The sequence below is a fragment of the Elgaria multicarinata genome, chromosome 6, assembly GCF_023053635.1.
Source record: "Elgaria multicarinata webbii isolate HBS135686 ecotype San Diego chromosome 6, rElgMul1.1.pri, whole genome shotgun sequence".
Lineage (NCBI taxonomy): Eukaryota > Metazoa > Chordata > Lepidosauria > Squamata > Anguidae > Elgaria > Elgaria multicarinata.
In genome coordinates this window covers 56,377,484-56,449,572 of record NC_086176.1, presented here as the reverse complement: position 1 = coordinate 56,449,572, position 72,089 = coordinate 56,377,484, and positions in this window count along the sequence as shown.

Sequence of the window (72,089 nt, the reverse complement as noted above, 5' to 3'; positions counted from 1 at the left end):
CTACCCAAGAGCAGGAGCTATCGATTTTGACATTGAGCACTCTTCTAGCTCATCCCCCTGCTCCAATGTAGGGGGTTATACTGTCTCCATTTGGTCTTCTGCCTCATATGTTTAATGTCCTTAGGGTTGTCAGTTATTGACAAGCTGATTAATTCCTATTGGAGTTCATAAAGTAATATTAATTGATTAAATGACAATAGCAACAAAGCTAATTCCCAAGGTGATACGTATTTATTTTTATAGGTTTTATTTTATTTTATTTAAAATATTTCTTGGCTGCCTTTTAGGGAAAAAACAATAAAACACATAAAACTGATACAATATTAAAAGTGATAAAAACACAATAAAAATAGCAGGGACACAACAAAAAAAGCAATAAAACCAGCAATAAAAACACAACGAAAACAGCAACAAAATTAGCAGCAACAATAATGTTAGGAGAAGATCAGAGTAAAATAATGTTTTAAGGCCTTCTTAAAAACCTTCATGGAGAACCACCGATGGCAACATATTCCAGGGGTGTGGGGCCACTGCAGAGAAGGTCCTCTCATGTGTGGTCACATTTTGATACTTGCGTAACTAATAAACCAAGCCTTTTAGAAGTAGAACCTATGTGTGTCATTGAGCCTCTTAAGATGACACGCTAAGCCATGGTTAGGCCGATAACCAGGGTGACCATAAGAAAAGGAGGACAGGGCTCCTGTATCTTTAACAGTTGCATAGCAAAGGGAATTTCAGCAGTTCAGCAATTCCCTCTTCATCACCACAGTTAAAACTGCAGGAGCTCTGCCCTCTTTTGTATCTGGTCACTCATCTGGTCACCCTACCAATAAACCTTTTGCAACACATGTTTAGTGTGTTTAAACTGTGCTTCTGTAGCCACCATGGTTAAGAATGATTCATACAACATGCTAAGTCATGGTTAATACAACATACTAAGCCATAATGTTTAGCTCGAAGTGCTTAACCACCATGGCTTAGCATGTCATCTGAACAGGCCATGTGTCTGTCACTAGGACACATTACTGCTAAAGTTAAAAGTTCCATTTTACACATGTATCGCAGATTCTGTGTAGGGATAAACATATACCTAGAGAGAAAATTTGTTAATACCAGTCTGTAGGCTTCCTATAGACTTCTTGTAGGTCACTGTGGGAACACAGTGCTGATCTAGATAGGCCTTTGGTCTGATCCAGCATGTTCTTATGTTCTTAAACACTGAAAAAGGCCTGGGGAGATAAAAATTCTTTTCCATTAATCGTGCAATCCCATGTTTGCTCAAAGTTAAGTCCTACTGAATTCAATGAAGCTTAGGGCATCTTTAAATGAGTGATTTATAGCACTCTCATGATTGCCCACTCATGGAAGTTTGCAAGACATTTTGATGATGTTGTGAGCCTCCTGCATGTCTCCCGCTGCTTTCCCCAGTTATTCCATTTAAAAAAAAAAAAAACTTGGATAACCTGATTCTTCTGAAATATCTCAGGATTTCCTACCATGTGCAGCTGAAGTTGTGCTACAAAACACCTACTAGAGGGCGCTATCCCATTCAAGTATATGAGCAGGGAAGTTTTCAATTAGAGACCACATGGTTGCCCCTCTCTTCCTATGTAATTTAGCTCATTACAATTGCGGAAGAGAAGCAGGAAGCAAAGCACCAGTAAGCACCACTTCTAATCTAAAGAAGCCCTTCTCATATACGTGGATATACAATTGCAGCGTATGTTAATTTCTAGGCATGGCTTCTAGGTGCCACAAAGAACCTCATCTCTGAGGATGGAAACACATAGAAAAGCGTGACAGGTGATGATCTTGGTAATTTAGCCTGCAATCCTATACTCACTTGCCCAGAACAAGACCCATTAAATTACTTCTGAACAGGCACGTATAGGATTGCACTGTTAACTGCCACACAAAGAGGATGAGACCAAGAAAGATCAGAGGAGAAATCTACAGTCATGATTAAAGAAAAAGCCCCCCACCCCACCCCACCCCGCCCCAAATTAATTTTCACTATCAGATGAAGGGCCATGATTGCTCAGCAATTGGCCCATGCATCTCTGGGACTGAGCAGCACAAATCTAATATATGATGTGGAAAATATATAGGGCAAAGCATGGAAAACCAAAGCCCATTATCTGGGGGTGGGGAATAGAGGTTTGAATATTTCGTGAAAAAGAAAAGAAAAGAAAGTGTTCCGCATGCAGAATACTTCCCTTCCACTCTGTTCTCTGAAGTGTGAAATTACTGCTCCTGTGTTTTACTGCCTTGTGAACTATTTTTCCAGTTGTGTGGTTTGCTGATTGGCATTTCCTAGCTTCTTTTCTTTTCTTTTCTTTTCTGAGACTGTCTAGTACAACCACTGGCTATAAATGTAAGAGGCGGCCTGTAACAGGTGATTCTTTGGAGTTCATTTTAAACTAATTACTCAAGGTTGTGTGTCACATCTATATGGTGCTTGAAGTTCAAGATGCACAGACCTTAAGCATAAAAATGAGCCTCTATAGCACACATTTGACACTGCTCTGATTGGTTATTCAGCTGCAGACTCTCCAACATTTCACAGATTACAAACAGGGCCATGCTCATGTTAGCCCCCACCCACCCCCTGATCCTACATCTATAGCAGGGGTATCAAATCTCTTTCAGCTCAGGCACCAGATTCAGTTTCAGAGAGGTTCAAATAGCAAAAATACCAGCATATTTTATCTTAAAGCTCTTAGTGCCAGTAACTCTGCCTTAGCTCAGGCATTTCAACTTTTTAGAAGGGTGCGGGGTGGGGTGGGGGAAAACAAAATCTCTGAAAGTACCAAATGATTGGTAGGCAGGGCAAAGGAGGTGACATTAGGGAACCCCAGAGAGCTAGACTGGGATCCAAGGGACAGGTATCCCGCCCCCCCCCCCCCACACATACAAATTGGGAATGTTTCTGGTAAGCAGAGATAGTTGGATCACGTGCTTCATTTTCTGTAGCAGATGAAACAGAGAGCTCAAGGGTGCTGTTTCATTCCACAGGAGTTACAAGGAGTTCTGTCTGATTGCTTTCATGACCTTGTGTCAAATGCTAGGTAATAATAATAATAATAATAATAATAATAATAATAATAATAATAATTTCTTTAAACCGCCCAGAGAGCCCTGGCTATGGGAGCGGTATATAAGTATAATAAATAAATAAATAAATAATATGCACATCTGTATACAAAAAAGGGCTTTATTGCTGGAACAACAACCCTTAGCACCAATTTCCACATTACCAGCAAACTTATGGGAACGATTCTCACTGTACAGCCACCACGTGAAGCTGCTTTCTAATAACCATGTTCATTTGCAGCACTTCCACAACCCCCCACTGGACTGTTCAAACCCAACACTATGTCTGTTATCTAGAAAGGTAACATTCAGTACTGTTTCTTGAAAAAAAGGAACAGGTGGCAAAATAACAGGCATGGTTTTCATTTGTCTTTCAGCTGTACTTGATCCATAACTGATGCCTTTAAAATTACAGCGGGACTGATCGCATTTTGAATATGGCCATATCACTTGAAGTGTCCAGAAGCAAACAGTCGTGCTTATCTTAATTCATCAGATTTCAACCTGAGGCATCTTCAGTGGACTTCTAAAAAATTATGTAACCTTCCAAATCAAGTATCTCCATATTCCCATTAATTTTAAACGATCAGCAGGATTTAGAGGTAATGCTTTTTGTAGATTATAGCATTTCAGGATAGAGGTGGGGGAATTGGTGTGTGTGTGTGTGTGTGTGTGTGTGTGTGTGTGTGTGCATGCCATATATATGGCACAAGAGTGAGTCACAAAAGAACTCTTCCACATTATAAGCCTTAATATTCTATTGTTTATAAAAATAACATCATTTTTGCTAATATGAAACTTGATATCCATGATCTACCTGATAGGGTCTACAGTAGCATTGGATCAAAAATCCACCTGGGCCCACAAGGGCAGCAGATGCTCCTGCATCCAGCCCTCACGGGGTCAGGCAGACCCGCTTTGTGCTAGGACAGGCCTCCACCCAAATGCTCTTGGGACTTCATGAGTGTTCAGGTATGCATCCACCCTAACTTGTGCCCTTTGTCCTCCACACACACACACACTCCACCCCGGCACTGCATTAATGGTGGCCATCCTTAACACAGCAGGGGAAAATATGCAATTTCCCCAAGGCTGGGGAAATTGCATATTTTCTCCCTGTGCTCTAATGCCATTAGAGTAGAGGGAGAAAACCTGCAATTTTCCCAGCCTTAGGGGAATTGTGTATTTATCTCTCCCCACCCCAGCAATGGGGACCCCATCGGGGTGGGGGGGGAGAGAAACATGTGATTTCCCTAAGGCTGCAAAAATTGCGTAAAGTCCCTTTTAAAGCAAGGTTAAGAAAGCCTTTAAGGCCTTGATTGGCATGCTGCGGGGAGGCAAAGCACACTTTCCAGGCCCTCCATAAAATGTGCAATTCCCCCAACCATGCTATTGGCGTGGTCTGGGGGATTGTGCACTTTCTGGAGGCCCCAGAATGAGTACTTTGCTGAGGGCTTGCGAGGCTAGCCTCCTTAGCATTCGGCAAAGGCTCACGCCACACAGCTCCTTGAAGTGGAACCTTGGGAGCAGAGCCCAGGGAGCTTGTGGGGCAGCCCCCACAAATTCTCCAATCCTGTCTATAGTCATGTAAAATTTCAAAGTGATCCGATAAAAATTCCCACAGCTACACTAAGTCAATTAACAACTTGTTATTTATTTATTTATTTATTTATTTATTTATTTATTTACATTTATATACCGACCCACAGCCGAAGCTCTCTGGGCGGTTTACAACAATTAAAAATAGTAAACATTAAAAGTATATAAAAATTAAAAAAGCATAAAAACAGTATAAAAACAGTGTTTTGTTTTTTAATTCGGGTTTTTCAGTGGAGGCTTATATCCTGCCTTTTTCTCCTTAAGGAACCAAGGTGGCATACATAATCCTCTTCCTCTACATTTTATCCTCACTACAACAACACTGTGAGGTAGATTGGGCTGAGAATCTGTGATTTGCCCAGAGTCACCCAGTGAGCTTCCATGGCCAAGTGGGGACTAGAACCCAGATCTCCTGACTCCCAGTCCAACACTGTAACCACTATGCCACACTGGCTCTCCATTCCAAGATTCAGGCAGGCAGAACTTCAAAGGAGATCTCCAAAGTAAGGAACCTCATTCCCAAAATAGGTTCATCACCTTGGATAGCTCCTTTAGAGTTCTGCCTGGTTTTAATTGAAACTCAGAATGGATTCTAAGCCCCACTGAATATGGGCCACCAGCTTTCAGTGGTGTTTTTTAGAACACTGTAACAATAAATTTCCTTTTTAAAAACCAGGAAAATTCAATGATCAGAAACATCTGCTGACTGAAGACCAGAGTTAAGGTTATCTCCTATTTTCTCAAACCCCACAAAGACAGGAAACTCGACAAAGACAGGAAATTAGAAGGCTGGTGCCTTAACTGATGATGTTGTGCAATGTTACACATTGTACTAGCTTATCTTCCATGCACTTAAACTTTTCCTTGGTCAGCAAAGATGCCCCACATTGTCCTGGTCCTGTATTGCCTCATTATCTAGCCTTACTGTTAGAACAGGGCTCTCTCTCACTGTTTTAACCCAACATGCCAGCTACTGATGTAAGCAATGAACTAGCATGGGTCAACTAATGGCCATTTCTCTAGCAATACAGAAGATGCTTCAAAAGGCAATACAGGACCAGGACAGCATGGGACATTTTTGCTGGTCTCAGGTACTCCAGCTTCCCCATCTCAATTTGGGTCTGAAAGACCAGGAAAAGTGTGGGTGCTTGGAGGGTAAAAGTCCAAAGGGAAGGATCAAACATGTCCCAACTACAGCAAATCACCACGCAGAGTGATGATTTTTCACTGTGCCACTGCAAAAGGCCACGAAACCCCCATATTTGGCTGGGATTTACCAGTGATCGTCAGGCTTTCTGGATCAGTGGGCAAATTTGGAATTTCGAAAGAGCATCATGGTCATTCACACAAAACGGCTGCCATAGTGGGCATGGTTAGTCACAAAGCACTCATTTCCCAGAAGGCAATATGGTGAGACTAAATAAAAGTAATTTATCCAAGAACCTAAGTCCATGTTGAACACGCCAGATGTAAATTGTCCAATACATGCTCATGTCATATTATCATCCATCAGCATGGGGAGGGGGTTAATGGAGTCTCCATGTGGCAATTTTAACATGTTAAACCATCCTTGGGATCAGGTCAAAGGTAGCTTACTGCACTCGATTTATCCAGATGAAACCCTAAAAGCTTGTCTTACATAGTCATGCTCTCTCTGTAATCTCTGACTTTTTCCAGGTCAAGTGGAAAGTACACAACAGAAACGTCCATCTGGAACTTGAAAAAGGAATGCTGGCATCTGTTGTGGATATACAGTAGCTTCACATTGGTTATGTAACAGCTTTTTGTTGTTTATTCGTTCAGTCGTTTCCGACTCTTCGTGACTTCATGGACCAGCCCACGCCAGAGCTTTCTGTCGGCCGTTGCCACCCCTAGCTCCCCCAAGGTCAAGTCTGTCACCTCCAGAATATCATCCATCCATCTTGCTCTTGGTCGGCCCCTCTTCCTTTTGCCTTCCACTTTCATCTACCATTCTGAGTCCTAAGCAAAATTGGACGTTAATGAGTAGGATTAGTCATTTCTTTTCTTTTCAGTTAATTCCTATCTGTGCCTGTACAAGTAGAGCTGTACTCAAAAGCCTAATACTAACTGAAAAGTTGAGCAGAGACAGAGGAAATAGTGAAATGTCAGACCTGCTCATGTAGCTTACTGTGGTGCCAAATTATATAGTTCAGGTACTGTGCTCTTCCTCCAAAAAGCTCAGAGGGTCATACAAATGGCTCCCAGCGAGTCTCCCAAAATGGCAGCTTACAGGACCTGCTTATCTCCAGCAATATAAGTGTGTCATGTGCCCCAGATCATATTTCTGGGCTTTAGATGATGCTTGTGAAGAATTCTCTGCACACAGTTCTCTTCAGACTCATATGTGCCCACACAATTACTCATGTCAATTGAAAGTTTCTGTGCCCACAGGTACACCAGATTGTAGCAATTCCAACAACCCCAGTAGTTCCAAAAATGCTGCTAAAATGGCAGGAATCACTTCAAATCACATGCAGGTGTGTATACAGTAACTAGGGCTGTGCACCACCTCAGCCCAAATCCAGAGAGGTACAGCCCGAGACACCCCGAGGCCGAAGCAGATCAGCCCTGAAGCATCAGGGTGCTTTGGGCCAATTTGAGGTGGTGCAGGGCCGCTCCCCCATACCCGCTCATCTGGGAAAGCTGGCACAAGGTGGGGCATGAGTCCAGGTGAGTCCACTGGATTCACCAGACTCACTTCCCTCTCCCTCCCACCCTCTCAGGCATCCAGACACTGCAGCCTCCTGCCTACCACTGTTGCAGGAGCTCCACCCGCCACCACCACTACTGCAGGAGCTCCGCCCACCTGCCACCACCATTGAAGGAGCCCTGCCCTCTTTTGTATCTGGTCAAGAGAGCAGGGCTCCTGCAGCTTTAGCTGTCGGGTTGAAGAGGGAATTTCACCAGGTGCTGCATGTGTACAAATGACACTTGCCGAAATTTCCTTTTCTATACAACTGGGCTCTATACAACTGAACTGGGCTCCCTTTTCTATACAGGAGCCCTGTCCTCTTTTTCTATATGGTCACCCGTGTGTGTGTGTGCGTGCGTGCATGCGTAATGACAGACACAGCGAATTGCTGACAAAAGGAGGGAAGGGAATCCCTTTTAAAAACACCACAAATTTCAAAGGTTCCCCTTGCACCATATTATGTAGGCCCAGTTCACATGAAATGATAAGTCAGGATTCCAGAATGTAGCAACCAGAATGTAGCCCCTGGTGCTGAGCTAGTTGCCAATGCCTGCTCTGAAGAGTTTCTTTGTTCATGTGATCAGAGGATTTCTTTCTTTCTTTTTTTAAAGCACTAATGTCTTTGTTTACAGAATAGCAATTTCCTCTGCCTTGTTTCAGTGTCACATGGTAGTGACAAAATAATTTCATTCCTACTGCTTTCATTGTGCCTCTTTCCCCAAAATGTTAATTAAGAAGGAAATTATAGTTTATTCATAGCAGCCTGCAGTAATTCTAGGTAACTCTTTTAATGTTTACTTTGGGAAGAGTTGGATAAGATACGGTGTTAATGAAAACAATGCCATTAGTTCACAATACTACCAAAATAATGGACCCTATGAGCACAGTAATTTGTAAAACTTAGTGTTCCTTATTTCAAACTCCTACTGATATCAGTGTAAATTATTATAACATAATAAGTTTAGGATCAGGGACATTTGACATGTTTATCCTGTAACTGAGAAGAAGTTCCCTTACTCTAGGCCTGACATGGTTCACACTTTGGGGAACTGAATCTTCACAACCTCTCTTCAATGGCTTCCCTGAGTCCTTGTCATGCAGTCAGTTATTGATTGTCCCATGTTGTTCTCAGGGGAGCACCTGCCCTTTGACAGTAGTGACCAAGGCAGGATCTACACTACTGCTTTAAAACAGTTTATAACATTATTGATAACTGTTGGGGCCCAGGACACACTCCCTAGACAGTTTTCCAACTGTTTTCAAAGTGTTCTGTCCTGCTTAGTGTAAATCTGTAAGATTTCTCTGTAAAAAGGCCAAAGTTCAGTTCTTTCTTTCCTTCATCAGTTTTTCTTTCTCATGCCTAGCTGAAGGGCATAGTTTGCCTGGAATTATCCACATTGACTAAAAAGAGGACATGTATCATCAAAAAAGAAAAGAAAAAAAGACATGCTAATTTAAATGTATAGTTGTGGTTTTGGGAATAATTATTAGGGGTGTGCACGGACCCCCCGCTCCGCCCAACGGGCCAATCCGAAAATTTCGGATCCGCTCCGCTCCGCACCGCTCTGCTCTGCTCATACTCCGCTCCTCTTCGCCGCTCCGCAGTGGAGGGGAGAGGAGGGGGGGGGTTACCGGGCCCTGCCACCATCGCCACCCGGTAAGGGACCAAGGGAGAGGGGGGCCTTACCTGCCTCCGTCCATGGTCCGTCGCCATCTTCAATTGAGCCCACAGTTCAAACAGGAAGTTTGGGCCGCAAGTGGCCCAGACTTCCTGGTGGAACCGTGGGCTCAATTGAAGACGCTGACGGACCGCGGACGGAGGCAGGTAAGAGAGAGGATGGTGGGGGGGGGTTTACCAGGCCCTGCCACTGTCGCCGCATGGGCGACAGCTACAGCGGCAGGGCCCGGTAAAGCCCACTTACCTTTCCGGCGGAGCTCCGGATCGAGGCGAAGGATCCGCCTTCACCTCGATCCTCTTCGCCACGCTCCGCCGGCCCCCCAATCCTCTTCGCCTCCGCCTTAAGGGCAGGCGAAGACCCCCGCTCCGCTCCTGCTTCTCCGGTCCGATTAGAAGCGGAGCACATCCCTAATAATTATTATAATTTAAATAGAGATGTGACCAGGCGACGTGCATGCCCCAGTCTACTATTCAAGTGGTAACTGTTGATGGGTGACTTCAATATCTTTTTCCTCCCCTTTGTTATGGTTCTTTATCTTTAAACCAATCTCAGAGCGGATAGCCCTTCAAATAGATGACACCTTCAAAGAGAGAACTGTTCTCTGTAAAATAGGATGCATGGCTACCCTTGCACGGGGCTGGTGCCCATCCCTGTTCACAAAGCACAGCATGTACAGGAAACATGTGCAAGGTGGAGATGGAGGTCATGCTCTGCCCTTGACCCCCCTGCAAGTGGGAGGAGGAGGAATGGGGGAAAGTGCAAACACAAAAGAGTGTGACATTTCACAATCGTTACCAGCAACATGCACAGCAGCATCAAATCAGCCATGACTCATGCAAACACTGCAAAACCACATTTAGGGAGTTGGTAGTGGGTGTGTTTGATATGGCTGTTCATTTAATATATTTATAGTGTTTCACAATAATATGTTAATGGGAAGATAATATGCTAATGGGAGGGAAGGGATGTGCAGTCCAGCAACCAGGGAAGATAATCATTTTGCTATTAGCAGGCTCTAAAGCTTCTAGGATGTAAGCGCTATTGGGAAAACTTATTGAAATTTAATCCCACACAGCACAAATAAGGGAGCAGCTGCACACCCTGTTTACCTAAGTCCTGTATTTAAATGCAAGTCTTTTGTTATAGGTTTTTTTTTAAAAAAAAGTATGCATCTGAATTATCCATCAGTTCTGTTCAAACATTTATTTTTCAATAACCATAGCTGTAGCAACAAAGAGATCTTGGATTTGATAAAAGCTTCCCCCCTTTTTATTCCTGCCTCCTTGGCTTCTGTCATAATAAAAATGTGTTCGCCGTGCCTTTCCACACTACATACGTAAAACAACAAGGCTAAATTCTCATCTGAACTTTTTCTATGTTTTTGCTTGTTTTCAGACATGATCATGTGATAACAATGTGGGGGGAGGAAGATAAGCAAATGGAGGTTGCACATTCTCCAAATTCAAGAAACACAAAAGTTATTTTTTATACAAGTAGGACTTTTTTAAAAAAGGAAAAACACACGAAAAAAACAAAAACACAACCAAACAACAACAGTCATTCTCATGGGAGCTGTTTCATACAAACGTCATTGCACATGAACAAGTAAATATGTGAAATATTTACCAGCTCAAACCCAAAAGGGGATTGGGTCTGAGAAACAGAGAAGACCGAACATCTGAGCTGCAACTCCGGCGTAAAGGGAAATGCTCATGCCTATTAACAGGTACATTTTAAAGCAATATTGTCTATGGTCATAATTCCTTGGCTCAGAATGCAAAGATGGGTGATTTGGAAAAGTTGCATGATCAGGATTTGGACTAGTGAATTTGAGCATATCGAGGGTCAGGGCCTTGTAGATCAGGGTGTGGAGATCAATTGGGAGGGGTAATTACTGCCCACCCCGCCTGCTAACTCAGAGTATTTGAGAAAATATGCCTGATACTAACCCAAGACAAAAATACTGAAAATGTATAACAGCTGGCAATCTTAATGGCACACCACAAGCTCACATAGGTATACAGTAGAGCCTTTTGAACCTTTGAAAAGGAATCTCTGCTCACATTTGTTTCAGAAAATTAGACTGCAATTTAAACTACCCACATCTTTGGGCAAAGCTTATTTGTAACGCTGCCTTTCGGTGTGAATCCTTATTAATATTCATCTCTATCCCTGACAAAGAATGCACTGAGACCCTGCAATTTACTGGTGTGCACTTATAACATTTCTCAGAAGAAAGAGCCCCCAGAGAAAACACGGAGTTACCATAGCAATGCGGCTTTGCTCCGAAATGCTATCATATTGCTTTTCTTTCACCATGTACATTTTCTGTAGGCTGAAAATGGCTACTCTCCTGCATCAAAGTGTCAGCAAATCTTCTAGTTATTGCCCTATGTTGTTTGTATGTCATTCAGAGATTCAAGCATTAGCTTAAAGGCATGTCTACATGATGGATTATCCCCAGCATTGCCCCGGGATCATCCCTGTGCATCCACATGACACACAGGATCCTGGGGGCTGGGAGGGATGATCCCTCCCTTTACCCAGGATAACCGGGACGGCTTTAATCCCAACATTTGTCTCGAGACCATGGGACATTTAGGCAGCCATCCCAGTTTCTTCCTGTCTCCTTGCAAGTAAACGCGAGGAGCTGGGAACCAAGCATGGTGCACAGAGTTCCTCAGGGGGTGGGAGGGGGGAGCAGGGTTTAATTATTATTATTATTATTTAAAAATGACCTGGATCGCTGGAGTGCTCATGCACTCTTTTTTGATAACCCCACACACACCAAAATGGTGGGTGCAACGGGAGGCCACACGCCACGTGTGGGCTGAGGGGGAGGATATCACAATCATAAAATTGCGAGATCCTCCCCCCTCCCTTCCGGAATGCCAGGATGTCCAGACATGGCCTCGCTATGGATCCAAGAATGGGCCTCAGCAGTATTGTCTTTGAGTGTATTGCTGCTGAATTTGCATGACCAGCCTTAAGTGAGTGAAAAGTAGGGTTTGTGAATGCACATTTGTGGGTGTGGATTTTTTCTTCTTCCTTTGAATATGAGTAAAGTGGCCATGTGACTGCTTCATCACTCATCCAGATCCCAATTTACCACACTGCTGCAAAGGAAAGTCAGGTAATAGTTATAAGATGTGGCTGCATCATGAAATGCCATGGTGCATGGTGAAACAGTCAAACTGCCATCAACAACTATTAGCCATGGCCACTAAAGAGAAACCTCAAGTTCCAAAGGCAGTCTGCAACCAGTTATCACATGCTTTGGGGGCACAGCAAGAGGAGTGCTATTGCCGATGTCCTGGTTATGAGCTTCACAGAGGCATCTGTTTGACCATCGTGGAAAATAAGATGGAGGACTTCAGTGGAGCGCAACCTCTTGCCTATAGGCATAATCCAGCCTTTGGTGTAGCCTAATATGGCCTCCAGAAGGTTGGACATCCTTCTTGGGCACTATCCTCTCCCCTTCCCAAGCCCCACCGCTGACCTGGGGAGAAGAATCTCTTGTGGGACATAACATGAGGATTCTAACACATGCTGTGTGCCCTCTCACTAGGAGGGTGAATGGTGTGAAGGGGAATCCTTTTGTTATCTCTGATCAGAGACTGGAGACAACAAGGTCAAGAGGATTCTGCCATACTTGGCTGGGCTTGCAGGACCACATCCTAAAAGCCCCAGCTGAGTTCCCTTCCCACATTGCCTGCACACCAGTTAGGACACGAGTGACACGGGAAGAACATGCCCAACTTGGCTGTTGCTTGCAGGAGTCGGCTCCTGCAAGCATTGGCTGACTTGCTTCCTCCATGCAGAGAAAGGCCTCTCTCTCTCTGCATGGAGAAAAAAACTGGGCAGGGTGGCATATGAAGACATCATAGGGAGGGGATTCAGGATGACCCCTACCCACATGGCAGTATTCAGCCTTCTGGCTTGGGGTTGGGACTAATCCAGCCCCCAGACCAAAATAGGTTGCCTGCCTCTGGACTAGAAGGAACTTTGATCAGATCCATCATTGTTCTTCTTATGTTCTTGCGTCACTAAGCAATCAAGGAGGTCAAAGGTCACACACTAAGCCTTCAATAGTGGATTGAAGGGGTGTGAACAAGAAAAGGAGTCACTTTGAAAACTACTTCAGTGCTTCAGATAGTGGACCACTTCCCCCTGGAGTGCATCACGGAAACATTGCTGAGGGTGGTTCTTGGATATGCTCAGGGGCTGGGGTGGGTGGGTTTATGTACTGTCTGCAGTGAGCTAGGGTAGCAAAATGCAAGGGTCTGTATCCCTTCTTTCAAGATTCTGCAGGTTGTTTGGATACTAACTACAAAAAATGGCTTTTCTTCAATTAGCTTTAATGTGTTTTTCCCCCCAATTGCCACTTTGATGTCATTTGCACAGGGTAAACATCAGTAGAAAACTGCTTTACTTTGAGGCAATGTTACCAAGCACTTCGCATTTCAAATACTGTAGACACTATAAGCACTATATAAATAATAAGTATATTTTTTCTTTATAATTTGTCTTTATTATTTTTAAAGATAAAAATAATGGATATCCTAAAATAAAGAATTCTTACCAAAACACAGGAACTGCTACAAAACAAAACGTAAGTAAAACCTGTGATAGTTCTGCTTTGTTGTAGAGTGCACTGCCACTGCTCAGAATTTTTTTTAAATTTTTTTTTTGTGCTTTGACTTTTGCAAACTGAAGCACAGTGGCTGGGAAATCAAGGTTTTGAGCACTGCCGTTCTCAATGGATTTCACATCTGCACCAAGCTCCATAAATCCTCTGGGTGCCCCTGAAAAAACCATTGCAGGAGGTGGGGCACTAAACACACTCCTCACCCATGACACTATTTATCATAGGGCCAACCACTTGATTAAAAAAAAAATCAATTCCCAAGGAGCTCAACTGACCTAGATTTCCATTCGCTGGAGACTAGCACAACCCAGTACATGAACCACACACATCTTGGTGTTTTCAAATGAGGTATTCTAATCTAACTGGCTGTCAGGTATAAGTCTTCAAAAAGGCCGGATACCTTGTTGAATGTAGGTAGATTTATTAGGAATAGTTTTGGAATATCTGCAAGCGGGTCTCTGTCAGAAGTTCCTATGGGAGTAGTTTGCTCACTCCCTGTCTCAGCCTTGAAGCTGCTGGTTCTCTGGGAAATTGAGAATGTTTTTGAAAGGTGGGGCCCCACTTATTGAAGGAGTAACTCAAATGGTAGCCTCATCTTGAGGGGCTGAACAGTCCCACCCTATTTGGAGACAGACAAGGTTTACAGGTCAGAATACCTGTCTGTCAAGTGGCTTTGAATAGGCCAGGCTCCGTTTATAAGGGTAGGGGGCGGCAATGCTGAAGAGCTTTGCTAGGTTCATTTTTCAACAAAAGACCTGAAATCCCTCCTGTTTGGATCCATCTCCATTTGAGACTTTGAAAGCACTCTGCATATGAACTCTTTGCTATTTGGACTTTGAATTTCTAAGGACTGTGCCATGAAAAATAATGTGAGACTTTTCATAGACTTGAAGTTGCATTTGCTGTTGATTGTAGCCAGACTCAGGTGGCAGGGAGTTGCCAGTGCTAAGCAGAAGGCATTGGGCTCCTGTGCCTGAGATGTTACCCTCCCCATGATCTTGTGGGCATGGGCCATGTCCCCTGAGTTACCAGCATATGCAGCTTTTGGAGAAGCTCCCCTGGAGTGGTTTGCTAAGACTTTCAAGAATCCCTCCCACTCTCCCGTGTGATTGCCTGAAGGATCGTATCAGGAATGGAGCCTAAAGCTTTCTGACCATCATTCAGGTTTAAGTGTTTTTCGAGTGCGCAACCATTAAGCTTTTTACCGTGGGATTTCCTCAGTAAAATAAGTTTCACTGAAGTGAGTGTCTCATGGCAGTTTGCCAACATGTGTGAATGCCAGAGGGAACGGGCATACACATGACACTGGCTGCATCAACATTTGGGAGAAGCCATAAACATAGGGCAGATCTGTGAGGGAGACCAGCTCACAGAGCTCGAAGAGAAGCTACCATGATGAAGCATCTGAGCTCCAGTGACAGAGTGTCAAGGCACACAAACAAGTTAGCCACCTGTGTGAGTTTAGCAATGGGGGCATGGGGCCAAAGCTTACCTGGTAGCTTCCTAAGTTCAGCAACATCCATGCCACAACACATAATATCTTCTGCCCAAAGAACTGATGACAAGTGATATTAGCTTGGGTGACATGACACCAACGTCAATTGCTGGCTGACCTAGTATTTAGTGTCTGTGGTACTAACAGCAGGTGACATTAAGTTTGGTGCTTGCTCACATTACATGCAGAAAAATGTGACAGATTTTGCCCATGATGATGTCCTTCTGTGTGTGGTCACCTTGGTTATAGCATTTCTGAGTCTGGACTCCGGAGATAACACAAAGACTTTGAACCTAGCAAGGAACATCAAGTAGTTTGCTTATTCCAGAGTGATGTGAACGAAAATAAATTGGACTTCCTAATGTTCTACACAAGGCAGTCCTTTTTTTGGTGTAAAATATCAAGGGAACTAAAATTGGCTTTTCCCCTTCTGAGAAGCCGTGGAAAGAGGGCAATAAGTGATTTCCAGTTCTGTCTCTTGTGATTCTGGGTAACATGTAAAGTATAGCTTGCATATTCCTTGATGGAGGAAGAGATACGCAAGTTCCCTCTTTATTTGCACATTAAACGGAAGCACAAAAGCAGAGGCCTGAAGCCCCCTCCACTGTTACTCCGGGATGTGTACGCATGCGCAGCCTATGCATGAGCTGCTGCTCACATGTAGGCTTCAGTGATGAAGCCTACATGTTATTAGCTGCTCATGTGTTGGCTTTTTTACATTACAGACAACTATGCTAACACATTACATCCAAAGGCAGGGCTGAGGTGTGCTCAGGGACACGGACAGGAGCAAAGCTTGGCTCCCCAGTAATCATGCGATGTCCCCTTGCAAGGGTATCAAGCTCATGTGTTCATTTCTTTTAATCTTCTGACTGTATCTTTTCAAAAGCACACTTCTGATGGCCGCTATCAGTTTTAAAAAGCCAGTGCAAGAGAAATTTACTACGAATGTAGGAGAAGAATGCAGCGTGAAGGAGGTTAAGCCCTATGCAAGAAATAATTCATTTTGTCCAGATGACATATCTGCAATTGTTGACTGAAAACCCAGCTGATGTTTTGCAAGCCTTGTGTAAGAATGTCTGTTATTGGTTGATGGAAGCTGGTGGGGGGGGGGGATTAAGCAGAGATTTCCAAGGTCAACCTATTTCCTATCCATTCAGATTCACTATAGTTTCAAATGGTTTCTGCTTGGATACACAGAGGCAGGCACTGATGGCTAAGCTTTAAATATGGGGCAGGATTACAGAAAGCAATGTTCTGTTCTGTTGCAGCAGCTGTATTCGAGTCCTTGCCTGAAGTACATGTTGTTGTTTTCCAGTGAAAATTGCATGAGGAATTGATGCTTTTCCATGGAACAAAACTAGAGGACAGAATGAATGTGATCTGTTGAAAAGGAAGTTCTGGTACTTAAATGTAGGGTGCTTCGGATGAAGCTTTTATCATGGGATCACCCTGCCTCAAACATGGACATTTATGGAGGGCTCCAGGCATTGTTTATTTCATTTGTAACCTTTCCATATTTTCCCAATTCTCCAAACATTTTTCTCATCCCAAAAGTCTGTTAGGAAGGGAAGATGGAATAGGTGGACTATAAAGTCTTTTGATCGGTATTGCTGAAAGCACCCTTCGTGTTCTTGAACTTTGCTTTGAGATAAAATAAGCATTTTTTAAAAAAAACACTCCAGAGTGGCTGTTTTGAAGAACACAATCAAATCACTTAAAGAGAGCCACAAGCAATGGCAATCATTTTCAAAACATATCCAAGGGCCTTGCTAGACCTACCGGGTGTTCCGTGCTTGAGGAGGGGTGAAAGCGGGTTTTCCTGTATAGGTGTGACGCCTCATGGTCCACACCTTGTGTGGGTTATCCCGGTGTTGGAGGGGGGTGGTTGCGGGAGTTTGCTCCGGTTGTGGTGCTGTCGGGTCGAGCACAGCATGCGCAGCCACACTGGCCTGATTTCCGGGTGGTTTTTTTCCGCCCGCCACACGATTTGCGCAAGTGCGAAAGAACGCAATTCGTGTACATCGGCGGCGGCAGCTGAAGTAGAGCTGCTGCTGTTGTTCCATGCCGCCCCCCCCTCAGGCTGGGCACAGGGGAGCCAGTTGGGATTGGGCAATGACCCACAGGGGGCGTGGCCAGCGGTGGCAGGAGGATGGGAACGAGTGGCATTGTTGAATGGCAACATTGACAAGGCAGGGATGCTGTCATTTCCTTTCGGGGGTGATGACAGATGCATTGTGATCCGAGGACAGTCGTCTGCATGTGCACTCTGCGCCTACATCTCCCATCTGGCCTCTGAGTATTTCTGGTGATGACTGGCCCTTCGCCCTTCCCCCCCATCCCATGGAGCCAACCCACATTATGGTTCCTCACACACCGGTACTCTGTCCACATGCCCTTGGTTTTAGTGCGACACTCTTCTGCGGTTCATTTATGGCCTCTCTTGCCCATCTCCCGTGCCACTTGTTGGAACACATTAAAGTTGCGGTGGCTGGCCCTCAGCTGCTCTTGTATCCTCTGTTCTCCCCAAATGTCCAGCAGATCTTGAATCTCCTGGTGCCGCCAAGTGACCCTGCCTCCCCTTCGGAGCCATTCCTGATACCTACACACGGGCCAAGAAGAAAGAAGGGGGCTCATCAGTTTCTGCACCAGCGGAGGTGCGAAATCGGCATCAGCATCCTGCCACCGTCACTCCCACACCCCCAGCAAATGCAGTCAGAAGGATAGGGGAGTGTATTGACACAGTGCAAAGGGGCCCCAGGGGACGTGCCCACCCCCTGTGCTATTGCTTCCCTGACCTTCTGCCTGCCGCCGCGTGGCTGATGTAAGATGGCCGCCCACCCTCGCCTGTTGCCCCCTTATACCCAGCTGCCACGTACCCACACCAATAGGAACACAGCCCTGCCTGCCTCTACCGTGCCCGTCATTCCCCCAGTTGCCTTTACATCATCCGCGCAGCCTAAACCACTGGCATTAGGACGGTACCTGTGGCTGCCCACCTTGACAGGCCACTGACTTCCCATTACAGTTAGATGCCTGCCTTCCCAAAAAGTGACCAACACAGAGGTACCAAGCTGCACATAACTCACACATCCACCACACACACCCAACAACTCACCAGACAGCTTTTCGGTCATCCGTTCGTGCGCAAAGTGGACCCGTTCAGTTAAAAAAATAAAAGCTGCCGCGCCGCTGCCACAGCTGCACACGGGGCGCAAATGGAGGATGAGGTTTGGCCGAAACCGCTGGCCACTCCCCTTAGCATGCCTTCTTCCTGACCAGTGCTGACCTCGCCGGAAACCGCACTGACCTCATTTCGTCCCACACCTCCGCCGCCCGTATCCAAATTAGCGCGTGCCAACAGGAAAAACCGGGCTTAAAGCCGTTTCATAAAACATGGCACAACAGAGGTTTCACCACAGGATGGACACGGATCCTGGTAAACGTCATGTGGATCTGTAAGGACGACGTCGGTATGTAACATGCGCTACAGCCCTGTCTAGCAACGGCCCAAGTCTCCTCTTCTTTAGGAGTTAAACATTTGCTCATGCAACTACTCGTGCAGTTAAAATTACAGGTGCATGCAAGCAAAGCATAAATCATGCACCCTGTTATCCAATTTGTGGGCAAAGTGGACGTTTGCTTTACTGGACATGACAAACACATTTCCAAAGTCTTGGCTTTTCAATATTTTGCCCATTGTATCTGTTCATTCCATTTTTGTAGAGAAACTGCGCTTTGCAGAAGTTTTTGTAAACATGTTATGTAATACTGTCGCCTTCAGCACTGTTAACTTGGAAGGTTCCTTCCGTGCTTTTGTGTTTTGTTTTTATATTCTCATCTTATCAGTCCCTCAAGTGGGTGTCTGTTGTTCAGACATTCATGGGCCCTAAAACAAGGAGAAGGCAGTGTAGATGAGGATCTCTACCAAATTAATTGCTATGAAAGCTCAAGCTTTGAACTTTTTGGAACTTTCAAAATTTTCTCCATGACTACACTGCTTAAGCTTCAGTTTAAAACAAAAGTGAGCAAAATCGGTCCAGTAGAACTCAAATAATAAGTCATACACTACTGTATTCTTATATAGATTCCTATCTCTGTAGCCCGTTACATCACTTACGTAGATGAGGCCCAGTATTGGGCAAAAGGCGGGATACTATTTATTTATTTATTTATTTATTTATTTATTGCATTTTTATATTGCCCAATAGCCGAAGCTCTCTGGGCGGTTCACAAAAATTAAAACCATAATTAAATAACCAACATGTTAAAAGCACAATTACAAAATACAGTATAAAAAGCACAACCAGGATAAAACCACGCAGCAAAATTGATACAAGATTAAAATACAGAGTTAGAACAGTAAAATTTAAATTTAAGTTAAAATTAAGTGTTAAAATACTGAGAGAACAAAAAGGTCTTCAGCTGGCGACAAAAGGAGTACAGTGTAGGCGCCAGGCGGACCTCCCTGGGGAGCTCATTCCACAACTGGGGTGCCACAGCGGAGAAAGCCCTCCTTCTAGTAGCCACCTGCTACTACTACTACTACTAGATTAGATGTATTGAAAAAAACACCTCCATATGATATGACTCTAGCTATGGTTATATCAAAACTCTTTAGTGTGATGCTTTACCAATGTACAGGGATGCATGGGTGCATCAGTCACTGTTCTAGGGGAAAATGGCAGCAGTGCTCTTTCAGAGCAGTGGTGGTATTCTCCTCTAGCAGCCACCATTTCCCCTCCAGCAATACTACATTGTGACATAGTGTCATTCTAGCTGTAACAAAATGGAGGAAAAACAATGGAGGTGTCAGGAACAGTGACAGCACTGCCACAGGCAAATCCTTGTCGAACATTTCATTTCCCATTTTGTCCCCCTATGAAAATGGCCAAATGGTCACTTGATTTTTGCCACCTACAAATGGGATGGCCAAAATGTGGAGAAGGGCATTTTGTCTGAAGCTAAATCTCTAAAATATTATATAGTGAAAGTAGCATCCATAACAGATGAGAATTACTCATCATTCCTCAGATGCCTAAACATTAGCATGATGAAAATAGCACTTCCTTTTTCACAAGAACTGTACCATCTTCACACTTGACATTACAGCCTAAAATACGAATTACACCTCCAACCTTCAGCAACACTACATGTTCTCACTTTAAAAGACTGGCTTGATTCCCCCCACACACATGATATTTATTCTGAGACAATGGTAGTCTGTCTTTGAAATGTCAAATGTAAATCATATTTCAAATGTAAATCACGGCCATACTTTGCAAGTGGCCACACATATTCAATGGCCTAACTGTCCTATGAGAACCTGAAAACTCTCCTTGATCTTTTAGCTTTCCACATAGAGGAAGATTGCTGGGGGATGCTTTCAACCAAGTGCAACCCAATCAGGGAACATTATAAATGTTCGGAGGCCAGATCTACACCTTGTGTCAAATCATTACAAATGTGGAATAAAAAGCTAGAAACAAAACTATGAAAATAGTATATGGAATGTGAATTGTGCCCCAACAGTTATCAGTGCATTTCAATACTTCTCTAAAGCAGTAGTGTAGTTCTAGCCTGTGTCAGGTATAAGTCTCACGCAAGGCTGAGGAGGCCTTGCAGAACTAGTTTGAAATGTACCATGTACATTGATGGTGCTATATAAATAAATAAATAAATAAATAAATAATAATAATAATAATAATAATAATAATAATAATTATAGGAGTAGCTCACTCACTCCCTGTCTCAGCCTTGAAGCTGTTAGACTTCTGTGGAAAACTGATAGAGTATTTTAGAAAGGGGGGGGGCTTATTGAAGGAGTCACTCAGATTGTAGCATCATCTTGGTGGGCTGAGTAGTGCCACCCTGTTTGGACACAGGCATGATTTACAGGCCAGACCCCCTGTCTGTGAAGTGTTTTTGAACAGGCCTATGCCTCCCTTTATAAGCTGGAGCAAAGGCAAGGATCCTTTGCTAGGAACATCTTTCGATTCATGGCCTGAAATCCCTCCCTGTTTGGATCCATTGTTTGGGACTTTGAAAGCACTCTGCACTTGGACTGTGCCATGAAAAGTACTGTGCCATGAAAAGTATTGTGAGGCTTTTCATAGACTTCAGATCACATTTTCTGTGGTTTGCGTGTTTGTGGTCATCTCAGGGTATGGCAGGCTGGGATTTGACTGATGGACTTTTCCTCTGCCAGACTCAGGTGGCAGGGAGATCCCAGTGCTAAAGTATGAGCATGGGAGTTCTTGTGCCTGAGATTTTTACCCACCCCGTGATAGTGGATTGAAGGGGTGTGAACAAGAAAAGGAGTCACTTTGAAAACCACTTCAGTGCTTCAGATAGTGGACCACTTCCCCCTGGAGTGCATCACGGAAACATTGCTGAGGGTGGTTCTGGGATATGCTCAGAACCACCCTCAGCAATTTCTGCACTAGCTCCCTTGGAATGGTTTGTTAAGCCTTTCTAGAATTTCCCATTGTGATTGCCTAAATGATCGTATCAGGAATTTTCCCCCTCCCTTGGTTGGGTTTGGAACCCGTTTTTGGAACCCGTTTTTGGAACCATTGAGATGACAACAGGGAAACCAGGTTGTTAAAGCATTTTGACTGTACATTATCTTGAAGCCTAAAGCTTTCTGACCATCAATCAGCTTTAAGTATTTTAGAAGTGTGTAACCATTATGCTTTTCACCATGAGATTTCCCTTAAGTAAAAGAAGTCTCACTGATTGAGTGTCCTGTGTCAATTTGCCAGCATGTGTGAATGTCAGAGAACAGGAATCCATGACAGCCTGAGTCTTTACATTGCACACATCAAAATGCTTCCATTGTGGCAATGATGACAGCTTCAGTTTAAAAACGGCCGCACTACCACTCCTTTATTGGTAAAGGTGTTCCTGTTCTCTTGTAAGACCTTTTCAAGAGCTACAAAAGTTTCAATGTCAGCTCAGGAAACATTCTTAAAATCATTTACTCATGACTCAGTCATTATCCCTTGCATTAAGAAGGAGGGGTGGAATTGTGACGTCTTCATAGAGAAGCCACTGAAATACAGCAAAGAACAGGAAACCCAGGGCCAAAAATAACAGGACAAAAGAGAACACCAATTTGCATACCATAAATTTACATGTATAGATGTGCATTTAGAAATAATAATGCAATACAACTATTCAATTTAAATAGGAATACAATATATCCCACCATTGTGAAGAAGAATGACTAGGTGACCTGTGTGCCTGTGAATGGGAACTTCAAGAGCCCTGTTGCTCTCCCTCCTTATGTCTCTTTGGTTTTAAGCCAGACTTGTACCTGTTCAGATAGAGGACTAACTCTGCAAGGTCTCCAAAATAGAGGACTGTCCTCTGTAAGATAGACACATGACATGCTAAGCTATAACCATCGTGTTGCCTGAACAGGGCCTTTATCAGTACACGAACGCACAAGCATTTAGCTTAAATTTTATATTGATGTTTAGCAATCTTAAGGTTTATATTCATGACATTTGTTGGGGAAAGGATTCCACCATGCTATACGAAAGCAAGTGTGCTCTTTCAGGCCCATGAAAGTGAGCCTGCAGAGCTCTATCCTGCAAGAGAGCAGCCGGGCCTCATTTTCCACAGGGTCAGCTATTGTGTTGTCTGAACACAGCACTTTTTCCACAGGGTTGCTTGTTAACTATGCAATGTGGCTTCTTAACCACATGCAGTGTAGCTTGTTAACTACCCTGAACAACACAACGACAAGCCATGGTTTCTCAAGGTGGCTTTTTCCAGAAAAATACACCACAATGCATGGTGAACAAGCTACCCTACAGAAAATGTGCTATTTTCAGACATGTTAACCAGGTTTTTTTTAAAGCAAATTTTCCAACTGCACAAATGCCCTTTTAGACACACACACACACACCCGCCCAAGCCAAACACATTATTTCTCTTTCATGACTGGACAGATTATCACCAACACTAGTAGCATCTTAAACTTAAAGACAGATTGACAGAGCCATATGGATACCCTGGAAGGATGACAGACCAAGAGAAGTACACCACTGGTTGTCACCTACGGCCTCCAATTGAAACTGCTCAATGACTCATTAGTGAACTCCAATCCATCTTCAGCACAGGCACTTCTCCCACATAAGCCTTGGCCTACAGACAACCTCCCAACCTGAAGCAGATGCTAACCAGCAATAGTACACAGGATAGAGACACAGACAGAGGGACCAGACCATGCAATAGACCCAAGTGCCAACTCTGCCCCACATTATTCAGGCAACACTGTCACAGGACTCAACAACATCAGTCACACCATCACGGGCTCTTTCACCTGCATCCTTATATAATTTGTGTTACATGCCACACATAACACATGTCTTATTTTTTTCACCACTTTTTTCAACTGCACATTATCAGATTTCCAACTGCACATTTTGTGTCCAACTGCACACTAAAAAAAACACCCTGATGTTAACCCATGGTGGTTTAGCGTATTGTGTGAACCCAGAAACCAAGGGGTTACTTGAAAGATGCACAGTTAAATCAGAAGTAAAAGATAAAGCCCAAAATCTAACTTAAGTGACTAAGGCATGAAACAGTGTTCAGAAAGGGGGCAGTCTAGCACTAACTACTTCTACACCGGGAATGCTGGATTTATGATGTGTGTGTTTTTCCCTACAAGCAGCATAATTTATTCAGTAAATTTTTACTGTAAACAGATCTCATCCAGAATACTGACTCACATGTGGAAGCCTGGGTCTGGCAGGATGTTGTTGGCCTTCACTGGATCATGGGATGTTCTTGGAAGGAGGAAGGCAAGAGAATGGTGGTAGTGAGGATAGACACCCACATAAAAAGATGTTAAGACTTTACTGTGGAGGGAAAACATATTAAAGTGCACACACAAAAATAATTCCCTTATAAGACACATATCATATTAGTTAATCAATATTCAGGCAAACAAATAACTGCATTATTGCAGGAATAAGAGAGAGAGAGAGAGAGAGATTATGTTACATAATATCATTCATTTTGCTGTTAGCCTCTTACCCAGTTCAAGATACTATCACTTGGCTGAACCAAGGAAGTACAAAAGTATAAGAGAAAGTGCCTGACCACTTTTAATTATATTTTACAATCTGTCAGTGTTACATCTTTGTCTCCCTACTTTACGTTTTGTTTTCATGGTAGTGTCACCTGGAACCAGCTTGCGTCTAGTAGATGTAATATGACACTAAATAACACAGTTGCCAAAGCTGCCCTTCAGCCTAAGCCAAGAATACCTTGTGTGAACAATGAAGATGACTGGTTTTTTTCAAGGCAATATAAATTATGTGTCATGGGCTGACGATACATCTTAACAATTGCTCTTTTCACCTCTTCTTTCTCTGTGGAAATGGGATTCAGGCCTTGCCAGCTCCAGGTTTTTGAGGGTGCTTGGGCAAGACACCCTCAATGGGCCCATTTACTCAGTGAGTCTACCTTCTCACCACCATTGTTGCTAGTTGTTATTGCTCCTCATCCTCTTTCTCATCATTGCTTCCACCTGCTTGCTTGACAGGCAGAGGGCCAGTGAACAAATAAGCTTTAGCATCTGTTCTTCTTCCTCCTCACCACCACTGTTGTCTGGGCCAGGTGAACAATCAGGCTGAGCAACTCCAGGGTGCTCTTGTCAGTAGGGCCCTGCTGGGATGGGGACCCTCATCAGATGTCTACCCTTGATGCCAGCCCTGGATTCAGGGAAGGGAAAGAAAAAAGAGGGATGAGCATTAAACAGAAAACAATCCCCAAACACTGGATTCAAAGCCCAACTTAATTGCTTCAAATTGTATTTTTAGACTTTCCAGACAAATGCCACCCACATGTATTTTACAAGCCTGTTAAAATTAATTACAGCATACAGCAACACAGTGAATTAAACCAGATATGTAGCTGCCTTGACTCTGAGGTAGTTTTAAGTAAGTATGCTAATAAATTGCATGTAAACAAATAAACACGTGGTAAACACCAACATATCTACACTGGGACTGGTCCTCTAAAGTCATGACAAGTTCCGGCAGCTGGAATCTTTTTAGGCTCTGAGCCTCAGCAGTGATGGAGACAGTCAAGACTCCAGAGACAAGTCAAGGAAGCCTGTCTTCTGAGCTCTCCTTTCCCTGAAGACTCCGCTGCATAGAGAAGGATGAAAGAATGGTGGAGCGGGAGCCCTTTTACACAGGGTATATATCATGCCATCAAAATTGGCTGCTCATGAAACTTTACGGATCGTTTATATGACATTGTCAACCTCCAGGGCCCCTCCCATGGTTTATGATCTTTATTCCACTTTCAAAAATATCGGAAATAATGTGATAAAAGGCATTATTCCGATCAATTGGCTGTGTGAAATGCCAGGGTTGCACTATAATTCAGCCACTAGATGGTGCTGTGCAATAGGAATAATATGAAAAGAAAGTTTTTGATTTAATTCAACTCATATTACGTGTCTGCCATGTAAAGAAGCCCATTTTAAACCTGGAAAGAAATCAGAATCAGAAAGCCCCGGTAAGGATGCAGTAGTTCCGCCTCATGTGATGAACCCCTAAGTTTTCATTAGACAGGGATTCCTTTTAATATACTAGAGTAGCATTATGCAATCTGCTTTCCCATGGGTTCTTCCCATGGTGCTGCGGCAATGTTTAGAAGCCTGAAACCACATGGGTAGTCCAATCATGTGGAGCATTACCACAAGAAAATTATCTGGCCAAAGTGATAATTTCATGGTCAGGCCCCATGGAAAAGCCCTTCCCACTGAAAGAGGTCCTGACATGGCCAGAGAAGAAGAAAAAGAGTGGCCACCAATGAATTACCAAAAAGAGAGAGGAAATGCAACACCAAAAAAAGTGTACACCAATTTACATATAACTTGCACGTGCCAATTTGTATGCATAGATGCAAATTTAAATAATTACTATAATTTAAATAGAAATATTTTACCATAGTTTGGAAGACTGTGTCCAAGTGACCTGTGCCTTGCTCAGTCTGATGTCCAGGTGCTGTCGGTGGGCAATCTCAAGACACAACTCTCCCTTCTGATGGCTTTTTATCTTTCAACCAAATAGGGACTGGACAGCACTTCAAACTGAGGACTGACCTCTGTAAAAGAAGACACATGGCCACCATGGAGGAACATACTCTATATCTAAGTGAGTGGTTGGGCATCTGGGGATGGGAGGGATTGCCATACCAGTGCTTTGTCTTCTAAGGCCAAACGGAGGGGGCAGTAGGAAGTGGGGATGGAATAAAGTTTATTAAGCACACAATATATTTATGTTTAACATGAAGATTATTGAGAATAAGGATCTGAAGTATTTTGAGCACTGCATTGTGCTTCAGAAATACTAACAGTTATTGCTGTGGATCCTCCTATGAAAGGAGATCAATGATGCCTTGTTTTAAACCCACCACATACTTTCATAAGTGAAATTGGCAAAATTTCTAATGCTTTCAATTGGTCTGTTGGCTCCTTAGTCTTTTTCTGTCTTCCAGTGTCAATCATGCGTGTGCCTCTCAAAGGTGGAAGACAAGCCCATGCCAGCACACAGACAGACATTCCTCCCACGTTCCTCTGGCTCATTCTTTGTGAAATTTCCTTAGTGGATAAATTTGCTGCTCAAAGGATGTAAGTTCAGCTGTGTGAGCAATAAGCTCTTCTCAGGCATGTAAATGATCCTGTAGTTGTACTCTGCATGTTTAAAGATGTCCCCTGTCTAAATATAAACTGATTTAATGACCACCAAGCTATGAACAATTATGATTTTTGCATTTCATTATATTCAGTGTTCATCAAGAGGCCCTGAACATTCATTCATTCTCATTCATTCTCTCTCTCTCTCTCTCTCTCTCTCTCTCTCTCTCTCTCTCTCTCTCTCTCTCTCTCTGTGTGTGTGTGTGTGTGTGTGTGTGTGTGTGTGTGTGTGTTTCCCATTATATTGCAGGCACTGAAATGGCACTGGACTATTTCTGAATTGAGGCACGTGGGGTTGTGATTTCTGAACATCGCCAAAATTGCATCTCGTCTTTTTCAAAAGGGAAACCAGATTAGAAATGCAAACACCTCTATTTTTAGAAGAAGGAGAGAGAGAAATAATACCGCCCCCCATCCACATCCTTCAAAAATAATGGATCCTGAAGTCACTGGCAGGGAGGTGGAGTGGAAGTTTACAACACCAACCCTTGCTATAGCTCTGTCAAATATCTGTCCCTATGTGGAAAGGAAAGGAAACTAAATCACACCTTAGCAGAACCAAAATTTACGAGGGAATCTAGATTTTCCATGGACAGAAATTGATTTTCCATGGATAGAGAAGATTCCCAGCCATAGATAGTCTCTGGCCTTAGTTAGACTTAAGGATTATCCCAGGCAAATAGAGGGGTCATCCCTGCCTGCTCCCGGGATCCCCTCTGTGTCATTTGGATGCACAGGGATGATCCCGGGACAATCCCGGGATATAGGCCTGGTCTAGCCATGGCCTCTGTCTACAAGTAGAAGGTGATGAGAACAGCAACATAAAGGGACAGAGCTAGTGCACTACTTCCATCCTCCATACGTAGAAATTTCTGAGAGAACTCTCTTCTGCAAAATTTCAGTTTGTTCGATGTTGAATGAAATTCTACTGTTAGTTCATATTGTTGGATGAAGGACCCAATGAGCTACAGAAGGAGAGCTAGAAGAAGAAGGGGCCAAGCTCCTTCCTTCCTTCCTTCCTTCCTTAATATTAAAATAACATCAAACAATATGAAATCTAAATCCACAGTTGCACCCCAAACTCTCCACCCTACTGGTGAAATAGAGTGGGGCATTTCAACAAATATTATCTGGGGAGAGGCTCTCACAAAGTGTATTAGAAAATTATTTTCTGAAATGAAACCTGGCTATTATACAGAAGGCTTCCTTCCTTATGAATCCACTTGCATGCATAGACCTTCATTGGAAGCCCCAGCAGTATGGAACCAATTACCTAGGGAGGTCATGGGTTCTCCCACACAAGAGGCCTTCAAGAGGCAGCTGGACAGCCATCTGACAGGGATGCTTTAAGGTGGATTCCTGCATTGAGCAGGGGGTTGGACTCGATGGCCTTATAGGTCCCCTCCAACCCTACTATTCTGTGACTTCATATCCCACTGCTGGTTGAGGCATAGTGGCTAATTAAGCAATTCTGAGTCTTTTCAGCGGTGGCTTCCACTTATGGAATCCATTGCTCTGGAATATCTGATTGGTTTTCTTCCTACCTTACTTCAGACACCTGCTGAAGACTCTCACTATTTCAGTGGGCTTTTGGCCTGGACATTATCTGACCGTATGTTTGTCTTCTCGTGGAAATGTGTGGCTGGTTTTGCTGCTGCTGCTTTTTTTTTTAATTTTGCTTCTTTTGTTAGTATGTAATGATGATGTATATTTTAATCTCTTTTAGTGTTTGTTTAGAATTTATTGGTTGTTGGTTGCTTTTGAGGGGGTCTGCACAGAAGAAAAGTTAGGGGGGATTTAAAAATAATAATAAATGTTTGGGGGCTCGCTATGGCCTCACTGTACACACACAGGTGCTCCACAACAGCAGGAACCCCAATTACACAGGGTTCCTGATTGCACTGTGAGCATCTATGCACACTGCAGCCATACTTGCGTTAAGTGTCCATTTTCAGACCTTTCGCTTTATGTGCAAAGGCTGAGGGAGGGGCCAAAAGGGCATAGGACATGGGGGAGGGATGTCAGACTAGGGACACAGCCCTGATCCTCCCGCCCTTTGGCCACATATTCATTTCATGTCTGGAGAAGCTCTCAGCAAGACTTATGAGAAAGTTTGATTTCACCTAATTTGGTAGCAATGAAAGTGTGGAGGGAATGCTCAGCCCTTCCCCCTATCTCCACTTGTTCATTGGAACTTATGTGCATTCAACTGAATGTACACAGGCTTCTAGAGTTTCCAGAGCTCTCTCAGGTGGTGCACTGGGGTTATTGTACAGTGAAAGTGCCACAGCACGAACCCTTGGCTATGTAGCATGCATAAATGGCAGAGGTATCACTCCAGATTTCACAAGATCTCCTTGAGCAATCAAAAACTCCCCTTAGAGCCCCGGCTGCCCATTTCTCCTGCTGAGGCACTTGTTAGCAGAATATTGTGTTATGTTTCCAGCAAATAGCTTGTGGCAGTAGATTGGGGGGGGGGGAATCAAAACTGCCTCTTTGTTATGGTGAGTCATGGGATCAATTGGTGAAAAGGTCAAACCTGAGAGAGAGAATCAGTTTTTGCTAGAACAGGTGACAACAACATCTAAAAAATTGAAAGCAGCAGGGGGGCTCTGAGGTATAGTGAGGAAAACGTGTCACTTACTACCTGCAGAAATAAGGAATCAAAGGAACATCACAGCCAGATGCTAAATATATGTTGCCATCACTTAATGTATTTAAATTCTGCCACTTTTGAGTCACTAATCAGATTTATTTATTTTGTAGATACACCAATAGTCGTGTCCCATCAGGGAGTTATTATAGGTGGTGCCATAACCCTGTCATAGTCGAGCAAAATGGTGTTCTAGCCTTTACATATCCAAATACATATTCAGAACTGTATTTGCATTTTTTGTATATATAGTACACACACACACACACTCACACACACACAAAATTTTAGAATTTCTGTAAATCGCCCAGAGAGCACTGGCTATGGGGGTGGTATATAAGTGTAATAAATAAATAAATAAATAAATAAATAAATAAATAAATAGGCTCAAGCAGGGGAATTCTATACACAGTGTATTATTATTATTATTATTATTATTATTATTATTATTATTCATTTCCTTCATTTCGAGTGTCTTCAGTTATTCACCTTGTTGCTTTTCCTAACTGAAAACATTACAGACTCACAATTGGACATTGTCCTCCACTAAGAGTTATAATTATTATAATTGCCTCAAGTCTAGAACCAGCATAGAGGGAGTCCAGTTTATTGGCATTTTGAGGAAGGTTGACTTAACACATGAAAAATAATGTCTCAAGAGAAACACTGGGCACACAGTGTCAAAGTTGTTTAATCCAATCAGCTTAATTTAAATGGGAAGAAGCCAACCACTTGACCTATGAAGTCCAGATTTGTGTCTAGTCTTTTAGGACAATGCGGAAACAGTACTATAGTCCCTAATGGGTGAAGCCAACGTCTAGAACAGGGCTATTGACCTCTTTCAGCCCAAGAGCCAAATTTTGGAGAAGCTCTTGGAGCTGCATTTCAGTGATAGGTAGGGCCATCAGCAGAAGGATACCAACAATATGTTCATATTGTAACTTAAAGCTCTTACTACCGAGAAGTAAACCTCAGGAGGGGCATTTGAACCTTTTACAATGGGGAAAAACTCCAGAAAGGCTGGGAAATCACCAAATGATCAGTGGTTAGGAGAAAGGGAATGTGGCCATCTTGTGAACCCCAAATTCGGAACCCAGGAGGGTTGGATTTGGCCTGCAAGCCTGAGGAACCCCTGGCTGAGAAGAAGGCATTAGATGGAGGCAGATGCAGGGTTGTTGTTGTTCTTGCTGTAGTTTTCTTTAAAATGCTGATGGTCCCACATTGTCCCCCTATAATTCCTGTTTTCATATTTTAAAGGTGTTGTAATGCTTCAAAAACCTATAAGCCTGTTTCACCGAAGACAACAGAGGAGGAAACAAAATGAGTATGTGCACCTCAGAAAATTATGGGCATGTCTAGATGAGGGCTTACCCAGGGATCGCCCCAGGATCATCTCTGTGCGTCCACATGATGCACAGGGGATCCCGAGGGCAGGGAGGGATGATACCCCCTTTCCCTGGGATAACTGGGACAGCTTTAATCCCGATTTTTCCTGCGGCCTCGGGATCATCCCGAGACTGCGGGAAATGTGGGTAGCCATCCCGGTTTCGTCCCAGCTCCTCACAAGGAGAAATCGTGCGCTCATTTTCAATTAAAAACTGCACCAAAATGGCAGGTGCGACGTCCTCTTCCACACATCGCGCGCCACATGTAGACTGAGGGGAAGGATCTCACGATCATCATATTGTGAGATCCTCCCCCTCCCCTCCCTAGGTCTAGACATGCCCTTAGTCTTTTGTAATGAGGCGAGACTGAGATGAAAAGTACAAGGCCAGGAGCTGCTGAGGTAAGGAAAGTCTGACATGCTGAACTGCATACTAATTTGCAGCAATCAGCCAACTCTTCAGATGCAAATATCTAGTATCTCTATTGCAAAAGTTTGGGCCTAATATAGGCATTATTCAAACAATGTTTGATTTTTTTTAATATATTATTCTAATAGGCAGATGCAGTTGGAAATATCTTATAAATAGAAGAATTCACTTCAAAGCTTTGTTTTTCAGCCTTTCTCTCAGAAAATTATGTTACATTTTTAGGCCACAATCTGGACCTTTGAACAAACATGAATCAGATAGTATAGCTCTACTACAGTCTTTTGTAAACCTTCTTCTGAATATGGTGGTGCTGATGGTGATATTACTTGACTATCTTTTGAAAGCATTAGATTGCAGACCCATGATGCATCTGATAGCTTTTCTTCATCATCATTTGCCACAGACAACTCTATTATTTTCGTCTTGCTTTTGTTCATCTACTTCCTTAGTGTACTATTCGACCCAGTCTGCAGAAGGCCTTTTGCCTGTTGAGAAACTAGAGGACTGATTGGTGTCCTTTAAGTATCCTTTGTTTAACCTGCTTACATTTCTGAATGGGCTGCATGGTGTTGGTGCTTCAGCTTTTGGGTGGTATAAAAAAATAAAAAAATAAATATTTCTGAGCATATTTTCCAAAGGTATGTATCAGTTGTGCACATTTTTGAAATGTATGCATTTTTCTGCCATCGATTAAGGGATATTTGTGTGCATTTTTAATGTGCGCTGTTTTAAAATGGATGTAGTCAAATAGATTTTTTGGTCCACGAATCACATTGCAAGCTTGAATTTTGACTGCAGATTGCATTCATATTTGGTCTGGAAGGTGCAAACTGAGTAAAATACTGATAAAAAATGAACTAAAATTAATTTCCCAACATTCCAACCTACCAGTAGCACTGGCTTCCACTGTCTCTAGAATCAGTTATGGTGTTTTGTCCATCCCACCATCTGTACCTCCCTCCTGCCTAGGCACAAAAACTCTGACTGGAGGTTCTTGAGAGAGCATGTCACATATTGGGCTTACAGTTCTGAATGACGGCATGGTGTTTGTGTGGTCACTGCAGCCCACTATGCCAGCAGCCATTTTGAATATTCAAGCTATGGTGGGCGGTCACTGTGGTTTATTGTGTTGTGTGAACCCAGTATAACACATGGGTTGTTTTAGGGTTTGAACATGGTCACAACCCACCATGGCTCACTCTGTTCTTGAGAGGGGCCTGGACCAGCAACTCACAATTCAGAAAGTTGTTCTGTTCTAATACCTCTTCTAATTGGCTCCAGAAAATCTCACATGATCTATATGACATGTACTGAGATACAGGGAAATATGTTTCCATAAATATTCTCAAGCATGTGCTGCATTTTTTTTCCATATGGTGATGGGGTTGCAGATCTGTGTCCCCTTAAATATACCACTCCCATGCTTGGGAACTGGTTCTGATGACATTTCTTTTTCACTCTGTTTTTAACTTCTTCATTTTTAGAAAAAGTAACAGCAGGATATTTCTGAAAGAAAAATCCGCTGTTTTATTTTAAAAACCAAAGCCTTTTTTCCTAGCTTGATGCTGAACTAAAATGACTTCTAGGTTAGATATCAGCAATTCAGTCTGGGAGAAGTGTCATTCATCTCAAGAATAAGTGCAAATCTACTGGATTCTGCTTGAAATACAAATCCCAGGCCTATAATAAAACATCCCAAGAGCCATTGTAAAATAGACTTGAAATATCAGGCCGGTGATAGAATCTCTTATTTGCAAAACAATTGTGTTCCTCCTTGTGGATTTCATGAGGAAAAATCCATGAGAATGATGCCTCAGAGCTAACATTTGCCTGTTATATACTGTAAGCAATATGTTTCACATTTGAAATATGAGCCATGCCTGTGCAAGTACTTCCTACTCCTTTTTTTAGGTTATAAGCATGCTGTCATTCTTTTATTTATGCATTTCATTTTGATTGTTGTTATGTGTTCTTCTGCCTAGATAAGTTTATGATATTTTCTCTCTCTCTCCCCCCTCTCTCTCACACACACACTTTTTAAGAAAATAAGGGAAATATTTTATCAAAGTATTTATTACTATATTACATATTCATAGTAATATATTAATAAATACTTAATATTATAGTAATATATTCAGATTATAGTAATATATAGTGTACAAGAGAGTTTTCCATCTCTCTTGTATACTATAGCTTGGGGAAGCCTGGAGTGACTTGAGGTAAAACATATAAATATTTTTAAAATAATAATAATCTGCCATTGTATCAAGCTAAGTACAACCCTCTTCCTGCATGTCCCCTATGATTTTGTAATATCTGTTCACTCTTCTTCTCTACTATTGTTGCCTCCATTTTCCCCCCTAAAAGCAACAATTTTGAGAAAGAAATGGCATTTCTGCTCAGGAAACAAACAAAAGTCTGTGAAATTCTAAAGGAAACAAGAAGCCTGTTGATAAAATAAGCAACATTTATCATGAGGGTTCAGCACATCTACATTCTACCATGGAGATTTCAGGTTTTGTTTAAACACCTTTTTGGAATTGAATGCCTAAAACAACTGCTTCATGGCATTTCATGGCAAAGTCAACCGTTTCTCTGAACGCTATTCTCTAGTTGTGTCTTTATGGAACTGCACTCGCAGGTTATGCTAGTGCTCTTGGGGAAATCAGCTCGGGTAAAAAGTCTAACATCTCTGAAGCAAAAGGAAAGGAAAGGACAAGTGTGCATATAATAAGGTAACAATGCCTTAGGAGAAGATATAACTTGTAAACAAGACCTGCTATTTCTACATTCTAGCTTACTAATGCAGTAGAATTTAACATGCCCTGGCTTTTGTGAGCTTATTCCAGTGTCAAAAGCCAATGTCCTAGCTATTTCTGGTCCCAATGTGATGAAAAACAGAAATGGGCAAAGCAGTTCTAACCCCTGCCACATGCAGGCTTAGGATGGGGTTTAGGATGGGGCCCAAGAGCCTTCTGCAGGCTGCCAATAGACTTTCTGTTGGTGGTCAGGGCTAAATCAAGACATTCTGGGGATGCGACAGGGGCAGCCATGGGTCTGATGGGGACAGATTTTTTAATTATTATTTTTTAGAAGACGAAGATCCACTGGGAAGTTAAAGGGAGAGAGAAATGGTGCTCCACACTTCCTGTCCTGACTGGAGAAATTGGAGGTACGGTTTTGAAAGTGGCAAATCTTCAGATATTTAACTCCTCTGTCCACCTCACTTAGGATTGATCTGTAAACCATTATCATGGGGTTCATTTGTATACTCAGAATTTATTTTGATACTTTTCTTTGTTGTTGTTGTTGTTTTTCTGTGATAATATGTTTTTTAATGGATTACAAATGTGCTGATGGAAATTTATTTTTATTTTTTTACAAATGATCTTACTACATCCAGAGAGGATGCAACTAGTTCCATGCATTCATCACGTCTTTGGACTTGCAATTCTCAAACGTTAGCCCCCCTCCCACCCACCACAGTACTGCTTTGGGTAGTATTCTACTATTAATATTCCTTTAATATGCACTAGATGAAAAACATTGTGATCTATTCTACCCCAGTCTCTGTCTGTGGTGTGAAAGTTGTGCTCTTGTCTACAGCTGGTGATTAACAATTTGAAGTCTATTTTTTTATGTTCCCAAGTGTAGACTTTCCCTAACTGACCTTGTTAAACTTTTCCTCATTAAAACAATGTAAGGGGTGTAGAGAATGAGCTACTTTCTCAGTCTCCTGGCTGTAAAGAAGAAATAAATGCTCCTCATATATTTTCAGCTAAGCAGCCTCCATGCCCCCTCTTATTTTTGTACTGTCTCAAACAGTCACTTAATCTCATCAGTTATCACAAGCTGTGTGTAAAATGCAAAGCTACTGTATTGAGAAATGTGTGTTTCTTCTAGGGATGGACAAACCTGTCTATTTCCAATCTGTATCACTGGATGTGAACCGCCCAGAGAGCTTCGGCTATTGGGCAGTATAAAAATGTAATAAATAAATAAATAAATAAATAAATCATCGATTGTGAGGTAAAAGCAGAAGAGGCAGGAGTGCTGCCCTACACAACAACCCATTGATTTTTAATAGGTGGATTGTCGTTATGTGTGAGCCAGGTCGTAGACTGACTAGAGTTGGGCCACATGAGTATAAGAACACTATTGCTTCCCCCCTTCAGCCCCCAATCTCCCCACACTGAATGGGGAAGCCTGCTGTGGACCTCTACTTGAGTTTGTCTGAACACAAGTAGAACCCACCACGCAACCAGGATCCCTACTTTACCAGGCTTCCTGATCACACAAAGGATTCAGATGAGTAGGAATAGAAGCCCATTCTAGACCTACCCATTTAACACTGAGGGTGTGGAACTGAGGGTGGTGGGCTGGCACACAGGAGGATATTAGAGACAGGGCTAGAGTATGTGTCCCTGTCCCTCATGCTTGTGTTAGCCTACCATATTCAGGTATAATGCCATAATTTTATTGCCTACTGCCTCGTTAATCCTTGCATCTCTGTTTTTTGGATGTGACGTTTCCTCTAATTCTGATTTTAAAATGTAAAACAGATCATACTTGAGGCTGATTTCAGTAGGCACAGAGATCTGGATTGTATCTTTCCCCATTGAACTGCCAGTTCAGAAGCCATTTGCATGGTTCTCCACCCCCTCTACAAAGAGCTGCCAGGCCTTTTGATCCGCCATCTTTGACTACTCTCCTTTGATTAGTTCCCAGACCCTCACTGCACTCTAGCACACATCTTTTATTAAGCAGAAGCTGTTCCTGGCATGAAAGGGAGCTCCTGCTGTTCGTCGGCTCACAAGGCTTTTAAAATGTTTCTCTGCATATGCTGAGAAACTGGGGGACAAAATTCATCCTTAATGCCTCTGACATGAGCCTTCTGTTCTTTCAACAGAGTTAAATAGTGCTGAAATCGACACTGTACTGATTAAAAAGCTAAACTTTTTATTTCATTTTTACACTCAAACCATTAAAAAAAAATCATCTGGATGTTAGATGGCAGGTATCTCCCCAAAACAGAGTGTATTTCAAGCAAATGACATAGGGCACTTTATATTTCTGAAGATTTCCCCCCCGCCCTGTTTCTTAAGTTTATTAATAAAAATGGATGGGTGCCTATTACAAATACAACATTAGACAATTTTGGTAGTTTTAGAGTTGAAATTGATGTTTTGAAAGTTATTATTTTGGGCAAGTATGTGAAAGAATACATATATGTCATGCTTTAGGATGGATTCCTGCACTGTTGGACTCGATGGCCTTTTAGGCCTCTTCCAATTCTACTATTCTATGATTCTATGATTCTATGAAATACATGTATGTCTCAGGATGAAATGGAGCTAATATATCATGACAGTGAAACTGAAACTGCCCAAACAACCTTAGGGCCTTGCTAGATGACGGGGTAGCCTGGTACGAGCCCCAGCCCAGCCCCTGTGTGTCCAGATGATGCACAGGGGATCCCGGGCTCAGGCAGGGCTGAAACCTCCTTTGGCGCAGGCTAACCAGAACCTCTTTTGGCCCGGTATTACCCGCGGCCTCGGGCTGAGCCCGAGACTGCGGGCATCTAGCTCATTCCACCACTTTTCCTGGCTACCATGCTTACTCATGAGAAGAATGGAGCCCAGGGGGGAAGGGGACTAGTGGGCGGGCAATGGAGCTGGGGGGGATGGGGGGGATAGAAGGCGGCGGGAGAGGGGGGGACTCATGGCCAGGGAGGGGGGAGTGGGGAGAAGTTGTTGTTGTTGTTGTTGTTTTTTAAAGGGCCTTACCTAAGTGCAGGAGCGTTCCTGTGTCCTGCCCCTTTAAAAAAATATTTTAAAATGGCGGATGCGACGGGGCTTTGCTTTCCCCCTTCGCGTCCACGTCTAGCAAGGTGCGACAGCCTGTGCTACTTGTCGCACAGGCTCGCCGCTCCTCCTGCCCAGATTAGGCGGTAGGTCTAACAAAGCCCTTAGTGGAAGAGAATTGAACTCTGTTCAAATAGATGAGTGGTGGTCAGCATATTATGCACTTTTCTTTGGATGTTAAAATGTATTAGTGCGTCAACAGTTATTAGTATCTTTGCTTCCCCATTCTTTAAATTTGAACAATGTAAGAGAATTACATGCTATTGTCTTTAAATTTTTACAAGCACTCTAATAAATAAATCAACATAAAGTAACATTTAAATAACATGAAATGTGCTTCCATTTTTCTCCTCAAATATTTCAGGTCAAATACTTTCTACTGGGACAAGAAATTAACATGGAGTACTTTTTTTAAAGCATTATTTACTAAGTAAATGTAAAATAAAAACATGCTAAATTCTCTCTTTCTCTGTCTCTCTCTCTCTAAGGCATCAGAACGTTTTTCAATGAAAACTGAAATGAATCTAATCTGCAGTGGAAATATTTCTAATTCAAATAGTTTTTCCTATGCATATGACCCTATAATTTGCAATGGAAATTTTTCCAATTCATCCCCCCCTCCAAAATCTCGTATCACAGTGACCACAAGTTCCAGCCACCTTGCTAACTTAACTCCTCCCACTCCTTCCAGAAAACCAAATGCCCTCCCTACCTCAAACTTCCGTAACCTGGCACGCTCCAGAGTACAAGGGTTTTAGTCCAAGATATCTGGGGTCATCAGGTTGGGTAAGGCTGCCCTACCTGCTGCAACCAGGTGTACTGATGGAAGCCATGATAGCTCCAAATTTTCCATATTCAGAGGCAAGCAAGTAGTTGAGAGGCTGCACTATCATGTTGGGCAGTGGCAGAGGGACAAAGTTGAACGCAAAGATGGAAAGTTTTCTTACATCTCTTGCCCTTCCAGTAAGTGTGCACATGTTGTTTTTTGTATTAATGTTTCAGAGCAAATATGTGAGCCCAATTACAAAAGAGTGTCTGTGTGTGTGGTGTGTGCATGTGATTGTGTGAATGTTGAGTATCTACTCAGCTGTGTGATTGTACATCAGAATATGTTGTGCATAAATTAATGAATGGGGTGAGAAACAGAGTGAGATGAAGAAAGAGAATGGAGGAGAGAAGAACTTTGTCTCTGTGGCCCTCCATATCCTATCATTTTCCACATGTCTGACCATCTTTTGCCATTTGTAGCCTACGTTAATGATACTTCTTATACTGGTTTGCTCATGAACTCATGGTGGCCTTTCCCACTAAATAAATCACTCTACTCATTGCATTTGTTTCTCTGATACAGTGGTAGAACACAGTCATTTTCCAGTATACAAGGAAATGAAATCAATGAACGTGTTTACCTTTTCTGAAACACTAAATTGGATGAATGTGGCCACATCATGTTTTCTTTTATTCATCAATGAATATATAGTGCCATCTAGGCTTCATTGATAGGAAAAATGCACACTCCCTGCAACACCAAAATCTGCTTTTTTTCTCCCTATATGCAGATATATTAAGGATTTTCTAGCTAGCGCATGTCACACATGAGCTTCCTTGCTAGTGGCTGAGCACTGTGGCACTAAACCAGAAGTGCACAAAGCATGAAAAAGGCAATACAAAATCATGCAAGATTTTGTTCACTAATCCCCAGTGTGTTCTGTACCATCCACCCTACCCTACTGAAGGTGTATGGAAGCACTTACTCGAGACCTGGTTCCATCTTAATATGATGTGCTAGCTTTTGCTCCTCATATGAATACAAATCCCACATCTTTCCAAGTATTGATGACAGATACTCATGAGCCATATGCCAAAATGATACATGTCAAAATGATCTTGGTTCCATAGGGCAATGGAAACATTCAACGTTCAAAATTAACTTTCGACACCATTGGTAGTAAGGTCACTGCCAAATTAAAGAATCAAATCGTTTTCAAGGGTCCATTCTAGAGTGTAGATTCTTTAGGCTTTTTTGGGGGGGGGGAGGCACCTGGGCCCTCCTGGGCTGGAAAAGGCTCAGATTGGTTCCAGAAACCCAATCTGAGGCCTGGTGCATGAATACAGGATGGTGATGTAATTAATCCATATTGTCCTACTAGGCGTTAGGCCCAGGGGAAGCAGACTGGAAAGACAAATTTAATTAAGAAAACTAAAATAAGAAAGCAAACTATAATAATGATTACAGAGAGAAGTCATGCCTTAACTACTACTTTCTACAGACCTAGAGATGCAGAATGTTAATAGTTCACACACACACACACACACACACACACACACACACACACACCACTGCTATCCTATTCATACATTAAAAGAATTAGAAGCAGGCTAGGATAGCTGTTAAGCTGAATTAGTCCATTGTTATAGAATAAATAGTATACAGTAATAAACTACAGTAATGTATCATTTTCAACAATGGGGTGAATTTTTCAACATAGACATGTTTATTTTCACTGCTGCATAGTTTTCAGACTACTTTTCCTATTCTAGTAAAGGTTCTCTGAAAGGTCACTGATTTCCATGATGCATTTTTAGAATTCACTCATGCATATTATGTGACATGATTTTTGACCTCCCATATAGGGACACAGCTAAATATAAAACAGTATTGCAAACAAGCTCAACTCCTTATATACAGACAGGGTCTCAGAGCACAGCCCTATGAACGTTTCCTCAGAAGTTAAGTCCCACTTTATTCAATGGTGCCTTCCCCTAGGTAATTTTGCACAGGATTGATGCTTTAGGTATTTTTCATCCTCAGTGGAAATAAATACTCCATAGGCAGGCTGATTATGTGCACATGTCACTTGTTCTAGCCATTCACTATCATTCAGGAGAGAGACTGATATCTTACTACCCCATTTGTGGGAGAAGGATCTGCCTAACTAGGAGTGCATCCTATGAGACATTTACCATGCCATCTCCTTACCTTGTTCACCTAATTTTATAGGGGGTCCAGCTGTTGTTGTCTTCCACTCATAAGTCTTCTGTGTTTTTCCATTGCTTCTTTCATCAGCTGGAATAGCTCCACAGTGCCTTGTGCTTGGTAATGTTAGGAGCCCTCTGCCTGGAAGCCCTCTAAACCTCCAGGGCTAGAGCGGCCACCTATGCATTGCTAAACTCAAGAAAATGTGTCACGGGGTGGATTCAGAGTAGTGGCAGGTCATCTACAGAACACAGATGCTTTCCCGAAGCCAGCCAGGGGCATATCCCCTAAACGCCGCTTTAAAAAAGTCAGGCACCTACCCTGACTTTTTTAAAGTGGAGGCAGTGCCACAGCCGATGGTCGCCATTGGTTGGAGGGTTGGTTCAAACGCTGCACGTCCCTCTCTTCCTCCTCCTGCAGCTGCCCTGTTGCTCCCTCCCCCCAGTTTTTTTTTTAATCTGTAGATGCAAACCTTTGCATCTACAGAGTAAAAAAATGGGGGTGGGGAAAAGGAACGGGACAGCTGGAGGGGGAGGAAGAGAGGGACGTGCGGCACCCAAACTGGCTCTCCTCCCTCTGACCTCCCTCTGGCTGCCCTATTCCTTTCCCCCCCACCCTGTTTGCTTGTTTATTTAACCACATCTACAGATTTAAAAAAAATTAAAAGGGGGGAGAGGAACAGGGCAGCCAGAGGGAGGTCAGGGGGAGGAGAGCTGGTTGCCCCATTCCTCCCCCTCCCTGGTGCTCGGCCTGGCACTCTTTCCCATGCAGATGCTGGGAAGGAGCACCAATGTGGGAACGTGAGGCCTCGTGGTGGTGGCACACCACCATCAAGATGGGGGCCAGGTGATGTTGACTGTTGACAGGCAACTTCAAAAGCCCTGCACAAACTTCATATGCTTCTTTGTCTATAAACAGGACTGGGACTGGTCAGTCCTCCCAAGAAAGGACACTTTCCAATAGAGGACTGTACTCTGTATGCTCTTCAAATAGAAGAGTGCCTTCTGTAAAATAGGACACAGGGCCACCCTAGGCAAGCCTCCTGACTTTCCACCACTTCCAGTTCTGTTGGCCTCCTAGGCTCCAGGACCTACATCCAGCATAGTGGAAGTTGGAATTCCCTGCAGTCTTGTCTTTGTAGCGCTCATCTCTAGGCCTGGCGTTACAACTCTTATTTGTCACTAGGTTAAGAGTGCTCTCAAGTGATAGTGTCCTCAAGCGCCCATAGTGTCCAGCTGCATTTCAGGGCTTCCAGCACACTGGAACCCATTTGCCTGGAGCCACTCTGATCATCATATGCTTCCCATCAAGAGATTTTGGAGTTGGCACACTAAAGCCCTTCACTGCCAGAGGATTATTCGTAAGTAAGCACTTCCAGCCTGCCGTGTGAAGCTACAGGCAAGAGCTGGAACTCTTCCTTGCAGCAAATCTATTCTAGTGAAGAAGAGCTGCAGCTTGCTGCGTGAAGGAGCAAGGTGCTGCCCTTTCAGGGCTGGCCCTACCATTAGTCAGGATGAGGTGAACACATCATGCGGAAGATGCTAGAGGGGGGCAGTGATGCAAGCTCCCCAGCAATTCCTCCTGAACTCCCTGACTATTCCCCTCTGCTTGAGGATAGATCTGTATATGTCATATGGTCTATCCTGCATCCCCTAAGCTACCTTGCTGTCCTTAGATGTGATATAAAATGCTGCCCCATCACCAGTGCTGAAGATTCAACTGCCAGTACAGTGGGGGATCATCTTATACTCAGGCTCCAAAGTGTCTTAGGACAGTCCTGAGCTCTCCTCCTCCTCCTCCTCCTCCTGAGTTGTGCTGGGTTGGGCATAGTTCTGATATAGCACTAAGACTCAGTAGTGCAGCTAGCTAATTTTAGACCCTGGACTTAAGGGATTTTTTTTAGATGGTTATATATTATTATTATTATTATTCAGTTTTGAAACACACAACTAACATTTCTCTCACCTGCCCATGCTTTACATGGGCCATTCCATGTTTTATAACTGCATCATCATTCTTGACATGTCAGAGAGAAAGAATAAAACCTTAAAAACATACATATAAACAAAACAAAACTGTTTGCCAACTGTAATTTTAAATACAGAATACCCTAAGCATGTACAGTTTTGTATTTCAAACTCACTTAAATCAAAACACCATCTTGACTACAGAAATAAATTATTATTTATTATTTATTAAAAACATATGTATCCCACCCTATATCATTAGGATCTCAGGGCAGCGTACAGATAAAATTATAAAACAATTTAAAACAATAAATATACACAGCTAAAAACAAATTCAACCATTAATCAAGCTAAAATCAGTATAGAATTTAAAAGCAGTAAAACCAATTAAAACAATGTGCAAGCTGGGTGAATTTACCCATCAAATGCTTTGGTAAAAAGCCATGTCTTTACCTGGCGCTGGAATAAAGTCACCGTTGGCGCCAGTCAGGCCTCCAAGGGGAAGGCATTCCACAGCCACGGTGCCACAACAGAGAAAGCTCTCTCCCGTGTCCCACCATAGCGTTTGTCTTGCATTGGTGGGATGAGGAGGAGGGCTCCACCAACAGATCTCAAGTCTCGGGCAGGCATATTATATAGGGAGAGGAACTCCCTCAACTATCATGGCCCCAAGCCATTTAGGGCTTTAAATGTCCATTACCAGCACCTTGAATTCCGACCGGAAGCATATAGGCAGCGTATAGGTTGGGAATAGGAACCATTTTGTTGCAGAAAAGAATAATATATTTAAAAAGTAAAATAAATAAATAAATAAATAAATAACAAAATGACCATGTACTTGCTCAGTCACCTGACTGCTGATTAAGATCATTTAAGAAGAGAGAGGAGGAGAAGGAGGGCGCTTGTGGGCAGAAGTATCATCCCTGGTGGGCCCCAGTGGGCCCATGCCAGACCAGGTGCTGATGTGCTGGGCTCTTAGCTGCTGTGCCTATCACCTGTTTCCCTCTGGATTGCCATTTGGCCACCCCCCCCTCTCCTAAGCTGTGGGGCTCTGGTCTTCATCCTGAAGGTCCAGCCCTAGCTATACCATGAAATGGACAAAGAGGGGATTCTTGCCTAGAGAGGCTCTGCACCTCCTTTCCCATTTGAGCTGAAGTATGAACACAGCTGTTCAGGGATAATTGATTTTTAACCGCTGACATTTTAATTGCTGGTGATTCATATCTCATTAATGCACTATGAAATAATCCTCATTACACACATTTCTGCATGCCATAGGCATCTTGGTGTCTATGCTCTGTTATTGATCCTCTTGACCCAAAGGAGCAATTGGATTATACATTCGACTCTTCAGCTATGTTCTTTCAGCAATGACAGCAAAACAAAACAGCCATGCTTGCACCATTGGCCGTTTGATGCATGCTCATTAAATTTAATGATGTGTGGTTTTGTCCCACTGCATATAGAATTGAGCTCAGCAAACTGAAGAGTTTTTTTTTAAAAAAAATCAGCACAGGTATGCTCAGCAATGTCACTGGCACAAGGAGACCTGAGATGAGTAGTTTCCAGGGTGCCTGATTTTACTATTGAATATTCAGGCATCCTGGAAAACTACATTCAGAGTTCTCTCTTGATGTACCAATGTCTAGAAGCTCAGCTTACTGTTCAAATAAGAGAAGACCTTCTCAGGGAAATAACACATTCAAATTGTAATGCAAAATTACAAGATAGAGAAGTTCATATTGTGAGATATATGAACTCTGGTAACATTACTTGTTAGATTTCATACACGGATGTGTATAAAGGTTACTTTGGTACTCTTTCAAATTTATAAAATGCCAGTAAGGGGAGTATTAATGAAACACTACAATTCTGGAAGGAAAAAAAAAGAGAACAATCTGGTATTAATGTTGCAAGTCTGCCAGTTGTATTTCCCAGTTGACGAGGGAGGCCTGTTTTTAAAATCCTTTCCCTGAATGTATCCAGCAAAAATATGTGTTTTGAAGTTGCGAGTTCTTTTTGCCCATTGATTATTTGTCTTTTGCTTCCCCCTCTCTTCCAGAAAGAACACTCCGTTCCAACTGCTTGCAGCCCTGGGACTGCAGAAGGAAGGAGAAAGAAAACCCTGGCTCCACTCGTCGACCAAAAAGCCACCAATTGCTATTCAAGCAAGAACACCAGCAAAGGAAGATCAGCCTGGCCTGACGTGCAATTAAATGCTCCCCTGTAGCTCATTACCTTGTTCTGGCGTTGAAGATCTCCCGCCTCTTCCTTACCCCTCCATTCCCCTCCCCTTTTGTGTCTTGCCTGATGGTAGGGCCTGTCTCTCTTTTTGATTGATGTGAATCGCTTTGGGAGACAATAGATATCTGAAAAGCAAAATAAAATGCAGTAAAGAAATAAATACATAACATTTTACCACCACATTCCTGACTGAGCTTAGAGTATAAGCAAACTGCAATGGGAACACTGCAGCTAAAGTTCAGCACTTCTAAAAGTCTCATTGATGTATAAATCTCTCCCATTGAAATCAATGAGACTTAGAACTTCTCTACATGAGTAATTTATTGCATGCTCCTGACTGGACACTCATGGAAGTTTGTGGGTCCTTTACATGATGACATCAACTTCCAGGATGTCTCCCATGCTTTTCCCTGATAATCTCACTTTTTTTAAAAAAAAAAAAAAATATGGAGAAAATACAGTATTCCAAATAATCATGGGATTAATTCCACCACTAGATGCCACTGGTTCATTGAACTTCATGGATAATTGCCCAGAGGGGAAGTTTTTGCTTACAAACCACATGGTTACTGTTGGTCGTTGTCTAAAGGAGCCTATAGTGAAAATGGAAAGACTTGAGGAAAAAAAGCCTGGTAAGGATGTGCGTTTTTCCCATAATGTAGAGATGCCCTTAGGTTAACAATGCTTAAAAGTGTAATTGTTACTGTTGGTAGTGGGGAATCTGCAGTGGAGCTAACACCACATGATCCTAAGCCTTGTCAGTTCACACTGGCTGGGGCAGGAGAACAGCCATTTTCTAGAACAGCTTTAACCAAGTAAAAGGATTATAATGTGCATCTTTATGTTTTATGCACAAATTGAGGAACACACGCCTCAACAATTTCATACTTATTAGGGATGTGCTCCACTTCTCCTCGGACCGGAGAAGCAGGAGCGAATTAGCCTAATCCGCCTTGCCCAGAGGCGGAGGAGAAGCGAGTCAGGGGCCTGGAAGAGAATGGCGAAGAGAAGCGACCATAAGAGGAGTGCTCCTCTTTTCGCGGAGCGATCCGCCCGTCATTTTGGATTCCCCCCCCCCATAGGATTGCATTGCGGAAAAGATTATCAAATAACTTTTTTGTTTTTAAAGCTATCTTTCTGAAATTTTGTGTGCTTAGAGAGTCATGGCTGGGGGTCATTTTGAGCCTACTCTCAGCACTCTGTGTGGTGCAGTTTGCTTGCTATAATTTTTGGAAAAATGGGGTACAAAAAGTGGGAGAGGTACCTTTTTGAAGTGCTGAGAGGCAGATTCAACTCCCAGTCATGATCACCTGATGAAGCATCCTCCAATCCCAAAGTTGGAGGAGGGGATAGGCAAAACAGGAAACTTAGTAACTTGGGATACTGGGAAACTTCTCTTTCTTAGTCTGAACAGACTTTTCCCAGTGTTTTTTAAAACAGTAGCCCCACCAAATGCACAAACACAACCTGAAATCATATACTAAGCAAATAAATAACAGATAGGAAACACAGCACTGCTACCCACCCTAACCTTGGTGAACAACTGAATAGATGTGATGCAAGGTGATGAGGTCCCCAAGGGCATGTGGACGTGCCCAGTGCACACACACTGTGTCCTGCCCTTGGAGGGTAATCAGAGCCCTCCAAAGAGTAACCAGTGGAGACTAATGCCTGTCATGAGTTGAAGTGACAGGTAGCTTCTTAAAGACTGGTACTTATTTAGGGCCAGTCAAAAATTGGCATATCCCCCTCCCCCTGGGCACGTCCACTTTCCTCTTACTGGTAAAAGAGAGACATAGCCTTTTTAAAAAAATTCTTGTTGTTTATTCAGCAACACTGCTGCTTTTAATTCCACCCCTCCTTTGTTTATTTATTTATTTATTCCATTTTATACACCCCATAGCCCAAGCTCTCCTGGTTTTTCCTCTTCAGTGAAGTCAGGCAGGCTTTCATTGTGTTCAACTCCTTGTTGTTGTTGTTGTTGTTGTTGTTGTTGTTGTTATTGCTATTAATATTAATTAGTACTGCTATTATTAATGTTACTATTGTTGTTGTTGTTGTTTAATAATTTTTGTGATCACAGTGCAGTCAATCAACTCTGAAGCAAGGATCACAAAGCTTTACTCTTATCCTCCTAGCCTCTTAGTAGTTATGGGATGCAAAAGAAAAGGCATCTCTCTGTGCTGCTCCCACCTCACAGGGATGGTTTGCATTACTGGCTTTGAAACAATCCTTGGCTCACTTCCTTGTACCCCCAGAAATGTCTGCTGCCTGCCTGCCTGCCTGCCTGCCTTCCCCCCGGGGTGCTGCTGTGATGAGGCATCTGACTCCCCCATAGATCTATGGCATATCTTTGCCTGCCTCTCTGCCCACCTGGTGCCTGGGAGATGGGCTTTGTGGTTCGTGCCCAGCAGCCTCCGGCATGCTTGCTCCCAGTCGTCCTCCTCTGTGCCCGCCTCAATGCGTTACTGCTGGCTTAGAAAGAAACAAGCCATCCTTGGCTCACTTCCTTGTGCCCGCCTCGCAGGGTTGGTTTGCAATGCGTTACTGCTGGCTTAGAAAGAAACAAGCCATCCTTGCCGCACTTCCTTGTGCCCCCAGAAATGTCTGCTGCCTGCCTGCCTTCCCTCCCTCCTCCCCTGCCTGCCTCGCAGTGATGGTTTATATGTGTCTTGCTTTGACTCAGGAGATAAGTCCTTCCTGCGCTCACTTAGACTTTTTGAAGTTCGAAATAAATTTTTCAAGTGTGGAAGAAGATTCATATTTAGGTTTATCTACTTCCCAATTCATGGCATGTTGGGATTTCCTTTGAAATGGCCCCATTGAGCTGTCTGCAGCTTTAAATCCCTGAGATACTGGGGTGTTCGATTTTCAAAATTCCCCCCAAATCAGGGGAGACTTGGATTGGCTTGAGTCTTGGCATGCATGTGTATACATGCATCAGGTGTCACGGTGCCTAATTTGACGTTTCTAACATGGGGTTAGGGGTGATGCGTTAAAGGTTAAAGCCCCCCCCAAATCAGGGGATGATGGAATTTGCTTGAAACTTGTCATGAATGTGGATGTGCCTGCTTCCAAGTTTTTATCTGTCAAAATTTCAGAGAAAAGCCCATGTCTGAAAATGGAGTGTCCGATTTTCAAAAATTCCCCAAAAATCAGGGGAGGCTTGGATTGGCTTGAGGCTTGGCATGCGTGTATAAGCTATCATGGTGCCAAGTTTGAGGTTTCTAATGTTAACATAAAAAAAGTTGTAGGCTTTTTTGGATTTCAATGCAAGCCTATGGGGGGGGGGGGGAAGCGGAGCTCCGATCTGGATCTGGAGCTTCGCAGCGAACCGGAGTGGACTATAGGCGGAGCGGAGTGGACCCGATCTAGAAGTTGCGGATCTGGAAGAGAAGTGGATCGGGGGGTCCGTGCACACCCCTAAAACTTATTTGGACTGCCTTTTGAAGTCCTTTCCTCCCATTGCCTCCAGTGGGATGAAATTAATTACACTTGCTGTCAGGCTGGCATAGGACTTTTCTACAAGAGGCATTTGTCCTGCACTCATCATTTCCTGCTCATGGTTCTTTAGATTATCTTGTGACCCTCCAGTTTTGCTTCTGTATTTAACCAGCACTTTTGGCAAGGTGATTTTTTTTTGTTTTGTTTGTTTTTAGAGCATGAGCAATGCAACATTTAATTGTGAAAGTGAAAGAAAATGTGATTTTTTCTTGTTTATTTGGGCTATTCTGCTATACAAACCTGCCATCTACAGGCTATGTAGAGGAAAAGCAGGAAAGAAAATTGTCTTTATGCATTACTCAGTTCTGCAATGAAGCTGAAAATTAATACGGTGGCAGATTAACAGACTGATGTAGAAAAACTCATACTGCCAGAGTCATGCAGAAGCTCAGGATCCTCTAGATCCTCTACTATCCCAATACACCTCTAAACTGTCCTGTTTTCAGCCCTGCCACCAGTGGAGCACCACTAATGGGGCAGCTACAGTAGAGGAAAGCTCTGCCTCTGTCTAGGGAAGACTTCTGACAGTGGACCTCCCTTTCCACAGGTGGAGAGGGAGGACCACAGCATCCAGTGACTCCTTGGCCAACTTCACACAAGAAGCATAGTATTTGTCCCAAACTCTCCAATGGGAATGAATGGAATCTGAAAGACTTTTATCCTTGGCTGGGTGGACTATGCCAGGAAGCTACAGTCCTAAGTAAAATTACTTTGGGAAAAAACTCATAAAAACTCATAGTTAGAATCAGCTTTTAAGAAATAAATGTCATATGATTTCATGCCTTGTACTAATGATGTGCTAGTGACTGGCCTATTGTGACTACCTCTTTTACAGAAACAGAGTTTTATCATTTCTTTTTCCAGATTTGCTAGTACAAATGGGTGAACATACGAGTTAAGGCAACTGATATTATCCCCCATCTCTGGAAAATAATTTCCAGGTAGAAAATAATTTCGGTAAGGAAAACACTCTTCCAAAACAACAAGTCTTTTAAAGCTCAGATGTTCCAGTACCTTGGCTTCAGGTATTAATGAGCATGTCCAGTTTCCACTGTTGGAATGAGATGTCAAATCAAAGCACAGAACACAAAGTTTTGCCAAAAAAACAAAACAAAGCCAGCTGCTGTCATTGAATCTTTGCTAGTTGCAAAAATTCTGGCCTCATGTACTGAAATGAGCCCTGTCCCTGACCCACCCACCCTCCACCATTGACATTAACTTAGCTGCAGTATCAAGGAATGCTCATGAACATTCAGCTAGCGAAGGAGTTAAGCTGCTCAAATGGAATGTAGTATTAGCATTTTGGGAGTAACTTTTAGCATAGGGCAGAAGAAGGACACAGACTTCTAAGTTAGTGGGGAAGGACTAAAGCTGCAGTCCTTTGCAAAACTGCACTGGGGTAACACAATTAGTAGAAATTACTTAGGATTGGGCTGCATTTTCAAAGTTTTCAGATGTGATCCCGTTGTCAGAAGGAAGTCAAAACATGGTTCAAAACTGCTGAGGTGTATGTTCCTCATCTTGATTATGAATAAAACATAAAGAAGTATGTTACCATCCTTTTACTTGGTTAGAGATGTTCTAAAAATACCTCAGGCCTGAAGCTTATTCATTTATTTTATTCTATTCATTTATTTACAACTATTTTATTCTGTAAATGTACAGCAATGAAGGGGGAAAAAGACTTACAACTTCAGAACACATATTTTTGCTGCATAAATTAAGGCAAAGGATTTTAATAACATGCCTCCGCAATCATGGAAGAAACAACAGTCAGTTCTGCAAAATTAATAACAGGTTAGACCCAGACCTTGTCATGCTTAGAATAGACCCATTGAAATCAATGGGACTTGTTAGACATGGCAAACTTGTCCCATTGATTTCCAGGGGTCCATACTAAGCACGATTAAGCTTTGATCCAACCCAATAGCTTTCCAGGTGGCTAAATATACTAGAAAAATACATAACATAGACTGTTAAGAAAGAGTCACATGCCCCAAATTGTCCGTGGCTGTGTGCATATTGAATTGGTCATACAGTGGAGTGGTCATCTAATTGCTCCACTGTGCAACCAGATCAATTTTCAGTTTGGAGTGTGTCAACTTTTTCCATGTACTTCACTGTTAGCAGAAAACGTATCTTGCTTATTTCATAATGGAACACAGAGGTGACCACATTGCTGTGCAGCCTGCTGTAAAATGCACATGATAATCCATATTTCCATCATGTGAATTGGGTCATATAGTGTTTTGTTTATCAATCAATTGGACAAAGAATGTATCCACAAAGCATTAAAAATCAACATGAACTCATACGGACAATACATTAATGAAATAAAGAATATATATTCAACAAATTAAACAAAGGTTTAGCTGAGAAATATTATTCTGTTCATACTAACAAGACTTTCAAATCCACTTTTCAAACTTGTATTGCAATACTCTTTTCTGGCCTACACAAAGACAGTGATTGAAGTCTTTTGGAGTCATGGAATACTCTTAGTTAAGGGTCTCAGTAAGATCCCTTTGGGTGAAAAAAATGCTAGATCTATTACTGTTCTCATCAACAAGAACTTCACTTTACTGAATAATTCATAGCGCATAACGATCTTCCAGCTTCCTGTCAGGAAAACGAATCACCATATTATTACGCTGCCAGAAAGAGTAATTAAAAATTGATCACCATAGCAGCAAAATTCCCTCCAAAGCAATGGCAGAAGATTTAGAATCAAGTTCTTGAAACAATTTTGTGATCTCGCTTAACCTGCATGAATACTTAAGTATACAGCAACGTGAATTGGACTTGTCTTTTAGATATTCAGTGTGAGTTGTATTTATTGTTGAATTTGTTTGTTAACATGGTGAATGGATTTAATCAGGTGTTATCTTGCCACCAAAACAAACGGTGAAGGCTGCAGTTCATTTGAAAAGGCAATAACACTGCCTACGCACTGCCTGAGGCAAGTGGAAAGCTATGAAATCTAAGCTGTTGAAATTACGCAGCCCCTTCCAGGCTTAGAGAAATATTGTTCAGGCATTTGATTAACTGTCAAGCACACATTAATCAGTTTCTCACCAGTCATGTTTCTGTTCACAGGTTGAGAAGCCATTGAAGTCATTTGGCCACCATTTCGCATCTCTCTTCATAATGTATTTAAGGGACAGTGAGAAATACGGTGAAGCCACAGGTGTTCAACTTGTAAAGGGCCACAGACTAGCTGAGTGAAAAATGCTGCCTTTTGTTTAAAGCTATTTAAGGATTCATGTGGCCCCTCATTTAGCTATGCCACCTTGCTAGCCCATGGCAGCTCACACACAAACACACACAAATAAGACCACATGCCCTACTTTACAGTCTTCTATTTGAAGGACAGCCCTCTATTTGAAGAACTATCCAGTCCAAGTCCAGTTTAAAGATCAAGAACCCTAAGAAGGGGGCCTGAAGTTGCCCATCAACACCTGGCACCTAGACAGAGGACTGAGCAGCAGGCACACAGTATTTCCCAATGTGGTGAGATGCATTGTACTTCTATTTACATTACAGCAATTAATTCTGAGTGTGCATGTATACATATAAATTAGCATAGGATAATTATATGAAAATCGGTGTCCCCTTTTGTCCTCTCTTTTGTGATGCATTTCATCTTTTTTTGGCAATGCATAAATGCTATCCTAACACACACACACACACACACACACACAGAGTTTGCATAATCACCACAGCCATCGTGGCTTATTACTTACTTAAGCCATGGTGGGTTGGCGGCATGTTTAGGTGGCTATTTTGAATTTTCAGCCTCTGGTGGGAGATTGCCATTTTTGTTTGTGTTATTCAAACCCAGGAAGCAGGAGTTGCTTGAGGTTTGAACAACCCAAATAACCCTTCAAGAGATGAAAAATCTAGGAAGGCCTCTGAATATTTGAAACCTGAAGACAGATCAAGGCGGGAGCCAAGGGTCAGCATCATCAAGCATCAGCCAAGGCCCACAACCTGTCTAAAGGCCCACTGCCTGAGTCCTCTGGACCTTCTGCTCTTCCTTCTTACTGTCACCACTTTCTCACTTGCCCTTGTTCTCTGGCATAGAGGAAGAGTCATAGGATCATAGAATAGTAGAGTTGGAGGGGGCCTAATAAGGCCGTCAAGTCCAACCCCCTGCTCAGTGTAGGAATCCAACTTAAAGCATGCCTGACAGATGGCTGTCCAGCTGCATCTTGAAGGCCTCTAGTTTGGGAAAGCTCACCACCTCCCTAGTGTTAAGTATATGAAAAGAAATACTTGCTTAGTCATTAAAATTGTGTGTGTATGGCTATCTCAGGGTTAAACAGAGAAAGTCTATCTGTGGGCAATTACCTTGAGATAGAGGCTGTTCTGGGAACCTTGCCAAGATTCTAAGTTAGCCTCATCACAGCTGTATGTAATGTAGATAAGAATTGTGTAAGATGTGTATATAGTTTCTCACTTGTGTAAAATGGAACTGATCACTGCTTACTTATCACTGCTCTGTGATCACTGCTCTCTGTGTATGCCTCAGTGTGCTGATCTGAACTGATCTGAATTGGACTGCACAGAAGCCTGAAGGAAATAAACCAGCTCTGCTGTGTAAGACCTGCGTGATGTGTGTTTGTTTCTGAGCACAAACAGAGTTCCAGAAGGAGAAAAGTTCTGGCAATAACCCAACACCTAGGTCATTGGTTTCATTGTCGCACTGCTCTAACAGTCAGGACGTTTTTCCTGATGTCTAGCCAGAATCTGGCTTCCTGTAACTTGAGCCCGTTATTCCGTGTCCTGCACTCTGGGATGATCGAGAAGAGATCCTGGACCTCCTCTGTGTGACAGAGTGGGCCAGTGAGTGAGCAGACATGGGACTGAAGTGAAGGAGCTACAGCAGCTGCCACTGCCTCCTCCCTTGCCTTCCTCTCCCTCTGGACAGTAGCGAGAGCAGATTAGCCCTTTGGCACAGACAAATGAGCTTGATTGTTCTCCTTATAGATTAAGTTTCATGGCGGAAGGAAAATATTCTGTGCAGCAATAAATGAACACTTCATTTCAAATAATATCAAATTGCAACATGCTATCGAAGGAATTATGAGATAAAACATCACATGACAGATGAGCTGCAAAGGCAGTAAATTAAGTATTGCTAGATTATTTCTGTTAGCTACGTAAGTGTGTTGTTTACCTCTATGATACATTTGTACAAGTGTATTTATGATCTATCTGTCTGAGTTTACAGTTCCCCTCTACTTTGAACATTGGACATTTTCTACTTTGTATGAAAAGTTAAGAGGCATTTATAGATTCTGTAACAGGAATCTATCACATTTAACTGGTAGATTTTGCCATTTTTGTAATCCTAATCAGACATTCTCCCAAATATGTAGGATGATAAGGTAATTGCACATGCTGGCTCCCACTCACCCCAGTTTGTGACCTTGTTGTGTTGAGTGGCAAAGTCTGAAGGGATGTTCTATTTACATTTACGTGAATGCAATTAAAATGCATGTTCAAAGTTACATATCCCTATCGAAATCCATTTGATGCATCTAATGAATTGGGCCATTGCCTACAGGCCTTCACATATTTACAAATATGGTGCCATATTTCCTTTTACCAAGTAGCACAGGGCAGCCTTCATGAAGATCATCCCATATCATCCTGACATCAAACCAATGGGATAGATTAGACACAGAAAGAGAGAGTACAAATAGTGCACTTCATGGATGAGTGGAGATTTGAATTCAACTATCTCCCAATCAATGGTTGTCTACCAATGAATCTCCTCTCCTTTGCACAAATAATTATTGAAATATCTTTACAGAAAGGCTGTTTTATATACAATGATCAAAAATATATAAAAATGCCATAACAGACCATCAAATTCTCCAAGCTCTTTATGCAAAGGCTATTGCTGGCTTCTACAAGAAGGGAATTAGTTCCCTTGGGAACAAGTTACATTTTCACATTTGTTAAAGGCTCCACTCGTGCTCAAAGAAGAAATGTCTTATAGGCACAGGCTGGTCCATGAAGTCACAAAGAGTCGGAAACGACTGAACGAATAAACAACAACATGAACTTCGCTCTGATTTAGTCCGGGAAGGCAGACAAGCCCAAACATTTAATGGCATGTCAGAAACATTATAAAGAGTGAAGATGTTTACTTAGGTAATACATAATGGGCTCTTTTACATTATCTTACACTAATAAGACTTTTGCCGGTGGGACTGAGGAATTTAATGTTGTTGTTGCTGCTACTGTTCTAGTTATTATAATTATTGTCCTGTTGTTGTTGTTGTTTGTCAGCATTTTTATTTCTGAAAACTAAGTTGATTTGAAATATTGGGGTGGTGGTGGACTAAACGAAAATCTAGTTTTATTCATCATACATGGGATTCATAAAGGAAAGGAGAGAAAAATAGGCTAAAATATAAGAAAAATGCATGCTTAAAATTAGAACAGCTTAGAAATCATAGTCCTAGTTGACACCGATTCCTGTTTGACATTGCCAAGTTCTTTATTGTGGCATGACGGCACTTCTGAAATCTCTTTGTGAAACAATCTGAATGAGGCTTCTGGAATATCCATTTGCAATGCAAAATCCACCATGAAGGAAAACCATTACCTTCTAATTTATTTTTAGAGGGATCAACACAGTCATGGGCCTTGCTGTCAAGGGTGATTCTGAAAGTCATTACTCAGAGGGTTCCACATGGTTCCATCTTGGGGTCTGTGGTTGAGTGATGCTGATGTTGCACTTGTCTGACATTTTAAGTATGGGATTCTATGTGAAGTTAGCAAGAATGGCCATTTGTTTGAACTAATGAGGTAATATTTCTCTCCAGTCGTTTATTTCTACTGACTGGGATATTAACTAGCCAATTAATCTAAATTCACATGCACATTTTTACCACGGTTACCAGAGTGGATGCATTTCAACCTGGGGAGAAAAAGGACATTGAACATATTTCAACATAGCCCTGTAAATATTTCAGCGCAATGTACATTGCCCAAAATGACAGGCAAAGAAAGGAAAGGTCCTGCTCAAAAAAGGAGCATAATTTAATTTCAGTAACTCCTATCAACTATCTTAGAGGCAGCATTTCTTCCCATATACCTAGCATGTTCGGGGAAAAGTTAGCCTGTAATCCTGACCTGCTAACTGTCTGCATTCAGGAAGTATATAATTAGAGGGACCATTCAACTAAGGATTCCCTCACCTACATTCTGAAGCCTTGTCCACCAGGCAATGTTAGAGGAAAAAGCTCTATTTCTGTCCTGTTTTAGCTATAATTGCACTTTTAGGCAAGGATTCTGGTGGAATCTTTCTCTAGTTAAATGTTAAATGATTTCAGTTTCTTGGAAAAAACATACTTAATGCTTTAAAAATAATAACAGAACAGTTTTTCTCCTCCTTGAAAAAGTGCCAGCCAAGAGAGAGAGAAATAAAGAATGTTACTCAGCTTTTCAATCTGTTCCTAAAATTGAAAATTGAGAATTTTTAGGTCTAATGAAACAGATAAGAAGGAAAAAGAGAGATTGCTAACTGTGCAAATCCTTTTTATATCATTATTGTTTACGTTTCAAATTGACATTTTATGGTGCTTACATCTAAATTAATGAATCTAGGATCAACCCTATAGATACAATCCTAAACAATGTTCATCTCCTTGAGTCCATTGAACATTAAAGGTGAACCTGAGATAACTATTCCATGTGAAACAAATATTTGTAGAATTTGTCAATGCATATAAAAAGCACAATATAACACTATGAAAGCGGCATATGGAATGTGGATTGTACCCCAACAGTTATCAGTGCACTTCAATAATGCTATAAAGCAGTAGTGTAGATGTAGGCAGGATCTACACTACTGCTTTAAAATGGTTTATAACAGTAGTGACAACTGTTGGGGCCCAGGACACACTACGGGCTCTATCACACCAGTGTTTTATCACACTCTCATCGTGCCTGGTTTGCTGTTTTGTAGCACGATACTCACATGATATTGTGCCTGTCCTACAGTCACCCTGCCTCTTCCCCTCCATTTTGTGTCTTTACCTAGAGCAGGGAAAGTCTGGTTTATTTCCTCCATGCGGGATTGAAGCGCCCTCCCCCCCCCATGTATTGTCTTCCTCACACTATGTCCTTTGTGGTGTGTGTGTGCTTTGAAGGGAGATCTTGCTGACAAAAGTGGAGGGTGGAGTGGTTCTCCTCCAGCATGCCATGTTGAATGAACGGGCTTGTTCTGATTCAGTTGAACAGACTTTTGCTGTTCCAACCTCACTCTCATTACCCACAGAAATGACACCCAGCTGATGAAACCTTAAATCAGTAAAATGCTAGACAACAAAGCTGGAGTGACGAGGGGGAAGGCGCCTATCCATCACAATGTCCAATGAACTGGAGGGGGAAGGAGAAGGGGTGGGATGGGGCAGGGTGAAGTGGGAAAGCAAACAAGCAAAAGGAGATTTCACCAGTACAGTGGTGATACCACAAACACACTTGAAAGGGACCATTAGCTGGATGCACTAATGAAATGGAGGTGGAAATCATGGAGACAAATCGGGAGGGGGGGAAGTTGGTGTGATGGAGCCCTACATATACAGTTTTCAAACCATTTTCAAAGTGTCATATCATGCGTAACTTCAAGATGATAGCGATACAATTAAAAGTTGTGATATTTTAAAGAAGGATTGTTGTTTAAATGTGCATTGGTGGCAAAGATTTTCACAAAATTGCTATTTTGACCATAGGGAATTAATCAAGTTTGTAAAGTTACTTTGAATTTATTAAAAGAGTCTAAAATGGGTAAGGGATTAAAGATGGACATTAGAAATTGTTTCAAATAAACTGCCTGATCATGTTTATTCCATATTCATAAAGATTTGACACAAGGCGTAGATCTGGCCCTTCCACCTGCCCCTATTATTGGTAATGTCAAAGTTTGTGTATGATTGTATGATTGTGTACCTTGTGTGTACTTCTCTCTCCCTCTCTCTCTCTCTCTCTCTCTTCTTTCTTTCTTTCTTTCTTTCTTTCTTTCTTTCTTCCCTTCTTTCCTTCCTTCTGTCTCTCTGGGTTGTCTTTCTCTCTGGCTCCTCTTTCCTTTTTTCCATTAGCGTAAATTGGGTAGGAAAAATGTCCTCCTTGCCAAAAATGGCTGGAAAGTAGCCAAGTCCACCCTTCATCAAGGAACCTTGGAGAAACAGGGTCCTTAGTAGCAGGGGAAATTTCTGTTTACCTCCAGGTTTTGTTTTTGCTTTTTTTGGTGCAGAGAAACCCCTCTCCCTATTTAAACTAATCAAAGGATCCATCCATTGACTTTAAGAGGGAAGCAAAAAGCCCCCATTCAGCCATTTTTTTGCAGAGTCTTTAATGGGAGGCAGGCCCTTAATGGGCGACCCCACCCAAGGATCCTTGATAGGAGGTGGGTCCTTGATGGGAGGACCCACGCAAGGAATATTGAAGAAAAGAGAACCTCAACCCTCTCCAGCCAGTTTTTGGCAGGGAGACACCCCCCACCCAAATATAAGGGAATGGAGGAATTGTTCCATTCACTTATAGAGAGGGGAAATAGCTTGGTGGGTGCCTCAGCATTAGATGTTTACAAAGGCTCAAGGGTGCTCACAAAGCATTGTGTTTTTAAACAGTGGGTTGTTTTTTTATGTTTTTTTTTTTTTGTGAACCGCCCAGAGAGCTTCAGCTATTGGGCGGTATAAAAATGTAATAAATAAATAAATGAATAAAGTTAGGGTGACCATATGTCTGGTTTTCACTGGACATGTCCGGACATGGGGTGGGGGGTGGGGGCAAACCATGTCCAGGGGGAAATCCCTGATTTTCTCATTCTGTCCAGGAAAACCACTGTTTTTTGTTTGTTTGTTTGTTTTAAACTGTTTAAGGCCCTCCAGGCTTCCGTCAGGGCCTCTCCTTGGTCGTCGTCACCGTGGCGACCAAGGAGAGGCTCAGACAGAAGCCTGCAGGGCCTTAAACCACTTGTTTCCTAAACGTGGAAATGCGCAGTTTAACACCCACCCTTCCATCCAGGGCTCTCCTTGGTCGCTGCAGTGACATCGACCAAGGAGAGGCCCAGACGGAAGCCTGCAGGGCCTTAAACTGCTTGTTTCCTAAATGCAGAAATGTGTGGTTTAAGCCCCACCCACCCTTCCATCTGGGGCTCTCCTTGATCATCATGGTGATGTCAACCAAGCAGAGGCCTGGATGGAAGGCTGGGAGGGTCTTAAAGCGTGCGGTTCCAAAATGCGGAAATGCATGGTTTAAGGCCCTCCCTGTCTTCCGCCAGCGCCACCACCACCACCAGCAGCAGCTGCAGCAGCAGCCACCACCACCACCACCAGCCACCGGCTGTCAATGAGGCAGGTTTTTGCTTTGTTTTGTTTTTTGTTTTGTTTTTTTGCTGTTTTTGACTGTTAATGTCTGGTTGAAGTTGAAACAAGCTAAGAGGTGCTACCCTTTAGTCCATTTTGTTCCATGGCTAATGTTTGCAGGGTAATAGTAGTTTATACTCTTTCTGAATGCTTGTTTGCTGTACTAGATTTTTCTGTACTTGTCAACTGCTTCATTTGTTCAGTGGTAGCAATATGCTGAATGTGTGTGTATGAATATGAGAAAGGTGATGGTGAAAGAGTGTTAAATGTTAGGAAAGGTGAGACTATGGTCATCCAGTGAAGGATTTGCAGTCAGAAAAGATATTTGAGGGAAGGGGAGACTATATCACACAGATATAGCAAAAGCTTCAAAGTACTGCAAAAACTACAAAAGTAGGAATGAGTAAAGTTAATTTCAGATACCTTGAATATTTCACTTGTTCTTTATTTCAGTGATTTTAATACTAAGATATTATATAGAACAGATTTGTCTTAATTGTGTGCTGTGAAGTCAGACTTGTGACCAAGGCCATATTTGGGTGGGCATTGCCCCCTTGGGGGTGGCCATTTTGTCCTCCTTTTTGGTTTCCAAAATATAGTCACCCTACACAAAGTGCCCACTCTCTCTGCTACCATCTTTGTGTACTCTTTCTTCCCCTTTCCCCTGCCCTAAGACTTTGGCAGGATCTACCCTTCTGCTTTGAAATGATTTATAATGGTATTGACAACTGTTGGGGGCTGTGATACACTCCATATACAGTTTTCAACCCATTTTCAAAGTGTTATATCCTGCTTGGGGTAGATCTGGCCCCAGAAACTTCATTTAGGCAGGGAAAAGGGGGTATCCCCACCAGGGACTGGTTTTGAAATTACAAGTCCCAGAATCCCTGGTAGGCATTGAATGATCCAGTTGTCATTTCCACCAAGGAGAAAGCAAAAGCAAAACAACAACAACAACAACAACAACAACAACAACAAGGATCTGCCCCAAGAAGCTTACAATGAAATGTGAAGGAAATAGTAGAGGAAGTGGAGGGAAAGCAGGAAAGAGAGGAGAAAGGTTAATAGGGGATGAAGATGTGTACAGGAAGCTAATTTTGTTTTATGTTAGGTAGGAAAAGGACTATTTATTAAACAGTTTGGAGAAAATCATAATATTTTCATAACCATCAGTTCTTATAAATGGGATTGCTGTTCAGAGAGAATTATAGACCCTGTTCTGACAACATGTTAATCCATGGGGGTTAAATATTTTGAGCTAAACATCATGGCTTAGCATGTTGTGTGAGCCATTCCTAACCATGGTGGCTACATAACCATGGTTTAAACACTCACTAACCATTTGCTGAAAACGTGTTAGTGGCCTGCCTAACCATGGCTTAGTGTGTTGTCTGAACAGGCCCAGAGTAACTGTGATGAGGTGGACAATGATTTTTGTTAAGCAGGATATTTGGGTGAAAACACATCACTTTGAAATATGCTTCAGCAGCCTGTGAAGGGCATTTAGCTTATACATTTTTCATCAACCTTGAAGTTTAAATGCTTCTTTTTTTTAACCATCCAAGGAATGTCAGAAAACCATAGCTTTTCCTGAAACCTTTAAGCACTTCTCATTATACAGAAACATAGTAGTGACAGGAATAGTTAAACCATTTATTAATTTCCATCTGAAATTGGTTATGAGTTTTTGTTTTATCTTTATGAGAACTGAAGCTATTAAATGAGCTGGCAAACATCCAGATATACTAATAAGAGTGGTATAGCAAATTGTATGTTGGCACAGCTAGTTAGAAGCAGAGGGAGAAATACGGATACATTAGTTATACGAAACATTTAAGGCAGGGGTTGGGAACCTTGACCCTCCAGATGTTGATGGACTCCAGTTACTATCATCCTTGACCTTTGACCATGCTAACTGGGGATGATGGCTATTGGAGTTCAACAACAGTGGGAGGGCTGCAGGTTCCCCACCTCTGGTGTAAGATATTGCTATCTATTTTCCTAAGAGAATTTCATCCAGAAACTTGGTACAGCACCAGCAGAAGATGGAGTTGGGAAGCCACTGGGAAAGGTTTGGGGTTGGGTGCCATCAGTATGCTGACGAAACTCAGCTCTATTTCTCCTTGTCGTCAGAGTTAGCTGGGGTGGTGAAGGTGCTGGACCAGTGCCTGGAGGCTGTAACGGGTGGATGAGGGCTAATTAATTGAAGCTGAATCCTGATAAGATGGAAGCTCTGTGGAAGTCCAGGAGTTGGGCAAGCGACCTGTTCTAGATAGGGTTGCACTCCCTCTCAAGGAGCAGGTACGTAGCTTGGGGTTTCTCCGAGAATCATCCTTGTCACGGGAGGCCCAGGTGGATTACGTGGCCTGGAATATTTGGGGTCAGCTTGTGGAATACCCTCCCCTTGGAGGCCCAACCAGTGCTGACACTGGCTTCATTTCAGTGCCAAGATAAAACATGGCTTTTTATAAAAGCTTTCGAGGGCTAAATTCTCCATGGTTACACATAGTTATTTTTAATTGTTTTATTGCTTTTAAAAAATTTCTACCGGTTTTAATTTGTTAACCATTTAATTCTTTTTTTTTAGCTGCATAAATTATTTATGTTTATATTGTTCTGATTTTATCTGTAGATAAAATCTACAGATCCTAGTAATAATACGGCAGGTTACAAATATTTTAATAAATAATAAAATAAATAACTAGTATAGTATAATGAATAACGATTGGAATGGGGAAGCTCATTTGGTGATCCTGTGTGTTGCATTCACTGTTGCTTAGCCAATCCCACAGGGCTTTTGTATGATTAAAATGGGAACAAGCCATGCATTGCTGGATAGAAAGGATGGAAGGAATTGGAAACAGGTGGGTTTTTAATAACTGACATACCAGATATGGGGCTGATTCAGATGCAACATTCTAGGTTTATTAAATCATGGTTTACTAAGCTGGAAATGACCTTTTGGCCTTTGTTCTCCCCCTTCCCCTCTGCTTCCCCCCAGTTTCATAGCCTGGTTAGTAAACTGAGGTCTTAGCAGACCTACCTGATAATCCAGGATGGAGGAGGGAAGATCTTGCATTGTGATTAACGTGAGATCCCTTCTCCATTTACACGTGAGGTGCAACGACCTCAAGAAGAGAGGCATCGTGCCCGCCTTTTTTTTTAAAAAAGGAGAAGCTGCGCACGAACGCTCGTGCACTTAAGGTAGGTATTTTTAAAAATGTAACTTAATTTCCCTGCTCCCCTCACCATACCCCAGATGGGTGCAGCTCCCGGCTCCGTGCGAGGAATCGTGGCAACAGGCCACATGTTCCGCGGCCTCAGGCTCAGCCCAGGACCGCGGAAAAAGCAGACCCAAGGGGAGGGCTCTATCCCGGTGCAAGGGAGGGATGATCTGTCCCTGATCCCGGGATCCCCTGTGTGTCATGTGGATGCACAGGGACGATCCTGGGGTTTGCCCCATGATAAAGCCCAGTCTAGCTAAGGCCTGAGACTAAACTACATTTAATTTGGATGTAACAGGAAACTCTAGATTAAACAAACCATGATAGAAGCTGTGAAGGTGGCAAAACCTTCCTCAAGACAACAAAAAGACAAGAATGGTAAACCAGTCCATTCTGTACTGTATAATCTTTCATCTTCTGGGGGTGGGGAGGGGAGGGGAGGGGATTGTGTATGTGTGTTTGTGTGTGTGTGTGTGTTTAACGAATGGGAGCATTTAAAAATGTGATTCCCTCACTTGCAGTCTCTATGATACCTACCAAGGAAAGAACTCTACCAACCTTAGAGCCTGGCTACACATTATTCATCCCATGAAAAGCAGCCAGGATGTGATGATTCAGAATTGTGAAGGCTCCCTCTTTACGGCTGAGGAAAGCTGGAAGGATTTGCCTTGAAGCCTTAGTGAGAGGGAAGGAGATACAGCTGGCCAGTGGGTTTTTCCCTTCTGTCATCTCTAGTTATCTCAGTCAGCTAATCTCTCCTAACTGTCAGGCGGAGGGGGGAATGCCAGGGTTTCCCCACCCCTGCCTGCTGCTTCCTGTATGCGTCTCTCAAGCAAGATCAGTGTAATCATGTATGGCACTTTTGGGAGACACGTACTATGCATTGGTTGAAAACTCAAAAGAAAACAGCATAGATGATGAACTCACAGACTAAATGCATACTACAAATTGGGAAGTACCTTGCAGCCTCAGTACTGTTGTTCAACTACTGTAGACCATTCAAGCAACTTTAATTTATTTTAAATTTTATTTCTTCTTAAAATGTGCGGTAGGGGTAGGAGACAACAAGCCTAAATATCTCGATAAGGCACAGCATCCAGGCAGAATTATTTGACAAAGATCAAGGGCTCCAGCATGTGACATCTGCCTGAAATTTATCCTAAAATTGGTCACTTTGATATTCAGGGAGCCACATACATGCTTCTGCATGAACAACAACTGTTCTCTGCCCTCAGACTTAAAACACAAGGGCTGTATCATCATACATAGAACAGAACACACACACACACCTGAAATCAACAGGATTTAGGTTACTCATGGCTTCAATAAATATACTGTAAAAACGATTAAGCCTAGAGCTGGTCCCATGCCTTTTTCCGCTTTCCCTCCAACACCACTCCCCCACCCCAGACTTTATGTGTAAAATGAAAATCAAGAGTTCAGATACACTGGTGGCTGCTGTTGAAAGAGCCCAAATGCCCCTAGAAGTGTTAATCTTTTCTCAGAAAGATTAAATTCCTGTTCAGTTTTCCAGATAAGAGCTGCCTTATCAAACTGAGGGGAAAGTGTGCCAGTTTCTGCAGTCTCGCTGTGTTACACAGCATTAGATAACAGATGAAAGAAATTAGCTTTATAAAAATGGGGAACAAACATATATTGTATCACAGCGTGATCTAGTGGTGAGATCTAAGAAAACTTGGAAGATAGACTTTTTCCATCTTTTTAAGCCAAAGTCAATTTTTAGACGAAGCACAGTTATGCACTATAAGTATGTTTCCTCAGCAGTAAACCCCACTGACTACAATGGGATCTACTCTTAAGTGAGTGCACATTAGATAGTGGGCTCGAACCTATGCATATTTCCTTGGCTGTAAATCCTACTTGAGTACAACATTGTTTACTCCCAAGCAAGCATGCATAGAATTTCTAGCCAAAGGCTGCAATCCTGAACACACACACTCACTAGGAAGTAAGCCCCATTGAAGAAAATGGGACCTACTTGAGAGTAAACACACCTAGGATTCCCTTCTTATTTACACTTTCTTCTGTATCCAACAACCAGGAACCAGATCCAGGGAAAGTTAGTTGTGATTAAGTTTCATCGAAAAATTGTGAAGATTATGTTCGTCATGATGCACACGTCTCAGTGATTTCAGTGGGAATTAAACATGATGGGGTTCCTTGATTTAGTCCAGTGCATACATTTCAAACACAGATCTATAAGATAACATTAGTGTTCTGTTACCAGGGATACTAGGACAATAAGTAGCAAATAGACCTCATGCAAATAGTTCTACACATCTATTAAAAGGCACATAAAAGAGAGGGCGCTTCTTCAGTTGAGTGTTTTATCACGTGCTCATGCCTGGCCACTCATGGATCTTCATGGGTCATTTTGATGATGCAGTAATCCTCCTGCACATCTCCCGTGCTCTTTCCCCATTTTACCATTGTAAATAAACCCACAGAAAAGCCTGTTTTTAAAAAATAAGACTGTGGGCATCATCAGACAAGCGTTTTATCGCATGCTCGCTCGTGCGTCCATTAGATGACGATGTCCGCTTCCCACATGTCTCCTGCTTTTTCCACTTGTTTTTCTGTGGCAAAATAGACCCCTTTTAATCCAACTTTTTTAAAAAAAAAAACCCAGACTGTGCCACGATCTCCTGCTGCATGCAGGAGAAGTGACAAGATAAAAATGCCCCCTGAATGGGCCAAGTGGTCTTTGCTTACTTCCTCTTTCCAGGAGGAACAAGGAAGCAATGAAGGACAGAAGCGGGGGAGTAGAAGCAACGGTACAGAAATGTGATTTTGCTCCATGTGATGATGCTTTGAATTTCCTGTTGTCTGCAGGAAAGTTGCACTATAAAATGCCCACTAGAGGACATTGTTCTCATTGATCTGTATGGGTCACGCGGTCTCTGCTTTCTTTCCCTGTATAATTTCAGTCGTTTCCAACATGGAAGAAAGCAGGAAGCAAGACTGATGGTATGTGACAGCAGGGAAATGCAATCCCCCCACTCTCTGAAGATGTTCAAGATTCCAGGAGAAAACCTGTAACTAATGAGATCCCCTCTTCTATCACATTATTAAAGGTACAGGAGCACCATAGACAATTCTTATCATACAGAAAAAAATCATGAAGACACATTATGCCCTTAACAATTGCTCTCTGACACCGCATTAGGCAGGCTGGATTTTAATGAGATGCAACAGCTTCCAATGCACTGGAGTGCATTGGAGGATGCTGAGCAGTCATTAACTTGCTTTCCCCAAGACCTTTACCGGGATTTTAATCAGGCAGCTGCTGTTAGTGACTACAATGGCTGACACTTACAAACAAGAGATTATAGTGCTTGTGTGGGGGCCATCATAAACACTGCAGATATAGATGCAACTGTAGCAGGCTTAATCTGCCAATCAGAGGAGCAGATTCTGATTAGTCTCAGGATGTCTTTGCAGCCAGAATCTGAGTCTTTGGTATAGAAATGAATTTAGTACATAAAATGAGCCCCTTTGAGTTGCCTCTGACTTCATTCAGTCATTTGACTTTAATTAAATTGAATGGTGGCTTCACACACTCACCAATGGACGAATGGGCTCCCTAGCTGTATTATTATTATTATTATTATTATTATTATTATTATTATTATTATTGTTGTTGTTGTTGTTGTTGTTGTTGCATTTATATCCCACCCTTTTTTCCTCTTAAGGAACCCAAGGCAGCGTACATAATCCTCCTCCTCCTCTCCATTTTTATCCTCACAACAACAACCCTGTGAGGTAGGTTGGTCTGAGAGTCTGTGACTGGCCCAAAGTGACCCAGTGGGGTTCCATGGCTAAGCTAGCTGTTGGAGTATAAGACATATTAAACAACTTGAAAGACGATCTCTTGGACTTCCACCATTTATGAAATCCTCTTGGGGAATTTACAGTTTGTGCAATGAGATCAAAATCTGGAAGTGGCCAAAAGGAAACTTTCGGCTTGAACTAAAATCTCGTCTAAAAGCTACGCCGCAATGATACCGGACTCCATTGGGAGTGAACAGCTCAGGCGCTTGTGGTACAAAGATGAGTTCATGGATGACTGCTTTCTTGCTATTGTGAGGCAAATCTGTACAATCACATTATGACAGGGATGAACTGTTGTTTTTATACTGTTTTTATGTTTTTTTAATTTTTGTATACTTTTAATGTTTACTATTTTTAATTGTTGTAAACCGCCCAGAGAGCTTCGGCTGTGGGGCGGTATATAAATGTAATTAAATAAATAAATAAATAAATGAACCAAGTTTGAATGTATCAGAAGTCAACCCCAATTGCAGGGTTAGAGGAGGCAGGAACAGTTGCATTCAGTCTGAGAGAATGTGCCAGAAGAGCTGGAAATTATCAATGGTCTGTCTGAGATTTGGAATTGAGATGACTGGGCTGATGAATCTGTGAATCTGTGGCCTAATCTACACCAAGCAGGATACTGCACTATGAAAGTAGTATGGAAGTGTTGTATGAAAGGCAGGAGCCACACCAAGCAAAATGTAGCGATATGAAAGCAGTATATGGTCTGTGCCAATGGGCCCCAAGAGTTGTCAGTGCACTTCAGTACCACTATAAAGCAGTAGTGTGGCTTTTATATACAGCTTTCATAATGCTGTAACCTGCTTGGTGTAGATCTGGCCCTGCACTGGTTGCCAGTCTGTTTCCGGGCACAATTCAAAGTGCTGGTTATGACCTATAAAGCTCTATATGGTTCGGGTCCAGGTTATTTGAAAGAACATATTCTCCCTTATGAGCCTGCCCGTGCTTTGAGATCTTCTGGAGAAGCCCTTCTTTCAGTCCCACCTTCTTCACAGGCACGCTTGGTGGGAACATGGGAGAGGGCTGCTCTGGTGCTCTGAAACTCTCTTCCCGGGGAAGCTAGGCTGGCTCCCTCCTTGATGGGCTTTCGGAAGCAGGCTAAAACTTTTTTGTTCAATCAGGCCTTTGGAGAATAATCCAGCCCTCCAGCTATGTTAATGTCTTATAATTTTGTTGTGTATTTTTTAAAAAATTGTTTATGGTTTTGTTTCCCTGCCCCCTCCCATGTATATTTTAAACTTTGTAAGGCCGCCTTGAGGCCCAGCATTGGGCAAAAGGCGGGATACAAATAATAATAATAATAATAATAATAATAATAATAATAATAATAATAATTGCTTTCCAGGTGAAATTCAAGGTGTTGGTTTTAAGTTTCAAAGGCCTAAATGGCTTAGGACCTGGCTATGTAAGGCATCACCTGTCTTGCTATGAACTGCCCAAGTGTTAAGACCTACACGAGAGGGCCTTCGGAGGGTGACTTTACCTGCAGTGGCACATGAAAGAGCTTTTTGCTGTGTTGCCCACAAACTATGAATGGGCTCCCTCAAGAACAACAATTGGCCTCCACTCTCTTAGCCCCATTAGAAAGGGTGTGAAGATGCATATTTTCAAGTTAGCCTTTCAAAATGTGTAGTTTTAAAGTTTTAATGTTTTTAATATTCTTGTTTTTGGTGTTTTAAGGTTTTATTGATTTAAATTGTTAAACACCGCCTTGATGGCACTTTAGCAGATAAAGACAAATAAATTGTCAACAAGGGACAGAAACCTTCTGTTTCCCTAATTAATCCAATCCCCTAAAGAGTCTAGCTTTAGGGAAATAATAGTTTTCTTACATTGCAGGCTGATGTGGACAATATCATCAGGTATAGGATAGCTTTATTTGTGCTAGGTGCAAGAAAAATAAGAACAGCCTTTCTAAGGGGATTAGACAGAAGGAGTGTTTTAAATCCTGATCATTTTATTGTATTCTTGTATCAAATGTTTTTCTGTTTTATACTAGTGTACTTTGTGCTTGTATTGTGATGGCCATTGGCTATAAACAATAAAATCTTGAGAACCTACATTACAGGCTTTACACAGGGAAAAGAGGTCATACTGTGAATTTTTTCTCAGGAAAACAGGACCAGCTATTGTTTCCAGTTTCACCCATGGCATTACTGAATAATGGAGGCTAAATATAGAGAACAGTTTGCCATATGCAAAAGGAGATATATCGAATTCAAAACATAACAAAACTGGATTTAGAGCTCATTATTTCTAGCCAGCAACAACGAACAAATAGTTTTGAACCAGATGCTTCTTGTCCTAATTTTCTTCCCTTTTAGCTCTTTCCCTTCTGCCATATGTTCCAAATGCATCCAGGTGGCTTCAAATGCAGACAAATTATGCCAGTGATGCAGACTCCAAAAAGCAATTACATTAGAAGTGGATCTTAGCATTCCATTAATGCATGTCCAAAAGGTTTCCAACTTGTGCACTCAGGTTTAGCAAGACTAAAATATTGAGCCTGTGCACGTCTGGCATTACAATTACATTTTGATCAGCTATAATGTAAAGGGCCAGAAGGTCCTCAAGCAGGAAAATGCCCACATCAGACCAACCCTTCAATGGTCTGGGTTGCAATAAGCAAAAGCAGAAGGAAACCAGCTGCACCACCACTCCTATTGTTTCCCACCAAAATTGTCTGTAGAAGAGATAACAAAGGACAGTTGTTGTTACCTGCATAAAAGTAAAGGTTGATATTAGTCTTAGCCCAGGATTAGGATGGCCACATGAAAAGGAGGACAGGACTCCTGTATCTTTAACAGTTGTATAGCAAAGGGAATTTCAGGAGGTGTGATTTGTATGCATGCAGCACCTGGTGAAATTCCCTCCTTATCCCAACAGTTAAAGCTGCAGGAGCTCTGTGTTCTTCATAGAGTAATAGAATAGTAGAGTTGGAAGGAACCTATATGGCCATCGATTCCACCCAACTGCTCAATGCAGGAATCCCTGACAGATGGCTGTCCAGCTTCACCTTGAATGGATCTAGGATGGGAAAGCCCACTGCCTCCCTAGGTAATTGGTTCCATTGTTATACTGCTCTAACAGTCAAGACCTTTTTCCTGATATCTAGCCAGAATCTGGCTTCCTTTAACATGAGCCCATTATTCTGTGTCCTACACTCAGAGATGTTTGCAAAGAGATCCTGGCCCTCCTCTGTGTGACAACCTTTCAAGTACTTAAAGAGTACAATCTTGTCTCCTCTCAGTCTTCTTCTCCAGGCTAAACATGCCCAGTTCTTTCAGTCTCCCCTCATAGGGCTTTGTTTCCAAACCCCTGATCATCCTTGTTGCCCTCCTCTGAACACACTCCAGCTTGTCTGCATCCTTCTTGAAGTGTGGTGCCCAGAACTGGACACAATACTGACGATGTGGCCTAACTAGTGCCAAATACAGGGGAACCAGTACTTTGCACAATTTGGAAGCTATACATCTATTAATGCAGCCCAAAATAGCATTTGCTTATTTTGCAGCCACGTCACATTGTTGGCTCATATTCAGCTTGTGATCTACAGCAATTCCAAGATCCTTCTCACTTGTAGTATTGCTGAGCCAAGTATCCCCCATCTTGTAACTGTGCATTTGTTTCTTTTTCCTAGGTGTAGAACTTGGTATTTACAAGAAGAGGGTGGGGCTCCTGCAGCTTTAACAGTTGTGATGAAGAGGGAATTTCAGCAGGTGTTAAGTGCATACAAATGACACCTGTTGAAATTCCTTTTTCTATGCAACTGTTAAAGATACAGGAGCCCTGTCCTTTTCATATGGTCACCCTACCCAGGATGATGGCACTGATCCCACACATCCTGTTCAGAGGTTCATTTCTTTCTGGAAGGATAAAGCCAGAAAGTAAAAATTAAATATTGACTATGGAATATGATAGGGCTAATTGTCATGTTACATATCCTGCAGAACACTCACAGTATTATTGCAGAAGGAGAACCACTGGCCAGTTTATAGACTTTCAGAGAAACACAGGCTATGTAATTGGGACCCTTTAACACTGTAATGCTTTCCCTCCAGCTATAGGTGGTGCTGTGTCCTAAACTATCGTTTACAGCTATCCAAGCAAATGTTTTTGTTTCACACCTTTTGCATAACAATAAATGTGTTGCTCCATTCAGCATCCATTTTGGCCTGGTCTACTTTCTTCCGAAGAGTAACCTGACAGGCTGTTCTCTCTTTCCTTTTATAAGCCTTACATAAATGTTTCCACGGTATTATATAGCAGAAACAACAGCATTGGCTATTGCTCTCAGCACAGCATCACTACACCTTGGCCATATCACTGCTACTTTGGCTTTCACAGATTATAGTTATATGATGGACATATACCACCAAAGGCAAGAGTTAATATAGTATATACCCATTTAGTCCATTCGCTCCGTACTGGTGAAATGATGAATATTTGTATTGCAGATATCTAATTTTCAGAAGATGGATATAGACTTCAGCTGCATCTTTTTGTTAGTTTGCTAACTGATCATAATACATCGATATAATTTACAATTCTTTTTTTATTTTATTTTTACCACCTTCAGTGAAGTGAGGGGGTTCTTTGGAGGATGGAGTAACCTGCCTAGTTTATAGGCATGCCACTTCCAATGATGTGATACTTGGAATATGTAGACATAGGTCACTGTCCAGACAGATGAAAAGAAATAGAAAAGCAAATGATAAGGGAAATTGTGTGCAGACTGTATATTTTGCTGCCTCATGGTAAGTAGAGTAAGGGTTGACCGGTGAATGTTCTTGATGAATGGTAGCATGCGCAACCACCTTTGGGAACAGATTGTTGTAGTCGTTGCTGACCCATGATGAAACAAGGGACCCATAGACATGTCACAAATGGGTTGTCCTAGGATCTTCCAAGCGGTATTTAACACTCACATAACCCATGCCGCCCAAGTTTGCATGACATGACAAGCCACAGTGCATGTGCACCATGCCTTGCATATTCAAAATCGTGGCCGGTGCACACTGCAAAGCCCCATGGGTTAATTAACCCACAGAAGCTTAGTGTGATATGAACCGGGGCAGTGTTTAGTATGTCCTAAAGCCTCTTCATCCTCTAATGTAGGTTGATGCCAAAGAACATCATGTAAATTGATGCTAAAGGTGATGCCTTCCCATTTATCCCACAATACCAAGAGGACTATGGTGTCCTCAGGGCCGGTGCCAGACTATTTTGCGCCCTAGGCAGGTGAGCTGCTTTCACCCACCCACACCCACACCCTTCCCAGTGTACCTAGGCACGGGGCACCATCTCACCTACCCAGCCGAAGCGAAGCCAGGACACTGGGGTGGGGGTGGATGGCTTCGGAACAGCACGCCCGGCCGGAAGCTGCTCTGGGAGAGCAACTTCCAGGCATGCCGTTCCGAAGCTGCCTGCCCACCCCAGCATCCTGGCTTTGCTTCGGCTGGGTGCCAAAGCAAAGCCAGGATGCTGGAGTGGGGGGGTTGGGCGTGGCTTCGCTTCGGCTGGGTGGGCACCCAGCCGAAGCAAAGCCAGGACGCTGGGGCGGGCGGGCAGCTTCGGAACGGCACGCCTGGAAGCCACCCTCTCAGAGCCGCTGTGGGAGAGCGGTTTCCGGGTGCGGCATTTGGAGCCCCCCTTACCTTGGCGCTCTAGGCGGCCACCTGAATGGCCTCCATGGTAGCACCAGCCCTGGGTGTCCTCCAAGCCTGGGAGTAGTTCAACAATGAATGGTCCCAGGAAGCCAATCCAATCCATTTAAATATACTTTTTTGTTTGTTTCCGGGGGTCATTACCACTGACATTTACTTATGATGGTTACATCATCTTCAGTCAGTATTTTTCCTTTTTAGGCAGCTTTTCCACAGACTTGGACCTTGCCCCAGCCAAGGATTCTGGACCCTATGCCACCTCCCCACAATCCTACACATGGCTGCTACTTTCAGGACTGTATTTGCCCTCTTCCTTGTCCCTGTAATTTTGTTGTTTGGTCAGCAGGTGGCTCCAGAGTTCTTCTGAAGGGGCGAGATTTCTTCAGGCCTCTCTCTCCCCCGCTTTCACATTTAGTCCCCAGAGAGTTGCTTCACTTCCCAAGTAAGGCCTCTACCACTTCTCTCACTCTCCTTCCAAATATGGTCTACTGACTAGCTCCAGTAAGCCCATTGGTCCATCTAGCTTAGGGATGTCAGAGAAATGTGCAACAGATTTAAATGAGATCAGATTTCTATGAATCTGACCTGCAGATCCTTTAGCAGACTAAGTTTTTCCAAGGTACATGGATTTGTGGGCCAGTTTTTTTCCTTGGGGGGGGGTAGATTTGGGCAAATTTGCACTTACGTTAATGTGCATTAGCACAAGTGCAAACTTGTGCAAGTAGAACAAAATCCGGAACAGATTTAACAAAATCTGTACATCTCTAATCTAGCTCGATTATGTCTACACCAGGTGACACTGATCTGGTTCACATGACATGACAACCATCTGCCTTGTTTTTTTCAGAGTGACTTGTCGTGATGCATGAGGCTAGCATGGTGGCTTCAGCGTGGTTTGTTAACCATGCAGAAGCCAACCTGATAACCCATGGCTTGTTGTTGGCTTGTTTTCAGAGTGGCTTGTTGTGACATGTCCACCCA